Source organism: Brassica napus, chromosome A8 (genome assembly GCF_020379485.1).
Source record: "Brassica napus cultivar Da-Ae chromosome A8, Da-Ae, whole genome shotgun sequence".
NCBI classification, from domain to species: domain Eukaryota; kingdom Viridiplantae; phylum Streptophyta; class Magnoliopsida; order Brassicales; family Brassicaceae; genus Brassica; species Brassica napus.
This window is the reverse complement of record NC_063441.1, coordinates 5842839-5913799: the sequence shown is the minus strand read 5'-3', so window position 1 is coordinate 5913799 and position 70961 is coordinate 5842839. Positions and strand designations below refer to the sequence as shown.

At 39.8% G+C, this 70961-nt stretch overlaps 4 protein-coding genes, 3 long non-coding RNA genes and 1 pseudogene across 11 annotated transcripts; 6 read left to right on the top strand and 2 right to left on the bottom strand.

The window, feature by feature from the left end:
* Positions 1–28491: 28491 nt before the first annotated feature.
* Positions 28492–30529, top strand: LOC106429350 (serine decarboxylase-like; the record flags this gene model as incomplete). Its single annotated transcript, NM_001316081.1, is given in 5 exon segments — positions 28492–28971; positions 29051–29282; positions 29363–29556; positions 29625–29761; positions 29831–30529. Coding segments are annotated over 5 exon segments (1473 nt in total). The 5' UTR covers positions 28492–28625.
* A 30-nt stretch (positions 30530–30559) lies between these two features.
* Positions 30560–32158, bottom strand: LOC106429351 (annotated as a pseudogene).
* A 1900-nt stretch (positions 32159–34058) lies between these two features.
* LOC125576887 (meiosis-specific protein ASY2-like) lies at positions 34059–36538 on the top strand. The gene is made up of 4 exons (XM_048737402.1): positions 34059–34278; positions 34352–34486; positions 34570–35465; positions 35555–36538. Exons 1-4 carry the CDS (start codon positions 34059–34061, stop codon positions 36536–36538), a joined length of 2235 nt encoding a protein of 744 aa, XP_048593359.1.
* A 7758-nt stretch (positions 36539–44296) lies between these two features.
* On the top strand, positions 44297–46938 carry LOC125577038 (zinc finger BED domain-containing protein RICESLEEPER 2-like). The gene is made up of 3 exons (XM_048737691.1): positions 44297–44635; positions 44988–46605; positions 46680–46938. Exons 2-3 carry the CDS (start codon positions 44989–44991, stop codon positions 46809–46811), a joined length of 1749 nt encoding a protein of 582 aa, XP_048593648.1. The 5' UTR covers positions 44297–44635; position 44988; the 3' UTR covers positions 46812–46938.
* Positions 46939–49466: 2528 nt separating this feature from the next.
* LOC125577037 lies at positions 49467–50062 on the top strand. The gene is made up of 3 exons (XR_007315364.1): positions 49467–49594; positions 49702–49889; positions 50019–50062. It is a non-coding gene; the product is annotated as an uncharacterized LOC125577037 (long non-coding RNA).
* Positions 50063–50137: 75 nt separating this feature from the next.
* LOC125577036 lies at positions 50138–51750 on the top strand. 2 transcript variants are annotated; one of them, XR_007315363.1, is made up of 5 exons: positions 50138–50524; positions 50632–50730; positions 50811–51022; positions 51119–51224; positions 51312–51750. It is a non-coding gene; the product is annotated as an uncharacterized LOC125577036 (long non-coding RNA). The 2 variants fall into 2 exon arrangements; XR_007315362.1 differs by having other exon boundaries at positions 51439–51469.
* Positions 51751–58445: 6695 nt separating this feature from the next.
* Positions 58446–60803, top strand: LOC125577035. Of its 3 annotated transcripts, XR_007315360.1 has the most exons (5): positions 58446–59107; positions 59517–59724; positions 59813–59974; positions 60111–60312; positions 60380–60803. It is a non-coding gene; the product is annotated as an uncharacterized LOC125577035 (long non-coding RNA). The 3 variants fall into 3 exon arrangements; XR_007315359.1 differs by having other exon boundaries at positions 60111–60803; XR_007315361.1 differs by lacking the exon at positions 58446–59107 and adding an exon at positions 59134–59294 and having other exon boundaries at positions 60111–60803.
* A 4628-nt stretch (positions 60804–65431) lies between these two features.
* BNAA08G04750D (uncharacterized protein At4g06598) lies at positions 65432–69319 on the bottom strand. 2 transcript variants are annotated; one of them, XM_048737690.1, is made up of 9 exons: positions 69167–69319; positions 68464–69039; positions 68165–68240; positions 67940–68066; positions 67059–67846; positions 66181–66746; positions 65934–66059; positions 65800–65833; positions 65432–65714 (listed from the first exon to the last, which is right to left on the bottom strand). In XM_048737690.1, exons 2-5 carry the CDS (start codon positions 69027–69029, stop codon positions 67686–67688), a joined length of 930 nt encoding a protein of 309 aa, XP_048593647.1. In that variant the 5' UTR covers positions 69030–69039; positions 69167–69319; the 3' UTR covers positions 65432–65714; positions 65800–65833; positions 65934–66059; positions 66181–66746; positions 67059–67685. The 2 variants fall into 2 exon arrangements, with proteins under 2 accessions (XP_048593647.1, XP_013725538.1); XM_013870084.3 differs by having other exon boundaries at positions 65432–66059.
* Between the last annotated feature and the right edge of the window lie 1642 nt (positions 69320–70961).

The following is a 70961-nucleotide window of genomic DNA, read 5'->3' as shown; positions in this document are numbered from 1 at the left end:
CAAGTTCAATACGCTCCACAATTTACTTTAAGCCTCCAACATTTTACCCATAATACGCGGTATGTAAGGAAAAATTCGTAACAAAGCTTCTGGAGCTATAAGAAACATCCTAAAAATGCACGAAATAGATCTAGGAAGGCCAACACTTCGCAAAGCACTATGAAGGAAAACGCTTCTTCCCATGGACAAATTTACACGACACCTCAGTCCTAATTCCTCGATCGAAAATAAAATTATTAGCATCCAAACAGGAACAACAATTTTGGCTGCGAACATCCGTAGTCAAACCAGAATGTTTCTCAAACGCAGGGGCTAAGACTAAACCCTTGCAACATCGCGAAACATCTTCAACCCCGCAAACATTTCAAGCACGAACCGCGGCATACGAAAGAATAACAAATCTTCATCATCGCGATACGTCGCAGACGCCTGAAGATTCATTCTTCGACAAAATTTCCTTTCTCGATAAAAACACCTTCTTGGAAGACCAGACAGTGATACACACTAACATCTTCTCAAAACATATCCTTCGCAAAGACTCAAAATGGTAATTTTTACCATTAAGTTTGTTGCTGATCACAATAAACTCTTAAAGTCCTAAACAGACTTAGCCATCTCGTAGAGATGACTCTCGTACATCCGACACAAGGATAATAGCGCTATAAAAGAAACCCAAAATTTTTGGTCAGCACTTCCAAGAGGCTTAAAAATTGTCCTTAGAGAGATGCTCGGTTCCAACCATACAAGTCGTATAAGCCGAGAACCTATCGCGGACTTTAAAGCGGTATGGAATCAGGATGAAACTGAAATGAGATATGTAAGTCTAATTAGTCATCGCACCCTCTAAAACCAGGAGTAAACCTAGGTCTTGCCCTAAACCCAGCGCACTGGTCTCTAACATCTCTAGGCATAGTATCAAACACCCTGATACAAGATCCCAAAATTTGTCTCTTCGCCAATATTCGAGCGTCTTCAGAAATCCCGCAAGTTTAACACTCTGGAAAACTCTCAAAACAGATCACGGATATAGCAGTTCACACAGAGTTAAATTACGAGATGACAACTCGTAGGCTTCCTTCTACACCCATATAAAATGCCATCGGCAGCAACACGCCTGATAACCTCTACATAGAAACTAGACCGTAAAGGTCTCGCTGGAAAACTAGTCATAAGAACTTTAACTCCAAGACGAACTACGAAAGGCTTGATCTCTTCAACAAGGATATGTAGGCAGCCGTCATGAGGTGCAGCCCCAATCTTATCGCGTTCTACTTTTAGAAGAGCGAGAAAACCACTTACCACAGACCTTTTCAACCATTAATTCCGCCTCACTCAACTAACTTGCCTAACTTGCCAAGCCACTCGCTAGAACCTCACGCTAGAAGCTCATGGTCCTAACGAGCTGGGGGGCTAACTGTTGGGGTCAAAATCGGTCACGATGGAATCAATGTTTGAAAGTCCATAAAAATCGGCATGAACGTTTTTACGAAAAGTAATCTTCGTAAAGAAATCTTTACAAAGAGCCTTGCGGTAAAATCTTGTTCAAATCTCAATCGAACCACTAAATACCAATTGTCCAAAGGTAACAGAAACATATCTAAACCAGCCACGGATAAGTTTGAGTGTGACGATCGGAACACAGACAAGCCAAGCTCGGTCACTATGCAACGGCCGAACATGTGCACTGCCCGGTCGCTACGTAGCGACCGAGCTCGAGCCAAGCTCGGTCGCTACATAACGACCGAGCGCACGTCCCACTCGGTCGTTACGTAGCGACCGAGCTCGAATCAATCTTAGTCGCTCCGTAGCAACCGAGCGTACATTCCGCTCGGTTGCTACGTAGTGACCGATCTCGAGCCAAGCTCGGTCGCTACGTAGCGACCAAGCGTGCGTCCCATTCGGTTGCTACGTAGCGACCGAGCTCGAGCCAAGCTCGGTCGCTACGTAGCGACCAAGCGCGCGTCCCGTCCGGTCGCTACGTAGCAACCGAGCTTTCCCGAAACATCGATACGATACGAATCCATTCATTCTCGTATACTCTTTGATACTATATCCCGAAGACTGTAGTGAACCAATTTCATGTCTCTCGACATTTGAAATCGTCAATCGAACTTTACGGTAAAAACCGCGGAAAGTTCGTTTTTTATCGAAAGAAGCCGCAATGAACGCTTCGAGTCAAAAGACGGCCCAAAGAGACCTAAGACATTACTCGAAGCCCACTTTATGATTTCTTAACCAACAGCCCGTAAACCGTAGGACGGTTTACACTTGGTTCGCAAGGAAAGATAAATGTCAAGTTTCCGCGGATAAATACGAAGTTTTGAAGATAATTACAAAGATCGGGGAAATGGAATATCTCCATTTTTAGGCTATGACGGCTTAAGGGTAGAAGGGAAAAAGCGTAAGCCGACCTAGAAGCGAGTATATACGGAGTCCTAGGCGAGAAGCATGGAGAGAGAACTTTTTCACACCAAACTTAGCACTTAGAGCAGTTTAGGCAATTTTCCGTTTTTTGTTATTCAAGCTGTGACTCAATTAGGTTGTTGCCGTCTTAGGGTTTTATAACTAGGAATCTTGCCGACAGCTCTCGAAGCCCAGGCTCTTACCTTGGTGTAACGCTCAAACGCAGATTCGGAATAAGAACTATCTTGCTCTCTTTTTTGATTTCTTATTTTATTATTGTTCTCGTTTCGTGTTCTGATTGCTTGGCGTGTGGTATTAGCAGATATCCGGGACCTCTGGAAAACTAGGGTTCTCCTACTTTCCCAATGTATCTACCCCTCGCTTCCAAACAATGTGTGATCATTCCTTTGAATTAGATTAGTGGGGTCATAGGTAATGTATCTACCCCTCTTCATCGCAAGAAATCATCTCAATCTTGTATATATATGGATTCCAAAGTGAGGTGGAACGAAAATCAGTGGCACTAAGTGTAATACCTTCCAGACTTACAGGAGGATTCCGATCCAATGTATACCAAGCCCCAAGACAAGCAAGTTAAGCTCAATTGGGTTGGAGGTCAGCTTTGGTTTTTCCAAACATTCACAGCAAGTGTGAATAACTGGTAGGCTGATCTACTTTAGCATCTATAGTACAATCTGCCGTCAATAAATCTAAGAATTGTTCTAAAGAGTGGCTAGATGAGTAAGAAAAATTGTAGAAGTTCATTGTCCCTTTCTTGACTCAATCAAACTTTATAAAAACATTTTAAAAAAACTCTTAGGTAAATAATATTAGTAAACCTCCCCCAGACTTAAATTACACTGTCACCTGCGTATATCTAGCCGGAGTCTGGTGAGAATATAAATCATAAGTACTGAATGTAACAAGGAGAACGGTATACCTAATCGCTGATTTCGATGTTGTCGATGTTGATCGACAGAGGAATGGGTCTACCGATCGGTATTGGTGTTGTGATGTCGATCGATGTCGACCTTGGCTCATCGGCGATGACAAGTAACCTCTCCTTGGTTCTCGTTTTGGTTTTTCTGGTTTTCTATTTTTTTTAGACGTGCAATAAGGTAAAAACAAAATTAAATAACATGGAATAAATAAATCGGTATGAAATTACTTAATAGTGGGTTGCCTCCCACTCAGCGCTTTGTTATATTCATTTAGCTTGACTTTAGAGGTTGTTTTTGGCTAGTAATGATCAAAGAGACCATTTGGTTGTATGCAAGTGTCCACTTCATCTTTGCTCATATGGAACCATGTGCAAATGAAGCTTCTTATGGCCTCATCTCCTTTGGTCCATTGATTCTTCAAACTTTCTCCAGCAACCTCACTTGCATGCATCCTATGCTGAAGATTCCCAATGTTGCACTGTTGCATTCAAAATCTGGCATATGTTGTTTCTGAGATGTTCTTCAGCTCCTGGTAGACATCTTCTTTCAAAAAGTCTTGTGAGAAAGTGATCTCATCAAGCTTATCCTGTAGCGACTTCTCGGTAACCAGCTTGCTTCGTCGTGTTGTGTAGTCGCCGTCAATAGATGGGTGAGTTCTTCTGTAGATCGATGGTGACGGTTCTGCTTGAGAATCGAGTTGTCTCTGAATCATAACCATCTCCTGTTGCAAAACGTCCAGGCGTGTGGTCAGAAAGTCTACACCATCCCGTAGTAGGTAGTAAACACCTTCTAGCTGATAGATGAATGATTGTAGCCTATCTTCGATAGATGAATGATTGTGAGTGTCGATCGATTTCGATCTACCTTTGCTGACTTCAAGTTGTTTCTGAAGCATGGCTAGGTTTTGCTTCATCTCATCCATGCTAGTGGTCAACCAACTGATTCTGTTGTCGAAAGGGTAGTAGATGTCATCAAGTCTCTTTGAATGAAAATCGTCTGAAGTTCTGATAACTCTGTAGATCTCCGCTACTAACACATCAATCTCTACTTTGGAGTAGCTATTCTGCTCTGGCGCGACTAAACCGTCGACCGATGACAAGGGTCTCCTATCGATCGATGGTCGAGCAGCAAATTCTTTCTTTGGTTGGCAAAAGAGGTTGGATCCATGCATGGAAAAAAGTTATGCAAAATCTTCCTTTGAGACATTGAGGATACTTCCATGCATTCCTCGTGCTCGTCCTGCTGAATCTATGAAAATACCAAATTCACCAGGAATTAGATCATAATCAGTATTATTATTATTCATATCTTCTTCAGATAGATGTTTGTAACATACGACGATCGATGGGTTGTTTCTGCTGTCAATCGATGGCGTAGGCCTACTGTCAATCGATGTTGACGTTACATCTGCAGACGTTGTATGGAGAAGTCCTCTATCATCCATGGTAAGACCATGGTACTCGATGCTCTTCTCCGTACGGTAGTCCTCGTCATACTCATCAGATCTCATCTCAGGTAGTTCAGTGTACAGTGCGTAGCTCTCATGAAGGATATCATCTGCCCAACTGCCAATAGAATAATTGCCTTGTCTGCTGATCGTGTCACCGTAGTGGTAGTCAATCGCTGTCTGAGGCTGTGTAGCAACGTCAAAGCACGGATATCAGTGTGATGGCAAGGTGAAGGTCTCAATCGCATGGCTACTGTTTATCGATTCTCTAAACCCGTCATCGATCGGTGGATGAATGTCAATGTCGATCGATGGTGGTGTCCCGCGGTCGATCAATCCTGAATACTCGGTTTCATGTGTTGATCGATTCTCTAGACCCGTCATCGATCAGTTGCATGCTGCAATGAATCATGTGTTAACTCCAGTGTTGGATGTCCATGGCCTCACAACTTTGACGGGATCATAGTGGATATCAAGATTTATCAGTGTTAGACACAGCTGATTAGTCTGCATGTTGAAAACTTCTCCTACAGTGGCCATGAAAGCTCTCTCAAGCAGTAGAGAATGATTCTTGTTCTGCTTGTTTTCCAGGACATGGAAGTCAACTGGAACTAGTGTGTTTCTAATCTGCACCTCAACGTCTCTGATGATTCCTCCTCAGTTCCTTGTAGAATGATCCACGAAAGTGAATGAATCCTGCGAAGGCTCTATCTTCAGACCCAGATGGTCTGCCATTACCTTGGGTAATGTATGGAGCTTCAGGAGCAATTTCTAAATGACTTGAATCTGATCCATGAGCTTCTAAATGACTCTGTAGGCTCTTATGTGAATGTAGCAATTTTACTCCTCAAGTCTTCAGCGCGTGCCTCATCATACCTATCCTATTAGGTATGTTTTCAGGTTCAGAAGTATCTTAGAGTAAAGTGATGATTATGGAGCATTTAGGAGCTTAAAAGAGATTTCATCCGAGCTGACCATAAGAGGTCGATACGAAGAAGACGAAATCGATTGATTTACATCCTGTACCATCAATCGATGTCGAGACACGGAGCGCGCGACTTGGTTCCAGCCGACTTTAAACCCAAGACTTCACCAAATTACAAGATTACCCCTGACGAGTTTTTAACCTAATAGTTATATACTTGCCTAAGTGTTAGGAGGCAAGAGACACAGTTTTACAGAGTTTTTCAGCCACCATTGTATTCTTAGGAGAGAAGATCATAGAGAGATTTGTGATTGGAACTCCATTAATTCATCTATTCTATTCTATGCAGTTCTTATCTATATTTTGTGTTATGAATTGCTTAGCTATGTCTGAGTAGTTTACTTGTTAGATTCAGGGTTCAAATAGGTTAGAGGGATTAGCACCAACTATAGAACTAATAAGTTGTGGTATTCATTTATAAATTGTTCTTACTGCTTGTTTTAGCCTTTCTAACAAGAACATGAATCTAGGAATCTGCAAGAGTCAAGCATCCTTGACCATCTGATAGACCATATATTTTACCCATTTTTAATCATGGTCTACAAGTGTTTTAAAGTGTTTTAAAATACAATTATTATGTTTTGGAGTCTATTTAGAGTATTTTCAGGTTCAGGGACGTTTAGGAGAAATATGGTGATTTTGGAGTCTTTTGGAGCCTTTGGAGGTGTAGAGTTGCACAGACGCGTCAGATGTTTAGCTATGAATGGAGACCTTTCGACCGTTAGATTAAACCCATATTGTCACACAAGATATAGATTTGAGTTAGCTTTCCAATGCCACCGGTCTAAGGTCATTCAGCATCCTGTAGCAGAAGTTATGCCCGTTTTACTGAAGAGTGGTCAGTCTGCCTCGCGAGAGGAAGCTGCCGAGAAGAGAAATCCACGTCGATCGATGCAGCACTCTGCACGTCGATCGATGAAGATTCCAGATCGTGGGCCTTGTATATTTTATGACTGCGTGAAGCCCAGAAGCCACAAATTATCAAAATGCCCTTAGACGACCAGAAACCCTATTTTACTGTTTTCTAAGCCATTGTTGACGGCGAACTTCTTTACGCTTTCTGTTTCATTGTTTCTCTTAGAGGAGAGAAGGGAGGAACTCCTATCAGAGTCCTCCTGGAACTCTTTTGGTTTTATTTATTTATCTATTTCATTTCATTTTTTCTATCTATTCATCTATGATTTCTGTTTTCATGTCTGAGTAGATCCACCTGTTATATCCAGGGTTCAGATAGGTTTGTGGGATTAGCCCCAAACTATAGATATGCCTTGTTGTGATATTCATGATAGATCTATACTTATTGCTTGTTCTAGAGTAATTAACTAGAATATTGATCATAGGATTGCATACACAAGCATCCTTGTTATCCCATCCTGACATATATCTATCATATTAGGATTGCTAGAGAGGGCTAACTGCCAATTTAGCATCCTAATAGGGCAAATCATCTCGCGCATAGGCCTGGCTAGAACCCGTCGATCGATGTCCTCAACTGACTATCGGTCGACGTAGGTAAAGGTGTATTGGTCGATGTCCCAATAGGACCATCGGTCGACACTCTTTCGTGATCAAGATACTAACCGTTGAGACACGAGATCTAGCGAGTTAACCAGTGAAACATGCGACAGCTGATCACTGAGTTAAGCGATTGAGCTCTAACATATCATGCATGCAACAAATAGGTACCTATAGGAATTATAATCTCCAACACCTAATAGAAACCCTAGATCTAGCAACCATCCTTCCATCGAACAACCCTTGCCAAGCTGAACAATTGACTTGTTCAACTTGTTTACTGCTTTGTTTATTTAATTGCTATTTTACTGCTTTATAATCTATTAGCCTAGTTTATTATATATTGTTTAGATATAATCGGTTTCCTAGCTCCTTGTGGATTCGATCCCTAAGTACTATAACTCGACTTTATTTGATGAGAGTAACACTCTTTAGGGTAATTTGAGTGATATCAAATTTGGCACCGTTGCCAGGGAGCTTTGATCGCCATTAGATCTTTTAGTTAGATTTAGTTTAAGTTTTATTATTGTTCGAAAAAAAAAACTCATAAATTTTTTTCTTCTATTTCAGGTACATACATATCAGTACCAGAGCAATGAAGAGAGGATTTCTAGGTCCTTCAAGGAAGGAGTCTGCTGGTCTATGCACGATCCGTAAGTCTAAGAGGGAAGTATCGATCGACACCCTCCAAGCAGCATCGATCAACAGCATACACCATCAATCGATCGACACCATTCATCCGACGTCGATCGACAAAGGTGATCGACAGAGCCAACAAATCGTCAAACAACACTGTTCACCGAGGTACTATTCATCGAGGTACTGTTCATCCAGGTACTGTTCATCATAATACTATTTATCCTAGTACTGTTCATCGCGATACTATTCATCGTGACACTATTTACCTACCGTCGATCGACACTATTCAAATTTCGTCAATCGACACTATTCATATCCCGTCGATCGACACTGTTCATCCTGTGTCAGTCGACACTATTCATCTTCCGTCGATCGACACTGTTCATATTCTGTCACTCGACACTGTTCACCCGAACACTGTTCATCGCGATACTGTTCATCCGAACACTGTTCATCGTGACACTGTTCATCGAAACACTATTCATCGAAACACTATTCATCGTGGCACTGTTCCTCCAATGACGAACACCACTTACGGAGAGACAGAGAAGGTCGAAGCGCTCATACTTAAGATCGACAAGAAAGGTATTTGGCGAGACGAAGAAGGTCGCCCTTACAGCCTCACAGGACAATTGATTAATGCAGAGGGTAGTGTAATCCCTGATGTAATTGCTGTGGCTGAGACGAATACCTTTAATCTGACAAGTCAATGGTATGATTGGGGAAGTGAGGATCCATTTAACGGTCTTCCTCATGAGGATCTGATACCACTCAAATTACCCTAAGGAGTGTTACTCTCATCAAAAGAGGTTCAGATGTAGTACTTAGGGATCGAATCCACAAGGAGCTAGGGAAAAATTAAATCTAGTGTTTATTAATTCTAAAGGTTGTAAATGTCTAAATGAAATAGCAATAGTAACAAGCGAGTAAATAATAAATGTAACTTGGTTGGAAATGATATTAGATGCAGGGCCACTATTAAGGTGTTGAAGATTATAATACCTATAGATGCCTAAGTGTTGCATGCATGATATATTAGAGCTCATTCGCTTAACTCAGTGATCAGCTGTCGCATGTACCACTGGTTAACAGACTAGATCTCGTGTCTCAACGGTTAGTATGCAGACAACGAAAGAGTGTCGATCGAAGGTTTATTAAGACGTCGACCGATACACCTTTGCCAACGTCGATCGATAGTCAGTTGAGGACATCGATCGACGGGTTCTAGCCAGGCCTATGCGCGAGTATGAAATGCCCTACTAAGATGCTAAATTGGCGGTTAGCCCTCTCTAGCAGTCCTAATATGATAGATAGATGTCAGGATGGGATAACAAGGGTGCTTGAGTATGCAATCCTATGATCAAGTTCTAGTTAGCAAGGCTAAAACAAGCAATGAATACAAATCTATCATGAATATCACAACAAGACAGATCTATAGTTTGGGGCTAATCCCACAAACCTATCTGAACCCTGGATCTAACAGTTGAACTACTCAGACATAGCAAAGCAATTCATAACAATAGAGGAATAGAAACTCATAGTATAGATGAAAAGAAATGGAAACAAGGAGTTCCAATCACAATTGATCTTCTCTCCCAAATAAAACTTGTAACAAAACTAGGTCTAGAAAAGCTCTCTGCCGTCAAAACACTTAGGCAGTATATATTCTACTAGGTTAAAAACTCGTCAGGGCATTTTGGTAATTTGGCTTGGCCTTGGTTTTTAAGTCTGCTGAATCAAAAATGTCGCGTCTAGTGTCTCGACATCGATCGATGGTATTTGTGTACATCGATCGATACTAATCTTCATATGTCGAGGCATTTCCGGATATCGATCGTCAGCGTTGATGCGCATCAATCGATTGTTCTTCCTCTCGTCGACCTCTAAGTGGTCAGCTCGGGTGAAATGTCCTTTAAGCTCCCAAATGCTCCAAAGTCATAGCTTTACTCCGAAATGCACCTGAACCTGAAAACATACCTAGAAAAGTAGAAAACATAGATATATATATAGTAAAATACTTATATACCATGGATAAAAATGGGTCAAATCCAAGGTATATCAACTCCCCCCAGACTTACCCTTTTGCTTGTCCTCAAGCAAAACATACAGGCAGTCTCTCTGAAAGAGGTTTGAAAATATTGGGGACTTAAGATTTTAAAGCATAGAAATCTTTCCTCAACAATTTTGCAACCACATTTAAAAAGTCCTAATCACAAAAGTACACTATGCAATATCCTAGCTTAGCAACCATTTCTAACATAACACAACTCATCAATTCACGTCTGACATCCCCTCTACTGATTTCATTTCTTAGCATAAATATAAAGTGAATGCTTTACCTTGGGAGTATCGATCACAGGATGCAAGGATTTCAGACAGGTATCTGGAGCTGCAGGTAAAAGTTAGTTCCTAGTTTCTCTCTCTCTAAATTTCTCTCTTGAGTCAAAGTCTGCTTCCATTGCAGGATCAGTGACCAAGATTGGACATGCTTCCATGAATCAAAACTTAATGGTGGTTGCCACCAAATTATGTTCACTTCTTTTTGACCTATATCCAAGAGTTCTTTGCGAAAGCGAGCCTTGAAGATTGCCGCCTCCAAGTCCCGTTTCGAACTCTTTTATTTGAGTCTTTATGAATCAAGCCTTAATGGTTTTAGCCACCAAGTCCTGTTCAGACTCATCCTAGTTAAACAATAGATCTTTTTTTTTTCTTTTAATACTCACTAACTAATCTAGGGTCGAAATTTAGAGAGAGAAAATGTGATAAATAATCTAAACCAGGCGTTACCTTCCAGACCTGTCTGAAGAATCCAATCCCATGTATACCAAGCCCCAAGACAAGCGGTTATGTCAGGTTTAGTGTTGGAAATCAGCTTTGGTTACTTCATACGGTTCAAGGCAAGTGTGTAGTTGATAGGTTGATCCGCTTTAGCACCTTTAGTGCTATCTGCAATTAGTAAATCTAAAATGGTGCTAAAGATTGGTTAGATATTCATGTTTAAATTAATATAAGATTATAGTCCATATTTTCAATAGCTAAGCATAATTTATTGAAATTCCTTTTTACATAAGAATAAAATAAAAATCTCCCCCCATACTTAAATTACACTATCCCAGTGTAACTCAGCCGGAGGTATGTTGAATAGTTCATGATGTACGAAATGTAACAAGTAAGGAAGATACATCTGACCGGATTAGATATCGATCGATGTGTAAGTGGTACATCGATCGTCATGTGGTTGTCTATGTCGAATGATGTCGACGTCTCGTCGTCGGTCGATATTCAGGTCCTCTGATACCATTCAAATTACCCTAAGGAGTGTTACTCTCATCAAAAGAGGTTCAGATATAGTACTTAGGGATCGAATCCACAAGGAGCTAGGGAACAATTAAATCTAGTGTTTATTAATTCTAAAGGTTGTAAATGTTTAAATGAAATAGCAATAGTAACAAGCGAGTAAATAATAAATGTAACTTGGTTGGAAATGATATTAGATGCAGGGCCACTATTCCGGTGTTGGAGATTATAATACCTATAGATGCCTAACTGTTGCATGCATGATATATTAGAGCTCATTCGCTTAACTCAGTGATCAGCTGTCGCATGTACCACTGGTTAACAGACTAGATCTCGTGTCACAACGGTTAGTATGCAGACAACGAGAGAGTGTCGATCGATGGTCTATTAAGACGTCGACCGATACACCTTTGCCAACGTCGATCGATTGTCAGTTGAGGACTTCGATCGACGGGTTCTAGCCAGGCCTATGCGCGAGTATGAAATGCCCTACTAAGATGCTAAATTGGCAGTTAGCCCTCTCTAGCAGTCCTAATATGATAGATAGATGTCAGGATGGGATAACAAGGGTGCTTGAGTATGCAATCCTATGATAAAGTTCTAGTTAGCAAGGCTAAAACAAGCAATGAATACAAATCTATCATGAATATCACAACAAGGCAGATCTATAGTTTGGGGCTAATCCCACAAACCTATCTGAACCCTGGATCTAACAGTTGAACTACTCAGACATATCAAAGCAATTCATAACAATAGAGGAATAGAAACTCATAGTATAGATGAAAAGAAATAGAAACAAGGAGTTCCAATCACAAGTGATCTTCACTCCCAAATGAAACTTGTAACAAAACTAGGTCTAGAAAAAGCTCTGTTCTTCTTGCCGTCAAAACACTTAGGCAGTATATATTCTACTAGGTTAAAAACTCGTCAAGGTATTTTGGTAATTTGGCTTGGCCTTGGTTTTTAAGTCTGCTGAATCCAAAATATCGCGTCTGGTGTCTCGACATCGATCGATGGTACTTGTGTACATCGATCGATATTAATCTACATCTGTCGAGGCATTTCCTGATATCGATTGTCAGCACTGATGCGCATCGATCGATTGTTCTTCCTCTCGTCGACCTCTAAGTGGTCAGCTCGGGTGAAATGTCTTTTAAGCTCCAAAATGCTCCAAAATCATAGCTTAACTCCGAAATGCACCTGAACCTGAAAACATACCTAGAAGAGTAGAAAACATAGATATATATATATATAGTAAAATACTTATATACCATAGATAAAAATGGGTCAAATCCAAGGTATATCAACTCCCCTAGACTTATCCTTTTGCTTGTCCTCAAGCAAAACATACAGGCAGTCTCTCTGAAAGAGGTTTGAAAATATTGGGGACTTAAAATTTTAAAGCACAGAAATCTTTCCTCAACAATTTTGCAACCACATTTAAAAAGTCCTAATCACAAAAGCACACTATGCAATATCCTAGCTTAGCAACCATTTCTAACATAACACAACTCATCAATTCACATCTGACATCCCCTCTACTGATTTCATTTCTTAGCATAAATATAAAGTGAATGCTTTACCTTGGGAGTATCGATCACATGATGCAAGGATTTCAGACAGGTATCTGGAGCTGCAGGTAAAAGTTAGTTCCTAGTTTCTCTCTCTCTAAATTTCTCTCTTGAGTTAAAGTCTGCTTCCATTGCAGGATCAGTGACCAAGATTGGACAGGCTTCCATGAATCAAAACTTAATGGTGGTTGCCACCAAGTTCTGTTCACTTCTTTTTGACCTATATCCAAGAGTACTTTGCGAAAGCGAGCCTTGAAGATTGCCGCATCCAAGTCCCGTTTCGAACTCTTTTATTTGGGTCTTTATGAATCAAGCCTTAATGGTTTTAGCCACCAAGTCCTGTTCAGACTCATCCTAATTAAACAATAGATCTTATTATTTTTTTTATTTTTATTATTATTATTATTATTTTTTTAAATACTCACTAACTAATCTAGGGTCGAAATTTAGAGAGAGAAAATGTGATAAATGATCTAAACCAGGAGTTACCTTCCAGACCTGTCTGAAGAATCCGATCCCATGTATACCAAGCCCCAAGACAAGCGGTTATGTCAGGTTTAGTGTTGGAAATCAGCTTTGGTTACTTCATACGGTTCAAGGCAAGTGTGTAGTTGATAGGTTGATCCGCTTTAGCATCTTTAGTGCTATCTGCAATAAGTAAATCTAAAATGGTGCTAAAGATTGGTTAGATATTCATGTTTAAATCAATATAAGATTATAGTCCCTATTTTCAATAGCTAAGCATAATTTATTTAAAATTCCTTTTTACATAAGTATAAAATAAATTATATCAGTAAATCTCCCCCCAGACTTAAATTACACTGTCCCAGTGTAACTCAGCCGGAGTTATGATGAATAGTTTATGATGTACGAAATGTAACAAGTAAGGAAGATACATCTGACCGGATTAGATATCGATCGATGGATAAGTGTTACATCGATCGTCGTGTGGTTGTCTATGTCGAACGATATCGACGTCTCGTCGTCGGTCGATATTCAGGTCCTCCTACTTGGGTCTCCTAAATCTGAAAGAAATAAAACGAAAGGAATTAAATGCTAGCTAATAAAACCTAAATAAAATACCTAATAGTGGGTTGCCTCCCACTCAGCGCTTGGTTATAGTCATTTAGCTTGATTGTGGTAGTGATTGGCTATTGGGTGGAGAAACAGCTGCTTGTTGGAAAGCAAGCATCCACGTCATCTTTGCACATTCTCGACCAAGATGCAATGAAACTTCTTGTGGCCTCATCATTTCTAGTCCATTTGTCATCCATCTTCTCAAGTACTTTGGAGATGTTCTGTAGCCTTTCTTGAACGTTGTCAATGCTGACCTGGTGCCAGCCTATGTTGTCATAGGCGTATGCTGAATGTTCTGTCAGTTCCTTTTGCATTGACTCTACCGTCTTGTGTATCAGCGGCTCATCGATTGGTGTAGATTCGGCGTCGATCGATGCGATTATGTGTTCGTTGGTCGGTCTCGGCGAGTTGCCATCGATCGATTTTGCTAGTGTCATGTCGATCGATGCTGATATCTGGTGTTGAGCTGCGAGTTGCCTCTGAATGGCTTTGACTTCTTTCTGTAGCCATTCTGCGTGGCTGTCCAGTCCACTGATTTTGTTGTCGAATGGAAAGTAGATGTCATCGCAGCGTTTGTCAAGTCGTTCCTCCATGGTGTCTAGAGCAGTGTAGATCTTGGATGTGATCTTGTCAACCTCTGCTGCTGTGTAAGGAAGTAACTCCACAGGTTTCTTGCCATCGATCCAAGGCCCTCGTAGCCTGTCGATCGATGCTGATTTTGCCTGCAAAAAACTTTGATTAGTAATGTTCTCAATATCCTTTTGGGCATGATGTAATTGACTAGACAATCCTTTAAATATGTCATGACTGGTGATATAAAGCGGTCATGCATGTCCTCGTAAGTCCTCAGCCTCTCATTCATGGCTGAGACTTTAGCGCCGAGCGATGTGAAGGTACACATGTCGATCGATGTGGCTGGTTGTTGGTCCTTCTTGCGAATGGTGTCCAGATCTTGCTGTAGTAGCTCGATTTTAGTGCTTAGCCAGTCCACGTTGTTGTTGAGAGGGCAGTAAACGTCATTTATCCTTGTGTCGATGTATGAGACTTCCCATTCATTTCCTGTGTTGTGTTGAACATTGCGGTTCTGCAGGGATCTGAACTGTAGGAAGACTGACGTCGATCGATGTTGCATGTGGTGCGTCGATCGATGCTGAGGTCATAGCTTCCTTCTCAAGTTGCTGACGTAAACTCTCAATTTTTGTCCTCATTTCTGCCATACATCTGAAAAGCTCATTGTAGCCTCTATCCAAAGGCTGATGTGTATCTTCTACCAATGTTTTGAGCTCCTCTCCCAGTTTCTCCTGAGCTCCACAAATACCAAACACCATCTCATCGATTTCATCTTTGGTGTAGAGTTCTGGTGCCAGTCTTGTGAGTGTGAAAGAAGTGGCATGTTCTGGAAGACAGATGTGGCTCTCTTCAAAAAGAGATGCTCTTTCCAGTAATTTCCTGATGTTGTCCTTTGTGACAGGTATCATCTCACCAGCTACGCCTCGTGCGTGTCCACACTCATCTCTGTAGACTCCATACTCGTCCCTTTGTTCCCAAGTGAACTTTCTGGCTCCGTACATGTCAAAAGCGCGGTTCCCACATTCATAACGTCTGTCGATCGACGTCGGGCCATATCTATCGATCGACGTTGGTGTTACCCTGTCGATCAATGTCTCCATTGTACCGTTGATCGATGCTTGCCCTTTTGGTTGGCGTGATATATATGGGTTGATCTCTGTTGTGGCGACTCCTTCGTGGTTGTTAGGATCTGTTTGAATGACGTCTGGAGTGCCACGTTGCTGTGAGAATAGGTTGTCAGGTCCATTGGCTACTTGAAGGATGTCTGCTATGTCCACTCTGGACACTTGTAAAATCCTTCCATCCATTGCACGTGCGTTGCCATCTGGGTCCCTGAAAATACCAAATTCATCAGGTGTTAGAAAACTGTAGTCAATGTTTACATAATCATTTAATTTAGAAATAGAAAGATTAGGGTTTAGAGTAGTATCGATCGATGTAGATACAGTTACATCGATCGATGGCAGAGTAATTTCTGCAGAACTTGTGTTCTTAAGATGATTGCTCTTCATGGATTTTTCTGTTGATGTAGAAGGAAGAGTGTTCATCTTTTCTGCTTGTGTGTTTGCTCTGATGTGTGTAGGTGGTTTCGGGGGTGCAAAACGATTTATATAGGTATCTATAAACCTAGTTGGGGAGGGAATATTCTCCTGCTCCTGAATTTTCGCTGCGGCGCGAATATCGATCGATGTTCCTTTACGGGTGTCGATCGATGTGAGCGGTTGTTTTGCTGGACGAGGGTGGGTATCGACCGATGTGGAGTGCACAGCATCGAACGATGTTGGGAACGTGTTGGTGAACTTATGTGTTTCAAGTCTTTCATCCTGCAAAGACATTTCTATTGCACGTTCTTTCCAATAATCCTCATCGTATTCCTCTGTATGTTCCTCATTAGATGAAGTAATTACAGTGTCAACTGCAAAACTTTCATGGAAACCACTGTCTGCCCAACTGCCTATTGAATAATCATCATGTCCTCTCTTTCTTGGAGTTTCGAAGGCAAAGTGTTGGTAACAATAATTAGGTGAAGCAAAATGGTCAACTGGGTGCATTACGTCGAGTGACGTGTTGTTGCGGTCATCGGTCACCGTTGACACATTGGAATCGATCGATGGAAAGGTTGGGGGTGTCGATCGATTCCGAGTACTCTGTTTCGTACTCCGATTCATACTCTGCTCCACAATGGCATGCACCAATGAACCCAAGTTCTTTCCCATAATCCACAAAATTAATGACCTTTCTCTTAGGTCGGATGGGGTTGTTCGTTTACGAGGAAATAGCAAGGCCTTTGTTAAGAGGAAATAGCGAGCCCCGCGTTTTCCTTTTACGAGGTCTTTACGACGAATTGTGCTTACGTGCATTAAGTCTGAAACCACAATTCCTTCACTTATAATCTCAATCTCTTATTTCTAATACAAATTAAACTCCTGTTACCTTACATGCATTAAGTCTAAAATCAATCTTATTAAAAATAAATACATCAATCGGATACATCGACATACTCGTCATCACTAGAAACATCATCATTTTCATTAAACTCGTCTTCAACAGCTTTGTCCGTCGCATCGTCGGTAACATCTTCATACTCATGATTATGCGGATCAATGAGAAGGATGTCATCAATTTCTTGTTCAGGTTCCTCGACTTCATTTATCTGTTCTTCTTGCAATGGTGGTTATTCTCCATTGATGATTCGTTTTCAAGGTGTAACTTTGATCACGGCTAACCAATTTATTCCCGATTCTCACATCCGAGGGTATGGAAGGCAGCTAACTTGGTATGCTTTTGAAGCTAAGATGAAAGTCTCGAATTTGTTGTACCTGCGAATTAAAATAAAGAAAACGTAGAAATTAATTTATTTTGCTCATGTATGGTAAAAAAAGAATTTGTTGTACCTTCGTCCACCATTGACATCAACTACACCGAATTTGTTAAATCGAATACCTCTGTTGACGACGGTGTCGAACCATTCACATTTGAAGACGACGCATTTCAGCGTCAATGTCACTGGGAATTCGACTTCAATAATCTCCGTCAAGATCCCGTAGAAATCTGTTTTCCCTTTCACACATATTTCATAGTTGCTTGTCGCTTGCTGTCTACCATACTCATATGTGTGAAAAGTATAGCTTCGTGTGAAATACATATGGTGATGTGGTGACCTTTACAAGTGGAAATTGAATTACTTTGTGTAACCACTTAGGAAAATCTGCATCGTCGCCATAATCAACCTGCAAAAATAAAGAAAACGTTGAAATATAGATCATGTTTGAAAAACTAGTTTGATCGACCTGAAAAAATTAAGAGTTTGAGTTAAGACCCAATTCTTCAACCACTTAATAAAGTGTTGATCTTTCTTTTTGTCTATGTCACTTGTGGATATACCTGGGAATGTTTCTTCGACATGAAAAACAAATAGGCTGTAAAATCACATTTTATATTAATTAATCTTTGGCAATTATATAATCTATATTTATATCTGTTTATAAGTGTCCATATATGTTACCTTTCAAAATAACGCATCAATGGATCTTTGCAATTCAGTAGAATATAGGTGTGTGCACTATGAGCGTCTTCTTCACTCGCCCACCAAACCTTTTTTAATTTCCCACCGAGTCGTCTAATCTGGCTAGAGATGTCTGGAACACCAGCAACTGCATATGTTGGTGCGACACCACCATCATCATATCTTCTTGGATATCTTTTTCGGGTCCGTACTATTGACGCAAAGTAGTACGATGTGAAGTGAGAAGTTTCTTCCGTCAAATTCCAGCAATTATAGAACCTTCAACTTTTGCGAGGTTCTTTGTTTTTCCCTTCAAATATTTCATGCCTCGCTCATACTGATACATCCATCCGTAATGTACATGTCCACGAAGCAATGCCTCATATGGGAGGTGGACAGCTAGATGGTCCATGACGTAAAAAAATCCCAGATAAAATATCTTCTCCAAGTTGCACAATAAGATGGGAATGTTCTGGTGAAGATGTTCCAGGACTTCTTCTTTAAGAGTGTGTGTGCTCAGATCCCTGAAAAATGCTCCAATGCCTTGTATATTCCAAAATCAATTAAACACAATTAATATATTAGTCATATATTATTGCAAACTAAACCATTATGAAATTACTGTGTTGTAATATACTATTTACCTGCAAGTGCTTCATGTATGTTTGTTGGAAGTAGCTCCGCAAATGCAAAGGAAATTAGTCGTTGCATAAAGACATGACAATCATGATTCTTCATCCCGGAGAACTTTTGACCATTTTCAACACATCTAGAGAGATTTGAAACATACCCATCGGGGAACTTCACTTCTGATGCCACCCAGTTGAACAACACCGACTTTTTTTCTGAAGACAATCTGAATATCGGAACGGGAACTTGTCCATTGCTTTTTATATGTAACTCACTTCTTGAGCAAATATCTGGCAAGTTCAACCTCGATTTTATGTTGTCTTTTGTCTTCCCTGGGACATTCAATATTGTATTCATGATGTTCTCAAAGAAATTCTTCTCTATATGCATCACATCGATGTTGTGGCGCAGAAGAAGATCCTTCCAATATAGCTGTTGGGGTCAAAATCGGTCATGACGGAATCAATGTCTGAAAGTCCGTAAAAATCAGCATAAACGTTTTTACGAAAAGTAATCTTCGTAAAGATATCTTTACGAAGAGCCTTGCAGTAAAATATCGTCCAAATCTCAATCGAACCACTAAATACCGATTGTCCGAAGGCAACGGACATGTATCCAAATCGGCCGCGGACAAGCTCGAGTATGGAAATCAGACCGCGGACAAGCCAAGCTCGATCGATACGCGGCGACCAAGCATGCACACAGCTCGGTCGCTACGTAGCGACCGAGCGTCCGTCTCGCTCGGTCGCTACGTAGCAACCGAGCCCGAGCCAAGCTCGGTCGCTACGTAGCGACCGAGCGTCCGTCTCGCTCGATCGCTACGTAGCGACCGAGCCTGAGCCAAGCTCGGTCGCTACGTAGCGACCGAGCCTGAGCCAAGCTCGGTCGCTACATAGCGACCGAGTGTCCGTCCCGCTCGGTCGCTACGTAGCGACCGAGCCCGAGCCAAGCTCGGTTGCTACGTAGCGACCAAGCGTCCATCTCGCTCGGTCGCTACGTAGCGACCGAGCCTGAGCCAAGCTCGGTCGCTACGTAGCGACCGAGCGTCCATCTCGCTCGGTCGCTACGTAGCGACCGGGCTCGAGCCAAAGTTCGGTCGCTGCGTAGCGACCAAGCTCTTCCGAACATCGGTATGACACCAGTCCATGCATTCTCGTCAAACCTTCAAATGCTATCTCCCGAAAACCGTAGCGAGCTCAGTCTATGTTTTCAGCTATTCTAAATCATCGATCAAACTTCGCGGATTAGAAACCGCGGAAAGTTCTTTCTTTGTCGAAAGAAATCGTAGTAAACTCTTCGAGTCGGAAGACGGCCCAAAGGGACCTAAAACATGACTCGAGGCCCATCCTGCGATAACTTAACCAAAAGCCCGTAAACCACAGCCCGGTGTACGCTTGGTCCACAAGGAAGGATAAATGTCAAGTTTCCGCGGATAAATACGGAAGTTTTGAAGATAATTGTGAAAATCGAGAAAAATGGAATATCTCCATTTTTATGCTATGACAGCTTAAGGGCAGAAGAGTAAAAGCGTAAACCGACATTGGATCTAGTATATAAGGAGTCCTAGGCGAGGAGTATGAGGGAGAACTTTTTAGATTCAGAATTCTTTGCACTTAGAAACTATAGGCTTATTCTCGACAAGTTCGGTTTCTATGACTGGCACTCGATTACTAGACGAACTCGCCCAGGCAGTTCGATCTCTTGTCCAGCTCTATCAATTGAACTACGTTCGGCTTGATCCTCGAAAGGGGTACGTAGGCAGCCTTTAACAAGGTTCAGTCCGAAATCAATCAAAAACCTTTTCTTTATCTATTTCGTCTTTCGTTATCGAGCTGCGACTCAACTAGGTTTGAGCTATTAGGCCGCTAGAACTAAGTAACATGCTGACAGCCTTTGCGGCCAAAGCTTTCATGATCTCTTGTAATGATCGCAACGCTCTTACGCGGACTCGAAATAAGATCAATTGTTTTCCCTAAACTCGTTTGTTATCTTTTTATAATTTCCGCATATATTTGGTCACTTGTCGTTGGCTCCCGCAGAGATCCGGGACCTCTGAGAAATTAGGGTTTTCCTAGTTTCCTTATTTAAACGGAAATCGACAGTGCGAATTTCGGTTCCCACAATAGCAACTCCCAAAATATACTCTTCTTGTGCCAGTTGTGATGAACACCGTAAGAATCAGGCATATTACGAAGGACATGCCAATTACCACCACAACTAACTGTTTCGTTAGCTCAGTAGTAGTCGATTTGCGCTTCAATTTGTTATCCAGTTAGATATGGAGGAGCAGTATCTCTCACAACCCTTTTGTGCCTAAACAAATTCTTGTTTCTTCGGTACAGATGGCCAATGGGAAGAAATCGACGGTGACAATCGAACCAACTTGTCTTCCTACCATTCTTCAGTTGAAACGCATATGTCGTTCCATTACAATATGGACAAGCTAATCTCCTATGTGTAGTCCATCCAGACAACATCCCATAGGCAGAAAAGTCACTTATGGTCCACAAAAGCATCGCTTGCATCGTAAAATTTGTCTTCGTTGAGCAGTCATACGTCCTCACCCCTGTTGACCACAAATCCTTCAACTCTTTTATCAATGGTTTTAGGAAAACATCCAGAGACCTTTTTGGATGGTTCGGACCAAGTATTAATATGGTCAAGAATAGAAACTCTCGTTGCATGCGCATCTCCGGTGGCAGGTTGTATGGCATAAGAAAGACTGGCCACAATGAATATTGTCTCCCTGACATTCCGAATGGACTAAATCCATCTGTGCATAATCCGAGATACTCATTCCTGCTACTGCTAGCGAAATCCGGATGTACTTTGTTAAAATGCTTTCAGGCTCTTGCATCTGATGGATGAGTCATCTCCCCATCCGTCTAAGTATGCTCAGCATGCCATCTCATCTTTCCAGCAGTCTGCTCTAATTGGTACAATCTTTTCAATCTGTCTATAATTGGTAGGTACCACATCCTTTGGTACGGTACCCTATTACGTCCCCGTCATTGCGGCTTGAAGCGTGGCTTCTTGCAGAATCGACATTCTTCTAACTTCTCATCATTTTCCCAGTAGATCATGCAGTTGTCAATGCAAACATCTATCATCTCCGAAGGCAACCCAAGACTATAAACCAGTTTCTGAATCTCATAATAAGAATCAGCAGACACATTGTCTTCCGGCAAATACTCTTTAAACAATTCTGCCCATTCATTCATGCAACTTTCAGGTAGATTGTGATCATTTTTAATATTCATCATTATAGCAGCCAACGACAATTTAGAGAGACCTTCTCTACAACCACGGTAAAGTGGCTGATTCGCCGCATTTAACATTTCATAAAACTTTTTTGCATCTATATTAGATTCTTCATCTTCATCATGAGCTACGAATGCATCAGCTACCATATCATGAACCCTACCATAATCTACCATCTGCTCTTCCTGATGGTAACTATGTTCATTATGCAAATGATGATCAACCGGTTCTTCCTGAAAATTGCTATTACTACGACTAGCTTCATTCTGATCATAATTATAATATTCCCATGAAACCATATATAGTAATTTGGCGTGAAACCTCTATTTATTAAATGCTTCCAAACATTTTCACGATTTGCCAATTTCGAATTGTTGCATTTCCGACAAGGACATAACATCTTACTACTTTCTTGGGCGAGCGGTGTAGAATCTGCTTGATGCATAAATGTCTCTAGTCCCGCAAAGTATTCTTTCGTCACTCTCCCGTTAGCATCTCTATGCATATACATCCACCTCTGCAACTCAAAAATATTTCCAGAGCCCGACATTTTTTTTCTTTCACGGTTTTTTTTCTTCTTGTTGGTGTGTTTAAAATGATGTTCAAATGTCCATATTTATAGAAAATTTTCGAATCTGGTAGTTGTAATTTTCCTAGAATTTACGACGAAATTTAGTTAGTGTCCAAAAAAACGTGTTGCAACTACAAAGTTGGTGGATTCAAAATTTCCTCGCTAAGTTGACGTAAATTATTTCCTCGTAAATTACACGCTACTTTTACGTCGAGTTTATGAGGAAATCATATGTCCCCGTAAAAACCACGTGATATTACATCGAGTTTACAACGAAATGATTTTGTTGTTAGTTTATGAGGAAATAACGCTTATTTTTTATTTCCTCGTAAAGTCAACGTAAACTTACGAGGAAAACTTTTCCTCGTTAAATTTCCTCGCTAAACTTGTGTTTTCTTGTAGTGGAGGTTCAATGGACAGATGCGACTGCGTGATGAGAAGAAGCTGATAGTAGTGATCCGACCTCAACATCGATCGGCACCACCATCTCAACGTCGATCGACCTCAGCACCTCCGAAACGATCGACACCACAACCTATGCATCGATCATCATCACCACCTCATTATCGATCGATAGCACCTCCTCAGCATCGATCGATGCAGATTCCTGTAATCTATCGACGCCACTCGAAATCCCTGAAAGATCGTGTTGTCCTCAGGACATTGCAGACTCGACACAGAAAAGAACTGATGTATCAAGTTATTATCCTTCCCCAATTGTAGAAAAAGAGATCACCATAGAAAATTTCTTCGAGCTAGAAGAATTCTTGGAGTTGGAGGATGGAGAAAAGCTTGGAGATTTGGATTCGAGTAGGGAAGTCATTATGGAAGACTTCTTGGAGCTGGAGGAATGGCTTGACTCGGAGCAGAAGCTTAATGACGAACGGAACGCTAAGAGGAAAGATCTGGAGACTTCGTCAAAGACTAGCATCGATCGACAGCAACGTGATGAGATCATCGACACCCACCCTACATCATCGATCAACGCCCGCCCTACATCATCGATCACCACCCACCATATAGCATCGAGCTACACCCACCCGATTGCATCGATTGACACCCATGGTTGGATGAACTGCCAGGATACATAGTCGAGCTGGAACAAGTTGAGGAAAGAATGTACATATCTAAGGCCTCACACCTTGCTGTCCCTAAACATCAGAGACCACCTATCTGGACAAAATAAGCTGCTGGATTTCACAAAAGAGTGAAGAGGATACATGATCATGTGAAGATTGTGGTTCCATGCGATGTATTTGAAGCTGAATCTCTTATCCCACCAGATAAAAGTATACAATTAAGTTCCTACAGTGGAGTATTTGATGATCATATATGTGTAGAGGCTTCTAAGAGAAGAGGGTTGAGATTTAGAGGTGAATTCGACAATGGTCAAACAGAAGCAGTATCGAGCGACACCAACAAACCGGCATCGATCGACATTACCACTTCATCATCGATCGACACTGGTCGTGAATCAGAGTAGAATGAGTATAAAGTGTGTGGAAACCACCACGCGATCAGACAAGTATGGGGGGAATAAGAATAGGAATTGGAAGAAGAGGAAAAGGACCAAGGGAAGTTCTCAGTTATCATTGATTTCTTGTTTCTCAGATGGTCTCAGGAAATCCAGAGTGCACAGCAGATGCTTCTCACAGCCATTTGCAAAGTTTCGAGCACTCCTTATTGCTGAGATGATAAACAAGTGAGAAGAGTCTACGGAGGAGGCTTTCACACAAAATTGATAAAGCTTCAGAGAGCAGACATTGAGACTTTTTTTGGAGAATGTTCTCATTCTAATCCGGACTAAATCAGATCTCCAAAGTCAAGCTAAATGACTATAACAAAGCATGAGTGAGAGGCAACCCAGTATTAGGTAATTTCATTCAGTTTATGTTAGATTGTTACTGATTTTTGTTTTTATTTTTATGTAGGTAAAAAAAAAAGTGAACAGTAACGACGATACTGTAGCAGCGCCGAGCGATACTGTAGCAAGAAAATTGAGCGACACTATTGCAAAAACATCGACCGACACTATAGCAGAAAATCGGAAGTTACTGTAGCTGTGATACTGTAGCAGTGCTACTATAGCAGTCAGTGTTCATCTAGAATTTTTTTTAGATAATTGATTTTATTATTTATTTATTACTGATTTTTTTATTTATGTTAGGTAAAAGGTAATAAATACGAGGAAGACGAGTTCTGCACCAGCATCGATAGACAGTCGGCCGGTGTCCCTCGACATAGCATCACAAGTATCGATCACCACTTAACTGTGTTGATCGATACTCACATCAATGGCAAGTATACTCGCGAAGCCTTGTTAATATTTTCCTTATGATTTATTTTCCCACCAATTTTATACTGTATAACACTGGCCACAGTGTTGTTTAAGTCTGGGGGAGGTTCTACTAATATTGTGTTTTAGTTAGCTATTCAAAAACAAAACAAAAAAGAGATCAGAATAAACAAATGCCCATCATATCGACCGAAGGGAGAATATCGATATCAATCGACAGTACATTACTTGCAGCGACCGATGGTAACTCCTTTCCATCGATCGACACTTAATCCGGTCAGGTATATCGTTCTAACTTGTTAAATTGAGTACTTATGATTTATTTATCACTAGACTTAAATTACACTGGTAAGAGGTTTACTGATATCTAGTTTATTCTGAGTTATCAAATGATTTCAAAAAAAAAAAAAATTATCGAGTCAAGAAGGGGATTTATCCCAGACTTAAATTACACTGGGAAGAGGTTTACTGATATCTAGTTTATTCTGAGTCTTATCAAATGATTTCAAAAAAAAAAAAAATTATCGAGTCAAGAAGGGGATTATGATCAAATATTATTTGATTGCTACTCTAATCACTCTCTCGCATCATCTAGATTTACTGATTGCGGGATGTATTAGATAGAAACACCGCAGTGTATCACATAATGCTCACATCCACACCTGCTGAGAATGTCTGGAGAAACCAAAGTTGACTTCCAACCTTAATCTACTCTACTTGCTTGTTTTGGAGCTCGGTATACATTGGATAGGAGTCCTCCTACAAGTCTGAAAGGTAAAAGTATGTGTGCTTCTGATTCCCTTCTCTCTCTCTCTCTTCGGTATCTTAAGATATAAAACATTGAAATGATTTTCTGGAAGAGTCAGAGGGGTAGGAATGTCTCATGTGACCTCAGTATTCTAAGTCTGAAGGGAATGATAACACATTGTGGAAACGAGGGGTAGGAGTGTCTCCTGTGATCCCGGTATTCCCTACACTTTGACAAATAAAGCTACAAAAGTAGACAAGTCAATAAGATGAATAAGATGGAATGTATCAGCATCAACATTCATTGAAATTTAAACTATAGAGATTCAGAGAAGAGAGAAAAGAGGGAAGAAAGGGATCAGAGAAGACTACATGTGTGTTCAGACACTTGCTTGAGTAAGATTTCGTGTCCCTTGATCGATACTACCAAGACGTAGCCTTCACATCTATTTTATGTAGAAATAAGGTCAGCAGAGGGGTACGTCAAGCGCTATCAGTAGTGTTGTGTGATTGTATGGTATAATGACTAAGCTAGTGTGTAGTATATTGAAAGCATCCAAGGTTAGCAATGATTCACTTCCACCTATCATATTTGCAGAAGTAAGAGTAGTGATTTTAAATTATGTGAATCCCTGCTGTTTTCAAATCTCTTTCATAAGACTGCCATGTGTGTTTTGCTTGAGGACAAGCAAAAAAGTAAGTCTGGAGGAGTTGATATACCATGGATTTTACCCACTATCAGCGATGTTATATAAGTGTTTTAAGATATAATTATTATGTTTTAGAGTCTATTTAGTGTATATACAAGTTCAAGGACGATTTGGTGGAAAGTGGTGATTTTGGTGTCTTTTGGAGCCTTCTGAGTGCAGAACTGCACAGACGCGTCAGATGTCTAGGTATGGATGGATACCTTCCCACCATTAGATTGAGCCCATCTTTTTACACAAGATGAGTTATCTTTCCAATGCCACCGGTTTGAGGTCAATCAGCATCCTGTAGTAGACGTTATGCATATTTTACTGAAGAGTGGTCAGTCTGCCTCCCGAGGGAAAGCTGTCGAGGAGATGAAGAACCGTCGATCAATGACACAGACTTGGTGTCGATCGACTGTGATGCCAGAATGCGGGCCGGGCATATTTTATGACCGACTGAAGTCCAGAAAGTAACCACAAATTACTCGAATATCCTTGGACGACCTAAAACCCTATTTATGTATTTTCTAACGTATTGTTGACGGCTAAGCTTTCTTTTATTCATTTTTCTTATCTAAAAGAGAAGAGATGAACTCCTTCAGAGTCCTCTTGGAACTCCTTTGGTTTTGGTTTTAATATCTATTGCAATTTCTTCTATTCATCTATGCTTTCTATGACAACTATCATGTCTGAGTAGATCCATTTGCTAGATCTAGGTTTTCTAGGGTTTTGAATAAACTTCTGAATTATATGATTGTTAGGATAGCTACAAATCTATAAACCAGGATAGCTTATAATACTAGGATCTAGAGTAGTTGGAAAATCTCGGGAGTGTGACTAATTGCTTGAACCTAGAATCATAGGACAATTGAGAAGCACAAGAGTGCAATCAATTAACAGAACCCGAATCCTGCTGGATTAGATACCTAGGCGCATACTAGCGTTGGTCTAGAAATCTAGTTGAACATAATCGATCAGATCGATAACGCTTGCCTAAGGCAGTGTCGATCGACGCTCATACCATTGCGTTGATCGACACTCATACCGTAGCATCGATCGACGCTCATACTATAGCATCGATCGACGCTCGATCTGTGTTGGCATGCGAGTGCTGAAACACTGAACTTAGTCAATAGATTAGACTCACAGTGAGAGCTGATTGTCTTTTGTATTAGATATCGAGTTCTAGAATCAATCCTTAGCATCTATAGATTAGAGTTCTAATAAACTGAATGAAACCCTAAGTCTAGTAACAATCCTTCCATCAAACAACCTCAATATTGTTTACCGAACAACTACCTTGTTCAACCTGCATTGCTATATGTACTACTTAATTACCTATTAGCCTAGCTTAATCATATAACTATTAGATATTTTGTGTGTCCTAGCTCTCTGTGGATTCAATCCCTAAGTACTACAACTGAACCTCTTATTTGAGAGAGTAATTCACTCCTTAGGATAATTTGAGTGATATTAGCAGACAACAACAAAATGGGTGATGGCGCTTGTGGTCGTGCTTGTGCACAATGTTCCAAAACCGTAATGAGCACAAACCTATTTCAGACCCAACAACAACAATGGGAATTAAAGACAAAACACTCAGTAACACAAACAAATCAGACTTTCAATCTGTTGATAAGATGCAAGTGATCTTAGAAGCCTCTCTTTTTCTTTAACACAAACATCAGTGATCTATCAGTTGGCCAGATAATTAACTTAAACAGAGACCAAACCGGATTCAAGAAAGATCAATCCTTTTAGAATCCAATCCAGAGCTTGGTTTCTAACACACTTCTCCTAGTCCCAAAACGCAATCTCTTTAGGTAATCAACTTTTGGCAAGAACTCAACCTCTCGCTCCAACATCTCTCTGACTCTTTCTTCTTTCAACAATGATCAAACGTTTCTGATGAGATTGTATTCTAGATTTTCATGGCAAAAGAGAGAAAAGAAGGAGAGAAAGAGGTTTACGAAAAATGAGGAAGAGGACGAGTGTGTTCTAGGTTTCTATTTCTTTGAATATGAATTATGAAACATAAAGACTTAGACAGAATTAGAGTTGATAACGTGTGAATTAAGAAAGTGAAATAGAATTAGGAGATAGTTACAAGAAAGGAAAAGAGGTTGACTTTAGAAATAGGAAAATTGTGTTGGAGGGTATAATGGCCAAACAACACAAAAGAAAGTGTATATCATGCAGAAAGTGACTCCATGTGTAATTGAAAAGTCATAAATAAAGTGATTAAAGATTTAAATTTCTATAGTTAAATCTCACGAGATGCACAATTGCCCACCAAAAGACAATAAAAAAAGCGAAGAATCATTTTCTGCTACTAATAAATTAACGAAGCCGCGCCTCTCTCGATCTCTTGTCTCAGTCTTCACCATTTCCACCAATCGCTTCCTCCTCTCTCCCCTCTCTGTCTCAGATCTGCATCTACCAGAGATTCTCCTACTTTTCTGCATCTTTTAAATCACCATGGTTGGAGCTCTGGAATCTGATCAATCATTCGCAATGGCTGAAAAATTCGACATCTTGTCTGAAGGTTTCGATCCAACGGCTGTGGCCCCCGAACCGTTACCTTTGCCGGTAACAAACGGAACCGGAGCAGATCAAGAGGAAGAGAATCTGAAAAAGACGAAGGTGGTGATAAACGGAGGAGGAGAAAGAGAGATGGTTCTAGGCAGGAATGTGCACACGACTTCCCTCGCCGTGACGGAGCCAGAGTCTAACGACGAATTCACTGGAGACAAAGAAGCTTACATGGCTAGCGTTCTCGCTCGTTACCGGAAAACTTTGGTCGAACGAACCAAATATCATCTAGGTAATAACGACAACAAGGAACAAAAACAATCTTTAGATTCAGGATATATGTATTAAATGTTAAGATGGACATGGCGTAGGTTATCCATATAACTTGGATTTCGACTACGGTGCGCTTGGGCAGTTGCAGCATTTCTCCATCAACAATCTTGGAGATCCGTTTATCGAAAGCAACTATGGTGTACACTCCAGGCCATTTGAAGTTGGCGTCTTGGATTGGTTTGCTCGTCTTTGGGAGATAGAGAGAGATGATTATTGGGGTTACATCACAAACTGTGGTACCGAAGGAAACCTTCACGGCATTTTAGTTGGGTTAGTTTTGTTTTTTTTTCTTTTGTTTAATCCTTTTACTGCATTTTTTTTTGAATATTTGTTGTAATTATTTTTTTCAGGCGAGAAGTGTTTCCCGATGGGATTTTGTATGCGTCGAGTGAATCTCATTACTCTGTGTTTAAAGCAGCTCGTATGTATCGAATGGAGTGTGAGAAGGTTGATACGCTTATCTCAGGGGAGATTGACTGTGATGATTTCAGACGGAAGCTGTTGGCAAACAAAGATAAACCAGCCATTCTTAATGTTAACATAGGTTCGTCTCTCGCTCTCTTTGTAACTAGGTTCGTATTGAGAATGGTTGTTTACATTTTCTTATTGTAGGAACAACTGTTAAAGGAGCTGTTGATGACCTCGACCTTGTGATCAAAACTCTTGAAGAGTGTGGCTTCTCACATGACAGGTTCTATATACACTGTGATGGAGCTTTGTTTGGACTTATGATGCCTTTTGTCAAACGGGTAAGAGTACAGTTTTCAATCAAATCATAACCTTTATTGTCTTCTAAGCAAGCGTACCCCTCTTCACAGGCACCAAAAGTCACGTTCAATAAGCCGATAGGGAGTGTGAGCGTGTCGGGCCACAAATTTGTCGGATGCCCAATGCCATGTGGTGTTCAGATAACAAGAATGAAACACATCAAAGTCCTCTCTAACAACGTCGAGTATCTCGCTTCTAGGGATGCAACAATCATGGGAAGCCGAAACGGGCATGCTCCTTTGTTCCTCTGGTACACCTTAAACAGGAAAGGTTACAAAGGATTCCAGAAAGAGGTTCAGAAATGCCTGAGAAATGCGCATTACCTCAAAGACCGACTCCGTGACGCTGGGATCAGCGCGATGCTCAATGAGCTTAGCAGCACTGTGGTCTTTGAACGTCCCAAGGAGGAAGAGTTTGTCAGAAGGTGGCAGCTTGCTTGTCAAGGCGATATAGCTCATGTGGTGGTTATGCCAAGTGTTACAGTAGAGAAGCTGGATCATTTTCTCAAGGACCTGGTCGAACACAGATTGGTTTGGTATGAGGACGGATGTAAACCACCATGCCTTGTAAAAGATGTAGGGATCAACAACTGCATCTGTCCAGCTCACAAGTGACCGCACAATTTCCTCCATATGTTTGGTATTTCTTGTGTTATTTGGTTTAAATTTCTATCTCCTTTGTAGTCGCGAATTTCAGCGTCAAACTTTTGTTAGTTTCTTATAAGAATAATAATACAAGTCATGGTTTTAAAACAATGTTTTTTTCTGCGTTTAAGATGATTGATACTAATTGGATGTAGATATGTTTGCTATAAAGATTTCTGGACAGTATTACAGTAGTTGTAGTTACTACTATTTACACATATTGACATGAAGATATCAGTATAGACGTACTAACAAAGCTAACACAAACCATAATAAATACATCCAATATTGCAGCCCCAAATGAAAACTCAGCCAACACTTAGAACTTAGCCTCTCTTTGTGAAATCAAGGAAGCTCGGCTGCCCGTTTGTGCTCATCTGCTGGTTCTTGTTGTTCCCGAACTGAGATAGGAATTGGGTACAGTTGTATGAATTTCCCTTACCTTGAGGAATTTCTCCAGCGGCCATCTTGAGTCGGTTCAATTCTTCCCGCAGCGCTTCATTCAAAGCTGCATAACATTATGATTTAGGTATCAAAACTTTGATTAAAATTATATATGATGCTGCTGCGTTTTCACTAATCGCTTACCATCCCTAAGTTCAGCCTGTTGCTGCAGTGCTTGCAGCCGCATTTTGAGGTGTTTATTTTCAGTGGTCAGGTCTGATGTTCCTCTCTGCACAGTATACACACATATTAGAAGGGATGCACAAGTGCGCAAACAAACAAAATATGCTATCCAGATAATAAATCATGTTTCGTTTAATTTTAACAAAAGAATAACAGAAAAATGCTACGCAGTAGCATGTATACCAAATATATACCTGCAACAAGGTGACTTGGGCAGAGAGTGTAGTTGCTTCGTTCTGAAGTGTCTGTACTTTCCTCTCCAGCTCACCAGTATACCTATCCTTCCTCTCTTTTGACCTAGCTGCCGATTGTCTATTTGCTAGAATCCTATCAAGAAGAACCATCCCAAATACTAAGAATAATAATATTTGAATGAAATAAAAAACCCTAATTTATGATGATACATACCGTTTAGCTCTTTTGGGATCAAGCAAAGCAAGCTCGGCAAGTCTGTCACTAGCCATACCCATATTCTTCTTACCACCGTCTTTGCAATTCACAGCGGCGAGAATTGCTTCCATGTTAAACGACCCGAACTTGTAGCTCCATCCATCGAATTACTCCGATGATGATGATGACCTTTCCTCTCTCCGGAGCTTGTAGCTCGGGCGAATTGTTTATCCTCAGTGGCCGTTACATCGTCGAAGAAATCGGAATCGGAATCAACTGAGAAGCTTCGAACGTGACGGCCAGGGGGGAGAGGAATCTGTGGAGCACCGTTTGATGAGGTTTCTTCGGGAGGAGAATCGACGGACATCAGAGAAGCTTGTGGTGCTGGAGCGTTGAGGAAATCGAGGGACGAGAAATCCACATCGGAAGGGTCGAATACGAGGAGATCGTCGATTGATTCGCCGGAGAACAAAGTGTCGGAGCGAGCTCGACGGTGATGAGAGATACGCTGACGTGGAGCTTCTGGCATACGTTCGATTTCGCTTAGGATCAATGCTCCCAGGGAAGGCTCCATCTATTTCGATTTTTTTCACAGGCGGAGAGGTTTGGGTGGACTGTTTCATTAGTTTACTTACTTACCCAAGGAGACACAAAGCACAAAGCTTGACAGAAGAGTTTTGTCGACAGGGGAAAGTTGGGACAAGCCTGAGTAAAAACTTGTTTTATTTGTCAACTTTTATTAAAAGGCTCAAACGCCATTCAGTATGTTTGATCGGAAAACGGTGATAAAGAAGATGTGGGTTTAACAAAGACGTTTTATTACGGTCGGAAGAGACGATCAGTCGGTTACAAGAGAGATAAGAAAATGCGACAGAGAAGAGGCCGGTAACTCGGAGAGCTACCGGAAAAGTACAAACAACGGCAAGATGAAGCAAAGGTGAAAACCCTAATCTAGCCGCCAAGTGTTAGTCAGATGATTTCGGATCCCTTTCTCGTTCCTCTTCCTTCTCCTTATATAGTCCTCTGATGTGTCGTTCTTGACCTAACTTAGGTCGTCTTCGTGGGCCTTCCTTATTGGGCCGAGAGGCCCGCATTCATCCGAGCGGTCGCCGAGCTGGGTGCCTCTTAGTCGACGTCACTCGACTCGAGATACTGTAGAAGCGAGCCGAGCGATTGACCCTTTAAGCCGACTACCCAAGCCATCATTTTCTCTGGTCCGGGCCAGGCCTTTTATTCCTTGGGCCTTGTGGGATGATTAAATCCATCCCCTACAGTAAGTCCCCCCGGTCCATCAGTGAGCGAAGAGTCGCCTAGCTCATGATGGATTCTGGAACTCGAAGGTTCAAAGGAATAGAAGTCCTGTCGGGAGATTGAAGTGATGGGTCGATGGATCGCGGGAAAGGCTGCGGTAATGCCTTCTCTCGGAGTCGTTGAGTCGCAGGCTCCCAGATCTTGATCGGCAAATCTTGATTAATTTATCGGTTTAGCCGATTTTAGGATAACCGTCGGTTAATTAAGATGAGAAGCCGGAAAGTCGTGGGAGTCGTTGGGATCTTTGGGGGAAATTCGAGGCCCATTTAGGCCCATTTAGGCTTAATCATGACATCTCGAATCTTTCCCCCTTTTACCCCTCATAAGTGCATCGAGGAGTCGAAACGCCGCGAGGGTCCGCTGGGTTTTTAGGGGAAGTTTCGAGGCCCATTTAGGCCCGAATAGACCTAATGATGACGCCTCGAATTCCTCCCTCTCTTCTCCTTATAAATACGCGGACTCCCCTTCATTTCTTTAAGTTTCCTCCGCGATCAAAAGGTACTTTCTCTCTCCTTCCTTTATCTCTCTAAGCATTTGTTAGATTCGTTCAAAGCGCTCTTCACTGTTCCGTTCCGCGATGTCGTCGGGTCAGAGACTATCGAGGCAGCAGAAAGGGAAGGGAGTCGCCGCAACGTCGAATCCGACAAGGAATCCCGACGGGGATCGTGTCGAAGATCCGGAGATGATTCATCGCGCGGCGATGATGGATACGGTAAACCTATCTCGTTCCCAGAGACTTCTGGTCGCGGACGCTGCGAGGCTCGCGAGAGAAGGAGGTGAAAACATCGTTGCGAGAGATGCGATGGAATGTTCGAGGGACGGGCAAAGCGGAGCGATGCCTATTGACTCGGTCACCCCGAGAACTCACCCTGCGGGAGGCGGCCCCTCGGAAGGCGATGATTCTGAGGCCGAGTTACTTCCGACTACCTTTTACCCTGAAGGAATTTTTGAAGAGCTTCCTCAACTCCATCCCGATTTGTTGCGTCCTGCCTTCTTGGCCGGTCAAGACTGGGAGGGCGTAGAAGAGACTAAGTCGACCATGAGGAGCGTGAAGAAGGTTCTTCGGGCCAAGGGTGCCACCGGCGTGACCTTTCTTATCCCTACGAAGGAGCAGAGGCCTTGGTCTCCTCCGATTGGATATCAGACGGTATACGAGTCCTACTTCCAGGAGGACACTCGCTGTTGGTTCCCGATCCCGCGATTAATCACCGCATATGCTAGGCGGCGAGATCTCGCGATTAGCCAATTATTGAATGGCTCGCTGTGATTGGCCGTCACCCTATCGGTTTTAGCGGAGCAAATCGACATGCCGATGAGCGTCAGGTCTTTCGAGGAGATGACCTCGATAACCGATATGAAGGATGGAACCTACTCGGTGAAGATGCGACCAAACTGCAACGTATGCGCCGGTCATCCGAACAAAACGCAGAATTGGCAGCGTTCTTATTTCTTCCTCAAATCCGACGACTCGGCTTTCGAGGAGCCTCCTCAGGAGGATTATCGGGTTCTTTGGAACCGTTCTTGTGGTAGAGTATCTTGTCGCGAACTACGTCTGACTTTGTTGTTCTTAATGAAACTCTCTCTTCCTTTTGTTCGCAGTTGGCCATCCTACGTCTCCTGTCTATCCCGAGGATTTCCTGAAGAGCGTTCAAGCCGTCGCTTTGCTTAGAATCTACCGTTGGTCCGAGATCACCGTCGAGAAGACCTACGAGCTTAAAGACCGGATTGCTCGAAGTACGTTCTCTCGCCATTTCTGGTATTCTTTCGGCAGTATGGCTTATTTATCGTGTGCTGACCTTTCTGCCTTATGTTTTCAGGGGGGTGGAGATCTGATCTTCCGACAGCCCTTCCCATTCGCAAGAAGAGACTAGAGATCTTTCCGAGGGACATCCAGAAACAAATCACCGAAGCAAAGAGAATGGGAACTCTCCCTGACTTAAGCGCGATACTAGCTGCCCAACTGGGGCTGACTAGCGGGAGCGGGCCGTCTACCGCTGTCCCTCGTACTGGCGAGGTTCCCCCTTCCGGTGCTGCAACTACGGGGAAGAGTAGGAAGAGGAAGAGGGGCAGCTCGGGAGTCGAGGGGAGTGCCGAGGAGGCGAACGACGTTCCTCCTTCCAGTGAACTTCAGAAGAAGAAGAAGAAGAGGAAGAAGACTAAGAGGTCTGTTGACGCGCAGTCGGAGAGTCTCGAGGGACCGATTGAAATTGAGGGGGGAGGCGTTCAAGAAGAGGAACTTCGATCCGAAGAAGAGGTTCTTGAAGACGGGGCCCTAGGAGAGAAAGATGACGAGGAGGAGGCCGTCAACGAGGAAGAGTCCGAGGCTTCCCTCGGAGACGCCGGCTCGGACAATCTTGAAGAGGAGTCTGAGGGGTCGCCACTTCTGATACGGAGGCGTGGCGACGAAGCAGGTAATGAGGCGCGGTCTCCTGCTCCGATGTCTCCTCATGCAGAGGCTCCAGTTCGTCCGAACATCGGAGCTGTTCAGACTGGTACCTCTTCTCGCGGCGACGCCATCTTGAGAAGGGTACCCGGAGTTAGCTTTCCCGACAAAGTCGACTTTCACTACGAGGGACCGGCTCCTTTGGCGTACGTCCCGGAGAAATGCGGGGAGCTCCTTCGTCAGTTTAGGGGAAGGGCGAAACCTTTGCCCGCTGTGGAGGATCTTATCTTCGGGGGCGAGTACGAAGAGGCTGCAAGGGCCAAGCTGTTGGTAAATAGTTTTGACTTCCTCTTGTCTTTTCCTTGCTCCATTCCCCTAATGCTAATTTCTTACGGTTTTCGTTGCTTCGCATCTTTTAGGGGGATAGCGCGATGAACATCGTGATTGACAAGTACGATACCGCGCTGAAGGGAGCTTTGGGCGAGCTCGAGCAGGCCAAGAAGGAGTACGCGGAGAAAGAGGAAGCTTCTGCTCGTCAGCTAGGTGCATCGAAGGCCAACGTCGAGAGACTTAACGGGATGGTCACTCGTGCAATTGCTCGACGGGACGAGCTCAAAGCCGATTTGGTGGCATCTCGCGGAATCATCCACGAGCTTGAGCAGAAGAATGCCGAGCTTGAGAGCGAGAAGGCTTCGCTTGCTGCTTCTCATGAAAGAGAAATGAAGCGCCTTAGAGATTCCAGAATCCTAGAGGTCACAAAGGAAAGGGGAAGAGTTGAGGCCGAGATGGCTGCGAAAGCTAACCGTCGCTTCGCGAGGATTCGTTCCCGAGAAGAGCAGCGAGGTCCTTACGACAAGGCCCGGTTGCTTCATAGTCAAGCCTTTGGGACCAGGAAGTGCCTTGAGGCCTTGAAGAGGGCCGGGAGCGACATCTTGCAAGCCACGATCGATCTGTTCGCGGAGCAAGAGAAGAAATACGAGCAGGAGGCCGAGGAACTCAAGGTGGGCGAGATACCCGAGGGAGACCTTGCACTTTCTCCTCTTGTACTGGATTCTCAATTCGTGGATGCTCGGATTCTGGCGAGTCTCGACCATTACGGGTCCAATGCCGGCCTGATCGACCCAGAAACCGCATCGAATCTTCTCGTTCTGCCTCCTCATCCGATCGAAGATCGTCATGGTGACCCGACGCCCTTCGTCGAGGGTTCTTTGGCTGCGTTGGAGGGAGAGATGCCTAATCGAGGGACCAACACTGCCGAAGATGATGCCCCCGTCCACGTACTCTCGGATACTTCGGCTGAAGGATCTCGTCGAGGCAACGAGGAAGCCGTTGCCCGTGAGTCGAGTGTTAGGGCTTCGGAGCTATCTGCCCTTGATGATCGCGAGAGTGACCGAGAGGATTAGCTTCGCCTGTGTGTTGTTTCTTTTGAGTCCCATATGACTCATTGTTGTAGCTTTTCGAAACTCTGCCTTTGAGGCTTTTATTTTGTTGTTTTGTTTGCAATCTCGACCTCTTTTAGTCGTTTGAACTGATTTACTTAACTTAGATTTGTCTATCAAAAATCGTGATTTCTCAAGATTTGAAGTGACTCTGTTCGTTCGGTGTAAATGCTGTTCGAGACGTCGAATCGTTATAATTTTAAGCTCATTATGACTTTGTCTCGGTCGATCTCTTTGAGTCGCGACTGTTTGCCACATTGAGTTTTAATCGTTAATTAAGAATTTTCGACTTTGACGGTTCCAAGTCGATCCTAACGTAATTTTCAAGCGTTTGGTTGGCCAGACCTTACTTAGTTAATTATAGGATGAATTGGAGTCATTGTCTCGGCCGTGTTGGTTTAGGTCGCAACACGGTCGACTCCCGTGAATATGTGTCTGATCAGGACGTATTCAACGTGGGATGCGAGTGCCGATACATTTGTTCGAGGAGCCGGGGCGTACTCGTGTAGGCATCGCTTAAGTGATCGTCTGCTTCGGAGATCGATTCCTCGGGGAGGGGTTTGTTTTTTTTATTTTTATTTCGGCTGGACCCTTTTTCTTTGGGCTGCCTACGTATCCCTTTGCGGGAATCAAGCCATTCGTAGTTCTTAGATTGCGAGTAAAAGTGGCCTTTGGGGCGCATTTACTCGATTCTTTTTTTTTTTTTTTTTTTTTTGCGAGTAAAAGTGGCCTTTGGGGCGCATTTACTCGTTTTTTTTTTTTTTTTTTTTTTTTTTTTGCGAGTAAAAAAGGCTTTTGGGGCGTATTTACTCGATTTTTTTTGCGAGTAAAAGTGGCCTTTGGGGCGCATTTACTCGTTTCCTAGGTTGCGAGTAAAAGTGGCCTTTGGGGCGCATTTATTCGGGTTGGTGTTTGCCTTGATTAAGGATGGAAGAGGCGGAGATGTTTGGAGTTCCAGGCTCTCGGTACTGCTTCGCCTGTTGAAGTCTCGAGGCGGTATACTCCTGGCTTGATGACTTCGACTATCTTGTATGGTCCTTCCCAGTTGGCTCCGAGCTTGCCGGCTTTCCACTCTTTAGTGTTTTCGAAGACCTTTCTTAAGACAAGGTTGCCCATTTCGAGAGGACGCGACTTGACCTTTTTGTTGTAATAGCTCTCGATTTGATGTTGGTAATTCTGGATACGGAGTAACGCTTGGTCGCGCTTTTCCTCGATGTCGTCGAGTGCGTCGAGGAGCATGTCGCGGTTGAGTTCGGCGTTCTGTGGCATTCGCGATCGGCGCAGACTCGTCACGTTCACTTCTGCGGGAGCCATTGCCTCGACGCCGTAGGCCATTGAGAAGGGTGTAGTCTTTGTCGCTCCGCGAGGAGTGGTTCTGTGGGACCACAGGACACCATCTAGTTCGTCTGCCCAGCAACCTTTCTTTAAGTCGAGTCGTTTCTTCAGACCGTCTATGATGGTCTTGTTCGTCGATTCGGCTTGACCATTACTTTGCGGGTTTCTCGGCGTCGACATGTTGAGTCGGATGCGCCATCTGTCGCAGAAGCCCTTGAAATGATGCGAGATGAATTGCGAACCGTTGTCCGTGATTATCTCGTATGGGAGCCCGTGTCGGCAGATTATGTTCTTCCAGACGAAGTTTTGTACCTCCTTGTCGGTTATGCTGGCATAGGCTTCGGCTTCAACCCATTTTGTGAAGTAATCGGTGAGGACCAGGATGAACTTCTTTTGCCGAGATGCCGGCATCGGACCAATGATGTCCATTCCCCATCGCATAAATGGGTATGGAGCAGTCAAGGTGTGGAGAAACTCCGTTGGGCTGTGTATGGTTTTGGCGTGACGCTGGCACTTATCGCATTTGCGCGCGTATGTCTCGCAGTCGGCGTTCATGGTTGGCCAGTAGAATCCGAGGTTTTTAACTTTTAGTGCGAGAGCTCGCCCGCCTGAGTGGTTGCCGGCTGCTCCTTCGTGTGTTTCGGCCATGACGAGTCTCGTTTCTTCGCCGGCGATACATTTGAGTAGTACCTTTGTTGCAGTCCATCGGTGTAGTTCCCCATCCATGACGACGTAGTGTGCGCTGCGTCGTTTCAGTCGCCGGGCGTCCCATTTCTCGACGGGCAGTAAACCTTCCGCGAGGTAATCGATGAGTTCCTTGCGCCAATCTGTTGGGTGATCGTCTTGCGAGGGAAATTCCGCTTCGTCGATGTCCATCGCGTCGTTGATCGCTGCTATTATCGCTGCCTGTTCTGCCTTCGTGTCGATGCTTGGTTTCTCGATTTTGTGGATCGGGATTGTCCTTTTGACTTGGTCGTGTAGCTTGCTCCCCAGAGCGGCGAGGGCGTCGGCACAAACATTTTCTCCGCGAGGAACCTTCGTGAGTTCGAAGAACTCGAAGTCTCGCGTAAGGTCCTGGACGAGTTTGAGGTAGGCGTCCATCCTTTCGTTGCGGACGTCGTAATCGCCGAGGTATTGGCTTACGACGAGTTGAGAGTCGCAGTAAGCGCTGATTCGTTTGGCTTTCACCGCCTTGGCGAGACGGAGCCCCGCGATGAGGGATTCGTACTCAGCTTCGTTGTTTGATGCCGCAAAACCAAAACTGAATGACTGCCGAATGAGTTCTCCTGTTGGTGATTGCAATTGCACTCCTGCTCCTGATCCTTTACTCGTGGATGAACCGTCGACGTGGAGGATCCAGTTTACACTTGGTAGGATGAGGTCTTGCTCCAGCTCTGGCGTCAACTCGATCAGGAAATCGGCAAGGACTTGTGACTTTGCTGCTGTGCGATTCTTGTATGCGATGTCATGCTCGCTCAGCTCCATCGCCCATTTGGTCAACCGTCCCGACTGGTTAGTATTTTGCATAACCGTTCTGAGTGGTTGGTTGGACAGTACTTCGATCGTGTGCGACTGGAAGTAGGGTCGCAGTTTTCTGGCCGAGGTGACGACGGCTAGGGCCATCTTTTCGAGTGTTGGATATCTCGTCTCTGGCTCCGTCATTCTTTTACTTGTGTAAAAGATTGGTTTCTGTTCTCCCCTATCTTCCCGAATCAATACGCTGCTGACGGCGGAGGATGTGACGGCGATGTAGAGAGATAGTGTGTCGCCGGCTTCTGGCTTCGATAGCACGGGTGGGGTCGTGAGATAATGCTTGAGTTGATTGAACGCCTCTTCGCATTTTTCATCCCAGACGAACCTCTTGTTTCCCCTTAGTAGCTCGTAGAAGGGAAGACACTTGTCGGTCGATCGCGAGATGAACCTGTTGAGAGCTGCTATGCGTCCCGTTAGTCGCTGCACTTCGCGGCTGTTTTTCGGGCTTGGAAGGTCGAGAATCGCCGAGATCTGCTTGGGGTTAGCTTCGATTCCTCGCTGAGTGACGATGTAGCCGAGGAATTCCCCAGAGGTGACACCGAAGGTACATTTGGCCGGGTTGAGTTTCATCCCATAGTCGTTCAAGATCTTGAAGCAGTCGCGTAAGTTATTTAGGTGGTCGTCGGCCTTGAGCGATTTGACTAACATATCGTCGATGTACACTTCCATGGTGTTGCCAAGCTGATCAGCGAACATTCGGTTAACGAGTCGCTGATAAGTCGCACCGGCGTTTTTTAGCCCGAAGGGCATCACCTTGTAGCAATAAGTCCCTCTGTCGGTGATGAATGCTGTCTTCTCGCGATCATCGGGATGCATCAAGATCTGGTTGTAGCCCGAGAAAGCGTCCATGAAGGTTAGGAGTTCGTTACCAGCGGTTGATTCGACGAGACGATCGATGTGAGGGAGTGGGTAACTATCCTTTGGGCATGCCTTGTTGAGGTCCGTGAAATCGACGCATATGCGCCATTTGCCGTTCTTCTTCTTGACGACGACCGGGTTGGCTAACCATTCAGGGTATCGAACTTCGGTAATAAAACCCGCGTCGAGGAGCCGGTCGACTTCGTCGTTCACTGCCTTAGATCTTTCTGGACCGAGTTTCCGTCGCTTCTGTCGGATGGGTTTGAACGTCGGGTCGACGTGCAGTTCATGGGAGGTAACTGCGGGGTCGATCCCCTTCATGTCGGAGGTCTTCCAGGCGAACGTTGAAGCGTTGTCTTTGATGAAAGAGATGATCTTTGAACATATGTCGTCGGACAGGTAGACGCCAACTCGGATGATTTTCGTTGGGTCGGATTCATCGATTGCGACTTCGCGAACTTCCTCCTTCTGGGGGTATATCTTGCTGAGTGGTTTACTGACGGAGTTGACGAGGGAAGCCTGTTGCTGCATCTTTACAGTTGCAATCAGCAGTTCTCTCGCGGCTTGTTGATCTCCCCGAATCGTCTGTGTTTTTCCGTCTTTGCCGGGAAACTTGACGCATTGATGGTACGTCGAGGGAACGGCTTTCATGGAATGCAACCATGGTGTTCCGAGGATGGCATTGTAGGGTGCTTTGGCTCGGATGACGGAGAACTTGACGGTACGGGTTATACCACCTGCGTATACTGGAAGACGAATTGTTCCGATCATTTGCTCCGAGGCCCCGTTGAAGCCAGTGAGCGTGCGAGAGGAAGGCTTCATATCTCTCAAATCGACTCCCATTTTGTCGAGTGTGTCGCGAAAGATGAGATCGACTGAGCTGCCGGTGTCGATAAGGACTTTTGCGACTAGGCATTCTCCGATGTCGAGGTCGACGAGGAGAGGATCGTTGTGTGGCGTGTGGACGCCCTTGGTATCTAGTGCCGAAAAAGTGATCTGGTGATCATTTTCGACTGGAGGCGGCCACTTCTTGGAGGTGGTGGCTTGTCGTTTGTAGTCTTTGACAGCTCGAACTGAGTCGCCGCAAGGAGGTGATCCTCCCATGATTACGCTAATGTGCGGATTGCGGGTAGCTCGCATTGATTCGAGTTGCTTCCTTAAATCATCGGTTGTGTTCTCGAATTGAAGAGTTTCTGCGGGCTTTTTCTTTTTTGATTCGAGACGTCGGCGCAGATCGGACCCTTTTGAACGGTTGAGTTGGATTCGCAGGTCATCGGCCTTTGAATTGAGCTGGTCGCGAAGGTCGCCGTTTTGACCTATTCTCCTGGCGCTGGATTTTGAGATGGTCGCGCGGAGGTCGGCGCTTCCTACGTGTTCGTTCGTAGCGCTCTTTCTCTTCAATAGGGTGCGCAGATCTTTGTCTGTTGTCGGGGAAGTGAGAGATTGCTCGACTTTGCTGTTCAGTTTGTCGCGTAAATCTTGTTGCATTGTCGAGGAGTCGTCGTCAGAGGAGTCACAAGGGCGAGAGAGTATGACTTCCACTCGTCGCCGGCGACGCGGATGTTCGTCTTCTGATGAATCGTTGGCGGGGCCGACGTTGTTGACAGGAGTGCGCTCAGGGCTCGCTCTTTCCTCGCTAGGGGCCGTGTTCTGTTGAGACTTCTGTGCCTTCTTCTCCTTGTTCTTACTCCAACTTTTGGTGTTTTTCGGTGTCGTTGGAGAGGTGGGCATTTGAATTGTCCCGTTAGTGATCCCGTCGAAAAATTGCCCGATGAGGACTTTGCACTCTTTCGTATCATGGGAATCCCTTTTGTGGTAGAGGCACCATTTCTTTGGCTCCTCGGAGTTTGAACTCGCTGGTTCGGACGACTTTGATTGCTTCGAGGCGGAGTCTCGATCCCAGTGGTTCCAGGCTTTCTCTCGCGTGACGGCTGCTGTTTTTGGCGATTCCTCGTCGTCGACCGAGCTAACGTAGCCTCGCTTCTGAGTGGTGTTCCCACCGGATGAGTGCTGGGAGGGCTCAGGGCGGGTGTCGTTTGTTCGGGCGGGTCGCTGTTTCGCTGCTGCTTCTTTTGCAAACTTTGCTCTTGTGTCTTCTTCCATGCGGATGAAGTTGTTCGAGCGAGCGATGGCGTCAGACACAGATTTCGTCGGGTATCGGTAAAGATCCTGACGGAACGTGGAGTCAACGTGCAAAGTGTTCATCAGAGACTCGACAGCGATAGGATCAGGAATATCAACTTTCGAGACGATAGCCTTGAACTTCTCCATGAAGTCGCGGAGGCTTTGGCCGCTGGTATGAGTGAGGTTCCACAAGTCGGACACGGTCGTTTCTTGGTTGGTGAACATGATATAATTCTTCAGGAAGGCCGTCGAGAGGTCGTGGAAACAATCGACGGAGTTTTCTCTGAGGCCTGTGAACCAAGTAAGGGCCGGTCCTTCTAGGGTTTCGACAAAGAGTTGGCAAAAGCCGGCGTCTTTGTCTTCGTCGGTCACATCGCTATGTTGAAGGACGTGACATGAGTAGAAGGGTCGGAGAGACCCTTGAAGGTTGGAAGACGAAGTTTCTCCATCTTCTGGAGCCGTACGCCGGTGACCCTTTGCGTGAAGGGTGTGCGAAGAGATTCCGCGAGTACGTGCTCGATTTGGGGCGCCGAGGTCGTCACCTGATGGATCTTTGAGTTGATGTCGAGGACCGACTGTTTCAACGCGGCTAGCTCGCTTGCGGTGTCTGCGTTGATGTCGTTACCGGCGCTCTGGTTGTAGTTACCGGCGCTCTGGTTGTTGTTATCCCGCGCAGGTGCTACGTTGGTGGTTCGTTCAGTGGCGAACAGGTGTCGACGGTACTGCGCCGTTGAAGCTTCGGCGTTTGCAGCGATAGGGGCGAGTATTTTTGCTATCGCTGTGATTTGGTCGACCGCCGCCTTTTGCGCCGCTTCTTGCAGGGCGAGGCGTGCCAAGATGGTTTCCATAGACGCAGGAGGGGGTAGCGGAGTTACTGGTGTAGGCGTAGGTGTTACCTCGGGAGCCGGCATCACCTCGAGAGCTTCGCGCTCCTCGCCTGACGAAGAACTGTCGTTGCTGACAACCATAGTACTAACGTTACTTTGCTAAAAACGCCCCACGGTGGGCGCCAACTGTTTGATCGGAAAACGGTGATAAAGAAGATGTGGGTTTAACAAAGACGTTTTATTACGGTCGGAAGAGACGATCAGTCGGTTACAAGAGAGATAAGAAAATGCGACAGAGAAGAGGCCGGTAACTCGGAGAGCTACCGGAAAAGTACAAACAACGGCAAGATGAAGCAAAGGTGAAAACCCTAATCTAGCCGCCAAGTGTTAGTCAGATGATTTCGGATCCCTTTCTCGTTCCTCTTCCTTCTCCTTATATAGTCCTCTGATGTGTCGTTCTTGACCTAACTTAGGTCGTCTTCGTGGGCCTTCCTTATTGGGCCGAGAGGCCCGCATTCATCCGAGCGGTCGCCGAGCTGGGTGCCTCTTAGTCGACGTCACTCGACTCGAGATACTGTAGAAGCGAGCCGAGCGATTGACCCTTTAAGCCGACTACCCAAGCCATCATTTTTTCTGGTCCGGGCCAGGCCTTTTATTCCTTGGGCCTTGTGGGATGATTAAATCCATCCCCTACACAGTACAAGCTGAAATCACGCCCAAGATCATTACAAAAAAAAAACAAAACATTTAAGGTTAATGAAACCCAAGCAGGCAATAGATAGTGACGATTAGGGATGTTAAGATGGGTTTAGGTTCGCGGGCTTTTAATGGGTTCTGAAAAAAATAAATGCCCATTTAGACCCATTAAGCTAGTCGGGTTTTAAATGGGTAACCCACTTGAGACCCATTTATTAAATGGGTTTTTGCTAAAATAAACGGGAATCCGTTTAACCCACTAATGTTTTTTTTTGTTTAAACGTTGTCGTTTGGTTTCTTAAGGGCTTCTAGTTTTTTTTTTCCGTTTTCATCTTCGATATCGATATCTCTCTCCTGCTGCGACTTCGACTTCGATATCTCTGACGAGATAGGCCGTATCCCGACCCTCCTCCGCCGTTTATTTCTGAACCTGAGCTGCAACTCCTTCGCCGGAGCAATCCCGTCGCGGTTCTCTAGCCTCGTCAATCTCGGAACTCTCGACATCTCTCACAACAAACTCGCCGGAAACCTAAACGTCTTGGGCTCTTGGCTGATCTTCAGAACCTCGTCTCACTCAACATCTCCTTCAACGAATTCTCCGGCGAGCTGCCCAACGTCTTCGCTGATCTTCAGAATCGAGCAGAGGACTCTTTATCTCCAGATTCTCCACCGACCCAATAACGATAACGTCTCTCTTCTCCTTCCATTTTTGAATTTGATTTGTTTTTGAATTTGATTTGTTTGTGAATTTGATTCTGTTTCTAAAAACCCATTTGGCTTTGTGAATCATCTCAATAAATAAATTTGTGAATCACGATCAAGTTCAGGATGTTTTTATCATATATATATATAGATTTGTGAACACAGCCGTAAATAAATAAACAGCCGTAATCATATATATATAGATAGTGCAAAGCTAAATATATAAAAGTCTAAAAGTAAAATCTAAATGTTAGTTTTATTGTGATTTGGAGGATTTATATTTATAGAGTTCTTTATGTTTATAGAGTTCTGGAGGATTTATATGTTTTTAATTACAGGATGGATGAGTTTATAGACATGAATGAAGAAGATGCTCTCGCTGAGATAAATTTGGAAGCTACACAACTAGAAGAACAGCAAAGTGAAACTCATTCTGGGGAATCAGCTCAAGCTCAACGCAAGAGACGTAAAACATCACGGGTTTGGGAAGATTTTGTATCAGTGGGGATAGAAAATGATGGCAAAGAAAGGGCCAGATGCTTGCATTGTTGTATGAAGTTGGTGACACGTAATGAAAAGAATGTGAGCTGTGGAACTCATCATCTACAACGCCACTTGGAAACTTGTCCAAAGAAGCCTCCAAAGGAAGCTAAGGATGCATATGATCACAAGAGAGATCGTGAGATGGTTAGTGAGGTAATCATTTATCATGATCTTCCGTTCAGATACGTAGAATACGAGAAGGTTAGACAACGAGACAAGTATCTGAATCCAGAGTGTCAGCCTATTTGTAGACAAACGGCTGCAGCAGATGTTTATAAGACGTATGAAGTAGAAAAGGAAGAGCTGAAGAAAGTGTTTGCTAGACATACTGCTCGGGTTTGCTTTACTTCTGATCTTTGGACATCTCGTCCTAATAGCATGGGATATATATGTCTTACTGCCCACTTCATAGATGATGGCTGGAACTTGCAGAGTAAGATTCTTGCTTTCTGCGATTTGAAGCCTCCACACACAGGAGAAGAGATTGCTAACAAGATTCTGGAGTGTATGATGGAATGGGGTTTAGAGAAGAAGGTATTCTCTATTACCTTAGACAATGCTAATAATAACGACAGTATGCAGAGGATCCTCAATGGACAGCTTCAGATGATGAGTGGTTATGGCTTATTGTTGGATGGCAAGTATTTACATGTGAGATGTTGTGCGCACATCCTGAACTTGATCGTGAAAGAAGGCTTAGAATTAGCGAAAGATCTCTTGCACAACATCAGGGAAAGTGTGAGGTATGTGAAAGCATCTCAGACAAGAATTCAAGCCTTTGCGGCATGTGTAGAGCGAGTGGGGATTCCTGGTGGATCTGGTTTATCACTTGACGTTGCTACCAGGTGGAACTCTACTTATGAAATGCTCGTTAGAGCGTTGAAGTTTAGGGAAGCATTTAAAAGCTTGGAGGCTTTTGACAGGCACTACAGATGGCTACCTTCTGAAAGAGAGTGGGATCGTGGGCAAAAAATAAGTGAGTTTCTGAAACCTTTCAATCAAATCACTACTCTCTTTTCAGGGTCAAAGTACCCAACATCTAGTGTGTACTTCACAGAAGTTTGGAGGATTGAGTTATTGCTGAAGCATTTTGCGAGCTGTGATGATTTTGATATGAAGCAGATGGCTAAGGAAATGCAAATTAAATTTGCTAAGTACTGGGAGGATTACAGCATCATTTTGGCTATGGGGGCAATTTTAGATCCGAGGCTGAAGTTGGAAGTTCTTGAGAAAGCTTATGAGAGAGTGGATCCTTCTACTTCTAGTTTAAAAACTGAAGAGCTTAGGACTAATTTGACTAAACTTTATAAAGAGTATCAAGCTAGGACTTGGGGCAGTTCTTCTGGCACTTCATCTACACCAACTCCACATGATCTAGTTACTGAATCACCTCTTGAAGATGATTTTGACAATGTAAGTTTCAAGCATCTTTACTCTTAATTTTGCATTTACTTTGAAGATGATTTAGACAATGTAATATATTACAGGATCTCTTTGAATTGGAAAGAAGCCTTGGGAGTAATGTAGGAAACACAAGAACACATTTAGATGTGTATCTGGATGAGAAGAGGTTAGATAGAAGGTCTTTTCGCAATTTGGATGAAACCTCAAAAATGTAGGTTAATAAATAAGTATTTTTTTTGTTGTTCTATAATTACATGATTTTTAGACCGAACTGGTGAATATATTAGAAAAACATTTATATTTCGAGTATGCACTTATATTCTATAACATCTTTATGTATTATTTCGAGTATGCACTTATATTCTTCAAAAATTAGATTCTTAGATATGTATCTGGAGTGAAACTAATTTTTACAGATGTCCATCTTTTTTAATTGACACTTATGTAATTCACCGAATTCACAGATGAAGTTAAAAAGAAACAAAACTCATATTAGTGAAACAAAAACGATAAAAGCAAAATTTTATAGAGGTAGAAAATGAAATCGCTTATGAAGAGTCAATAGTAAACAAATCGAGAGCAGAAACCTACTCTTTTCGTCATTTTACAATCGATGTTGCCTATATGGTTTTGATGATTTGTGTGAGCCGTAAAACTTAATTTTCTTTTGTGTATTTGAAGTCTTAAAAATAATTAAAATGAGATGTAATACGTTAAATCTTCAACAATGATGATACATTTAAGAGAACAACATTTGTATTCGTCATTTTACAATCGATAAAAATTATAGTATTGTAAAATATTATAATTATTTAATGAACAAACATTAATATAAAAACTTACTCCGCGCATGCACGCATGTTATCATTAAGTATATTAGTAAATCTTAAAAAATAAGTTGAAAAAAGATGTCAACGAAGTAAAACAGTTTTTTTTAATGATAACATCACCAAAAAAAAATGTTTGTTTAACCTATCAAAAGCTTTTTAAATACAAATAAAAAAACAATGTTGACATAAAAATACCAACATGTTTTCCAAAACCTCTACACATTATTCCTTGCTTTAGAAACAAACCTTGCTGAAACAAATAATTTATTGATACATATTTATTTTCAGTGAAACAAATTTGCTCTAAAAAATACCTAAACAAGTAATTTTCAGTGAAACAAATTTGCTCTAAAAAATACATATCAAAAGTTATTGATAAATAATTTATTTGTTTAACTAAATTTAGTTAGAGTTCATAAGGTTAAAAAATGAAAAAAAAAATTATCTTTGTAAAATAGTTTTACAAACATAATTAAAACGAAAAAATAAATAAAAGAATCTAATTTAAATGGGTCTAAATGGATTTAAATGGGTACATGTAAATTTCGCGGGTTCTAAATGAGTATCCCTAATAGGTCTATTTTTAAATGGGTCTAAATGGATATGGGTTCTAAATGGAGTGGGTTCTAAATGGGGTGGGTTGTACCATTTTAGCATCTCTACTGACGATGCATAAAAAAGGCAAGAAAAATTCGCAGTTACACCATGTCTGCCGGAAACCGATTTCCAACCTTATTTCGGTTGATGATGCATGTGTATGTTCCTCTCATCGCCTTTGATCTAAAAGAGCTCTTTATTGTTGGAGATAGATTATAGTTCTTCACAGTGGCCGAGCTACAAATATTTTGTATTGGTGTCAAAATTTTAATTACATACATTTTTTTTATCACAGTCCCGTCAGTTACATATATACTTGTGTTTTACCTCATTTTTGAGTGATTATGGTGATTGTCTTAGTATTTTTTTTCACTGTGATAATACGATATAAAACATAAACCATATATCTATATATATATATATATATATATATATACTATAATAAAAGGGATATATAATCATCAGAGAAGCATGCCACGTAGGATTAAAAATTCGAACCAATCAGAAAGCTTTAAGTTGCCAGATCAGACTTTTGTTTAGTTGACACAGAACTTTCGCCGGCAAATTATTGGGCATATTAGCAATGGTCCATAAGAGCCCAATCCTCATTCTTAACTTAGATTTTGTCACCATCGTCTCAGACGCTTCCAATTCACCATCGTCAGTTTGCAATCTCTGCACATCCCGTTACACTGTAGTTATCACGATCTACTCGCACTCATTCAATTGCATTCTTTACTTCATTCTTTATCAGCTATGCTATCCTTCCACCTCCCTTTTTCCACTCTTTTATAAACCCATTCATCCCTTCCACCTCCCTTTTTCCACTCTTTTATAAACCCTTTCTCGATGAATCCAGAATGACCATCTCCCTTTCCTCATCATATCCTTTTTTCTTTTTAATCTTCTTCTCTCTCTCCCACAATTGTTCATGCCGAGATAGACCTTAAAAAAGTAACAATCGTTCACTCACGAGTAACTCATAACCATTAGTTTTTGGCCAAAACCAAATTAAGTTGTAGTTTAAAGATTTATTGGATTATTTATCTTCCATTACATCAGATTCATCACTGTTAAATCCTTAGAAATCTTCTCAGAGCTCTCTTGCTTAATCAGAGAAGAGACTATTCATAGCTCTTATCATTTTTACTTTGCAGTGAGTTGGCTTCACCAAAATGGAGCTGAGAAACACAGTCTGGTAACGGAGATTCCTATTGGTGCCACCGTAATCACCATCGGCGGTATCCAAAGAAGCCAGTGCCATCTTAATGTAAGTTATAACAAGTTCTTATTTTCCTTTCAGGTTTTAATGTAGAAACTAAATTTTGATTTCAGTAGAATTTGATTAGTGATTAATGTTAGGCTTGAGGCGTATTAATGTTAGTGATTAGAGTTTTTCGTTTAGTATTGTGCTTAAGATGATTGATTATGGAATGTGCAGATCATGGGGAAGGACTTCAAGTGCTTCACTACGAAGAAGGCCAAAAGTATGAACCACACTATGATTACTTTGTTGACGAGTTCAACACTAAGAATGAAGGTCAACGCATGGCTACAATGCTCATGTATCTGTAAGATGATTTTCTAACTGTATTCTTTTTAAGGTTGCCAAATTCAAGTATTGTCTCTCTTTTTTTTTTCTTGTACAAGAAATAACTCTTACTCTAATTCTATACAGGGCGGATGTTGAAGAAGGCGGTGAAACGGTGTTTCCTGCTGCCAATATGAATTTTAGTTCCGTACCATGGTATAATGAGCTATCTGCGTGTGGTAAAAAGGGACTTTCCGTAAAGCCTAGAATGGGCGATGCGTTGCTCTTCTGGAGCATGAGGCCCGATGCTACGCTAGACCCCTCAAACTTGCATGGTATCATTTATTTTTTTTGTCACAAGCATGGTCTCATAAGAACCATATAAAACACCCTTTGTAAATTTGCCTTTTCAACGATACCATTCTGAGTATGGAGTTGATAATATATATCCTCATTGATTCTAGGTGGATGTCCTGTGATTAGAGGGAACAAGTGGTCATCTACCAGGTAACACACAGTGATGATTTTCACTCTCTATTGTGAGTAAATACCCAACAAGGTAACACATATTGCTGTTCATATTTTAGACCAACTGTGGATAATAAGCCACCATCAAAGGGAAAGAACAGGACTGGTATTATTGTTGGCGTCATTGTTGGCTTAGGACTTTTGAGCATCCTTGCGGGTGTTGGTATCTTTATCATACGAAAAAGAAGAAATCCGTACACTGATGATGACGGTAATAAGAACTCTTTTTTTCTTTCTTGAGCTGAAAATGTTTTGGCATCAAACTGGAATATTCATCTTTCAGATTGCTTCATTTTAAGAACTGTTCTTTTTTTTTCTCGCAGAGCTGCTTAGTATGGAAATAAAGCCTTTCACATTTACTTATTCGGAACTTAAAAGTGCAACTCAAGATTTCAATCTCTCAAACAAGCTTGGAGAGGGTGGGTTTGAGCCTGTTTATAAGGTAAGTCCCATACCAAAGTATCTGCATATACGTCATCTTCTTCCCTTTTTTCCCCATTAGCTTAAGTTTTTTTCTAATAGTAAATTCATTTTGCTTCTCTCTCTCAGGTACAAACTCAAATGGTTCAGTTTTCTTTAAAAATCTCACAAGTCGTGGACCTCTTGATAAGAAAGTTATCCAGTGGCTCCTATCACTTCACCAGATTGGTTAGTGTGACTTTATCATCATCATGGCTCCTTTTATCTCCAAAAGTTCGCTTAGTTGTTTAGTTTTATGTATTTGTCAGGTCTTGATGTGAACCGTACAGACAGGTCTTTGGAATTTTATGAGAAAAAGGAGAATCTGTCCAAGCTTTGGGATATTCTCTCTGTTTATGCCTGGATAGACCAAGATGTCGATTACTGTCAAGGAATGAGTGATCTTTGTTCTCCAATGATTGTTGTTCTTGAAGACGAAGCTGATTCATTCTTTTGTTTTGAGAGATTAATGTGTCGATTGGTACTGGTTTACCTTAAACCATACTTTCAATATGTCTTATGTATTTGGTATGGTACTAAACGTTTGTGTTTTCTTGTGTGTTTTTAAAATGAAAAGCGAGGAAACTTCCGGAGCACGGGGAGATCTGTTGGAGTTGAAGCTCAACTTACTCATTTGTTTTCAATTACTCATATTATTGACACCAAGCTTCACCAACATCTAGGTATAACTACTACTACTACATCTTCTTTGCCTCTCTATATGTAACATACTCATCTGTTAACCAAGCTCTTGGTCTTGTGAAATGAAGATAAACTGGGGGGAGGTGACTATCTCTGTGCTATTCGGATTGTTCTACTTCATGTGATAGTTTAGTCGGATCAAAGTTGTGGTGAAAGTGACTAGCAGCTCGGATGAAAATTGTCGTGTGACCACAGAAGGCACACTAACAAGAAGGTTCTGGCGCGTAAACAAAGTTGTGGTGAAAGTGACTAGCAGCTCGGATTCTGACTCTGTCAGTGACAGTGGAGAGAAGAGAAGAAGTAAGGTACAAAGAAACGAATTATAATCAAAAGAATTGTATCTTCTGAATCTGAAGTTGAGAGTGACAACAAGTCGACAACAATAAACTTAGCAAGTCAGACAAAAAGAGTCGACCCTCCAACCAATGTGGTTCGAAAGAAGTCAGGAACAAACATGATGAACAAAGAACAGGTGGGAAGAAGAGGTATGATTCTGATGCTACCGAGCCTTAATCTGAGAATGAGAAACAACAGTTGCGCAGCTAATGACGACAAAATCAGAAAAGAAATGTGGACAATGTGGAGTAGAGTCTTCTGAAGAACAAGTATGTGATTCAAGTGGCAAGAATGGCCTATAAAAGAGATGACGAAGAAGCTGGGTCCAAGCATGACAAGGAAAGTTATATAAGAGATTCCCGTAGAAAGAAAATTGCAAGAAACTCTGTTGATGGTTAGGATAGGAATGAAAAAAAAAGAGGAAGCTGAAGTATGAAAGTAACCAAATAGGAAATCAGCTAAGAAAGGAGGACGAGGAATACTCTCACCATAAGAGGGACATTTATGGAATCGATGGTGTATAGACGTGGAACAGTCAAGAATGACGATGATGAGGGTGACTATAATAAGCATACGATTGATAGGTTGGTAAAACGTGTATGACCTGAAACGAAGAGAAGAAACCCCCACTTACACATATTCTTTATTATGTTAGTCACACTACTCTTTTTTGGTGTTCTTATATGTAAACCTATTTAAAAAAAAAAAAAAATTGTTGACTGAATCCCCATTAGAATTAATATATTATAAACCAAAAAAATATGAAAAATATAAAGCTAACAATGGAAAAATTGAGGTTTTGAAAAATAAATAGAATTTTTTTTATACAAAACAACAAAGCAATACAAATATAATAGTATAATAAATAAATTATAACAAATTTCAATATGTAATTCGCGTGTAAAATCATTGACCATGTATGAATAATATACATACTTGACATCATGTATATTATTGCTCAACAAAGATGCCATTATTATTTTTATGTTTATGATTCACCAAGTAAAACCATTAACTACTTCACCCCAATATGTATAAGTTATACCCAACAATTATCACCACACATTTTATGAAGAAATTGTACTCAGATACATGAAGTCTGTGTTGTAAAAGCTCAGGTCAAAAGAGATCATCAACAGAACGTTAATAAATAGAGAAACAAAATTTCTTACTACTTTCCAAGTTCAAAATTTGTAAAAAATTTAGTGATAAATAATGAAAGAATATCATATATTTATGCTTTTTCCGTTTTTTTGATAGATGACATTTTAGAAAAAAATTATGTTTTAAGTTACATGTCGTTTTTGTTTTTCAATATAAAATTTAGTAATTTTATGCAATATTTATATCACTTTGTATGTAGAAAGTAGAAACTGATAAAGACCATGTGCTAAAACCCCTTCCCTCTTAGAGCGAATATTATAGTTCATTTTGCATTTTTAGATCATCCCAATGCCTTTGATTATTCTGTATTTTGGATCACTATACAGAAATTCATATTAGATACTTTTAAAAAGTTCATATTAGATATTTAGATTCACAGTTTAAGTTTCATTTTGGTAAATGTGTTTTATTTCTGAGTTTCATATAAATGTGAAACAAATCATTGAGCTTTGATTTAATGAGACTGTTGAGTTTTTAATCTATCAACTCTTTTGTGCCTTGAAACTTAAAGGTGGTCTTCTTCTGCTTGAAGTTTAGACACTAAGCCAACTGAGTAAAGAAAGAACTGAAGAAAGGTATCAGAAGAGCGAGTGCCAGAAAGTCATTCTTTTGCTTCAGTTAAGAGTTTCTTACAAATAATAGTTTTAAAACAACTAATATTTTTGAATTTTCTGTACAGATACTATATGCTTTCAATAAAAAATAAAGAAATTGTTGCAAAATATTAATATGATCTAGGATATTTTATTCCAAATTTCTTTCTCGCATGGCAAAGAAAATAATGACATGATTCTTACGACTCATTCTCATCACCATTTTATTTTAGTCACTGTGATATTAATTGTTCCTAATTCAACCACTTTCTAAAGAAAGATAAAAATGAATCGATATAGATACTCAAATTATATAATGAAAACTAAAGGATCAATGCAGAAGTGTATAATTTTTGAAAACTCAATTATTCCGAAGTTTAAATTAGTTGTCAATTTAACAGTTGTTTTCATAAGAACCTAAATCAATCATAATAAGAAATTTTGAGTTCTAATTATCTTAAATTTGTCTAACATGAATAGTTTAAATATTTTGTATTTATCTGAGGAATTTTATTTCTATAATTGATCCAATTATATATATACATTCAAATAAAAATATTAAAACCTTAATAAATTAAATTTGTAAAACAATCCGGGCGTAGCCCGGGAAAATCTCTAGTACTTTTAAGACTTTGAACAGATGACATCTCAAATTTAATAATATACTAGAATATATAATATGAACCAATGACCAAAATATAACATAAAAATAAAGAAACTAATCGGAGATTTTAATATATCGTTTGTGGGGATTAGTTCTCTTGTGTTGGTCGATAAAGAGGAACAAGTTAGACAAACAAAAATTCTAAGTTTCCTTATTTGTTTATTTTTATGTTTTTTTTCTCAAACAGAAATTACTATACAGTTTGGGCTTGATAAAATTTAGGCTTAAAACTAATGTGTAACTAAAGTTTAAAAGATAAAACGTACTTATTGCTTTTATAATTTTTTTCTTTAATGTTTTGTAGTTATATAAATTAACTCTGAGACTAATATAAATCCAAATTTTAACAAATAAAATACGTAAATTTATTAGATACTAGGGTCGGCCCGCTCTACGAGCGGGATATATTTGACTTGTAATCAAAATTATTATTTTTATATGATTTATGATTTATGTGTTTAGGTTTACATTTGCGAGAGGTGTATATGAGATATACTATTTTCTTAGTTTAAAATTCACCAAAAAACTATTTTTTACTATTAGCATAATCTCTCTCTCTCTCTCTCTCTCTCTCTCTCTCTCTCTCTCTCTCTCTCTCTCTCTCTCTCTCTCTCTCTCTCTCTCTCTCTCTCTCTCTCTCTCTCTCTCTCTCTCTCTCTCTATATGCTACGGGCGTGTTAGTAACCAAAAATACATAATAAGAAAAATGCATTCTATGTATATATCAAAACTCATCCAATTGTGGAGACATAAAAGCAGCCAAGTTAAATAGAATTCACAGTCCAGTTGTTGGAAAAGATGTAATTGAAATATACTCACAAATCACAATCATGCATACTCACACAAGATTCTATATCCATAAGCGTCTGCACTAACTGTTGTATCCTTGAGATCAGGGCCAACAACCTTTTAGGGAGCCACACTAATGAAAAATCAACACCACGATGTTCAAAATTATTATGAGCTAAAGATAAATAGATGCTTTTAAAAAAAGATATATATATATATTTGAAACTATTTTTTCATATCGTATTAGTTCTAGTTGTTTTTATCCGAAATAGGAGGTGCGGTTGGACGAATTTTCTTTCAAATGTGTCAACGCTGTGATTGTTTTTTTTCTTAGGTTAGAAGGTGTAATTTGTCGAGAACAGAGTATATATGTTATGGGAAGTGAGTGTTCTAAATAAGGCATAAGTTCATGTTTGGACAAAACTACAACGCTTTAACATGTAAGAACATGTTTAGTATTCCACCCTCAGCTCATTCGTCCACCGTCCTCATTTTATTGTGATATATGCAGACTCAAACTTAGAAATATAATAGGAAAAATGGATTCTTCAAAAATCAACCAATTTTGGAGACACAGAAGCAACCAAGTTAAATAGAATTCACAGTCCAGTAGTCGGTACGGAAAAGATGTAATTGAAATATACTCACAAATCACAATCATGAATACTCACACAAGATTCTATATCCAGAAGTGTCTGCACTAACTGTTGTATCCTTGAGATCATGGCCAACAACCTTTTAGGGAGCCACAGTAATGAAAAATCAACACCAAAATGTTGGAAATTATTATGAGCTAAAGATAAATAGATCTTTTAAAAAAAAAGTGCACCAAAAAAAAGTTATCTTCCCTCTTCTATCGTCTTCCTCTTTTCTCTTCTTCTCTATTTATTTTGTTTCTTATCTCATTTTTTCTGTTTCTTATCACTTTTCTGTCACAATCCGTTAAGTATAACCATGGGCTTAACAAATCATTTTTCATCACCTTTTTGTGTTGTTTATTAAGAAAAATGAACTGATGATTTTGTTGGAAGAAAACCTTCATATTTATAATGGAGGATTAACACAAAGAAATGAATGAAGGGAATCATTGAATGTGAGATCATGTGAGAAGTAGAGAGTAGGTATTAATATGAATGTTAATGAAGAAGATGCATGAACCAAGTTAATTTCCGTAACGGTGCCAGATTAAAGAAGTCTATTCGGCTTCCAACTGACATTGATCGGAATCGTTCGTCACCGGTAAAACTGTTGGATTTCTATTGGCAGTTGACTGAACGGGAATTGTTGCTTGATGGCCACTTTCCCTAAGTTTCGTACACAGTTTTTTTAGAGAAGATGTATTTGGACCGTAGTAAACACATAAAACTCATTTAACTCAAAAATTAATGAAACATTGACTTTTGATTGACAGTGACACGTGTTGTCACAACATACTCCGAATTAGTGACATGGAATCTGATGTGGATGGTCTAGGAGTGAAGAAAACCCTTCTTTATATATAAATATAGATGTAAGTAAATTAAACCTTGCATTTTTAACGTTTTCTAATTGTTTTTGTGGGGCAAAATTTCTATTTTTAGTGGAGTCAATGAATTTTTATCAAAGGAAAACATATCTTTTTTTTAAAGTGTAGGGTCAGCTGACCTTTACTCTTTCACTACCTCCGCCCCTGGTTCTTCCGGCCCAACTTAACATCACTCGGCATAAGAAGACTGACACTCATACTCAGTTAGACAGTTTGACTTTATTCACCGTGTACCGAGCTCGGCTCGATAGCCCCAATGTTCGTCCCGTAAAGCATAACCCGACCCATTAGATCAAATTGACTTAGGACAAGAGAAAGACGAGGTCTACGTATAAAAGCATGACAAAAGGAACTCTGAATGAGATCCAGACTTAAACACACAAGAGACTGACGACTAGAAATTAGGGTTTTACACTTTGTTATTTCTCACCGATTTGTACTTTTATGGCCAACTCTGCCGAGTGATGAGTAATTTTCCCTCTTGTTCACAGACTATGCAACCTAACTCTCTTATAATCAATAAAAACCTTCGAAACACCCACAATCGAGTTTGTTTCATTCTTTAGCAAGTCCATCCAAACTTAGATTCAACAGTTGCCACCCACATAGGACATTACGAAGTATCGTTAACAAGATCAGCAAGAGTCAAACGCCGAGGACGAAAAGAGGGAGCTCAACCAATCCAACGCCAAGGATTTGCAACTTAAATTAAATTAAATCATGGGAGCTCAACTAAATTTCATCATGAGAGGATCACATCTAAGTCGAGACTCATTCAGATCGGTCAATGAATATCAAATACAAGCCGCTGCTACTCAGAAATGACCTGCCAAGCCGGGGAATGATCAACACATCACTTTCTCCGCTGAAGATACTTTTGGTGTCCACACACCACACAACGATCCTCTATTGATGAAATCTAGATGTTGGAGCTTGTGAAGTCACAAGAGTCTTTATCGACACTGGTAGCTCGGTCGCCACATATTCAAGGATACACTTGAAAAGATGGGAGTCGGTCTCCAAGATATGAAAACCTTCAACTTGTTCATTAAACGGTTTCAACTCAGTATAGTACTCACATCGTCCTGATGAACATATGCATTGAGTAAATCCAGGTTCCAAGACAGATCAACTGGATTAATGAGATCCTCCACCTTAAGTAATGGATTCAAAAATTGATTAGAAAATTTTAGGGTTGCTGACCTCGGGCGAGGAGCGGGGTCCAAGGATCATTCCAGACTGATATGCTTGAACCTATTCTCACTCTTTTGATTAGCCCTTTATTAACCAGAGATCTATTAGATGTTATACTTCTCCATCCATACGAGAGAGAGTATGATCTGATAGGATCCAAAGGATCTGAATTTTGATAGTATCGTCCTTTGAAAACTCTTGCAAAAAGCGAATTAGGTTTATCAATTAAATGCCATAGCTGTTTCGCTAATAAAGCCGTATTAAAGTTCTGAATATCTCTAAAACCTATGCCCCCTTCAGCTTTATCCTTACACAACTTGTCCCACGAAAACCAATGCTTACCTTTTGAATTACCGCTGCCACCCCACCAAAAATGAGCAACTGTACCCGTAAGTTTCTTAGTCACTGTTCGCGGTAAACGGAAGCAAGACATCACATGAGTTGGCATGGGAGATGCTACTGATTTGATTAAAACCTCCTTACCACCCTTTGTAATCAATCGGAGAGTCCAATGATTAACTTTATTATTAACCCTTTCATTAAGAAAACCAAAAACCTGTGTTTTAGAGCCACCAAGACTCTCTGAGATCTCCAAATATGTTCCCATACCACCTAGTGTAGTGATACCCAATACCTATTGTATCTCCAACTTTCTTCAGTCTTTTCTATATAGTATCTTCTGTACCAGACATAGTTATGTACGAAAGCATTAAATGAAAGGGTGTACTCTATTTTAGCACCACTACCCCAACTATCATTATCTTTATCTTCTCGTTTACCAATATAAAAAATTTGGACATGTAACGAGCACGAATTTCTTACACCTATCAAAATTTTACATGGAGTATTTTAAATTGATATTAGTTCCTATGGGCGTGTAATCAAATCATCAAAATAAATACATTATAAATCTTACATTTTATTTTTAATTTAAAATGTTTGACCAACAAAAAAAAATCAATTTAAACTAAATTATTTTTCTTTGTTTGTTATCTAATTTTTATTACATTTGAAATCATATATTTGTTTAACCATTAAAAATGTGTTAAATGTAATGTTTCACTGTATTGTAATTGTTAATTGTCATTGTTAGTTCTGCTTTGACTTTGAAAATAAGTGGAATGCATTTTAATACTTTTTAGGACTTTGGCAATCTATACTATACTAAAAGGAGAATAAGATCACCATTTAGCCTGTCCACGTAGGATCAGAAATTCAAGCCAATCAAATTGTCTTAAGATGCCATGTCAGATTAGTAAAAAAAAAAACAACTTTACGATGGCTAATCCTTCTTTTCTCCTGCGCCTTTCCAATGTCTCTATCCAGCTTCTCAGTTCCAAGTTTTCTCCATTAATTTGTCCAACTTTCTGTAAACAAGTGGATCTCTTAAAAATATCCCTCATTCGAGATTGAGGTGTAACCTGAGCTCCAAAAAGAGTTGTTTCATCTTCTTCCTTATCCATCCGCAGAGATACCGGTTACAGATTAACCCTCTTCAATTATTTCTTAAATACATACCCCATGATCTCTTACTCCACTGTTCTTGAAGGCATGCCGTTGTAACTTCCTAAAAGATGAAGATTTCATTAGCCAACCTCAGTAAGTTTCCAAACCTTTAAGAAACCTAATCATCGTTCTTTCATTGTTCTCCTGTTGATTTCATCGGTTTTAGGGGTTTGAGCAAATTGTTTTATTTGTTTCTACTGCTTCAGATTAGGGTTATCTCCTAAATATCTTCAATCCTTATGATGACTCTTGCAGAGAAAATTGATTAGGCATTCCAAAGGTGAGGAAATCTAAACCTGATTTCATACTCCCGTGCTAACAACAACATTGATCCCTCCAAGGAGAGTTAGTTTAGATTTTTACAATCCATTTGTTTTTTTTTTAATTTTTTGTGATTATTCCGTAAACACTGATTGGATTAGTTGGAAATATTAGTTTCAGATTAGCATTCTTGATTATGCATACATCACTCACTTAAGTTAAATCGTGTCCAATGTTACAGGTCCTTCAAGCTTTATGGAGATTGAAAGGGTACTTAAATATTTACAAGGGAAATAAGCGACGCATGTTTCAGAAAATAGTGAGAAGAAGATTATAGAGGAGTAAGGATACAAAAAAACATTGTTTCAGAGTGTGTATCAAAGAATCTGCAGGCTTTCGGAGTTTGAGAGATTTCGTATCAGCTTTGTTTGATTGTAAACTCAATGCAGGTTTCCAACTATAGTGACTGTTAGTCAACTCATAACTTAAAAGTGAATACATGTTGACCCAATCTCAGTGTTTTAAATATATTTTCAGATTGATGATTGTATCAGGAACATTAACAAGCCATGGATGAAGAAGATAAATCTTTCAGATTCATAGTGACACCAATAACTGCTGTGAAAGCCACCCACCAAAAGCCTTTACTCCGCAAGAAGGTTTGCTTGCTTTTCTCCTATGTTATCATCCAGAAAACAGGTGGGAATAAGTTTAATTTTTAAAGTTCTTAATGATATGTGAACTGTGATAGGTTTAGGTGTATGTGAATATTATTTGCTTCAAAATCTGGTATATGGATGTTAATTGATGCAAGCAACATGTTGCATATTGTCAGAGCAAAGCTTAAACTTACCAAGCAGAGAAGGAAGAGATGGGTCAGATGAAATGGTCGTGAGTATGATCTAAAGACATGTGTAGACTTTTACATATTGAGTCACGACATTCCCGATTCTGATGAACAAACGTCTTATCTTATACTCATGTGACTGATACTACATAGGAAGATGATCCCATGGATCTGTAGCTGGGGTGATGGTGTAAGTTGTTCTCTATGACATGAGTCATTGTCAATGGTGGTGACTGAAATGTATCAAATAGTTGCAGGTGGTCAAGAAGCTAACCAGGGGCAGTTATGGTCCAAGGGAATGTAGGAAACAGCAACTGCAAATTACAAAGTTGTAACCTGGTGATGACTAAACCTTCCACAGTAGGCACGGTTGAGGAAGAGTCGGTGACGGCGAAGTAATACACACAGACGATTAGCATGGAGACAGAATGAGATAGATGAGAAGAGAGGGACAACACAGGAGAAGCTGCGGAGATGCTGGAGAGTCATGAAAATTGAGGCTACGGCTCTCATCTCAGAAGAGTCGCAGAATATAGCGGAGTTTGTGAGTGGCCTACACATCAATTTCAATTTCTAGAATAACCACAATTTGTAACAAGAATAGTTCACAGTTTAATAGTTTACTATATCTGGTTCAACTTGACAGATTATCTATCTTACCAAAGGATAGCCAGTTTAATATTTTATTTTGTCTTTTAATGGGAAACACTTCTTATGTAAGGCCTAAAACAACTTCGAAGATATTAAATCAGAAATCATTATTTCTCATAGTCGCCAAAACCAACATTCTTATAATCTCTCAATAGGAACAAAAAGTAAGATTGGGTTATTAAGCTTTACACTTACGATTTCAAAAAACAAGAGGAAAGTTTAAACTAATCCTCAGGACCAAACAAAGGCTGGGCAAAGAGATCTCTATTCTTCTTTTTTAACAAAGAGAGCTCTATTTTAAACGCATTTCCTAGGATTATTTGACGGATCAACATCGTCTTCACAAAGCCTATACCAAATAAACATGCAGAAGCTCAAACCACCAGAGAGCTGTCATGTCAATGACATGGATAAAAACTACAACCTTTGCTTTTACTTCAAGCAAATCAAGAAATTTATGACCATTCTTTGATACTACGTTAAGGGCTCGAGAATTAAATGCAACAACAACACACATTAAGGTTTCTGTTATACTTAGCACACTAGGTGATTTTCCCGTGCTCATGCACGGGTATAAATATTTCTAAATTAAATATACTAAAACAATTGATTGCTATTTACTTTTAATTTTAAATTAAAATTTATAATTTGTATGCATCATTTATATTAATAATATTATATTACTTTAGTTATACATATTATTTTATATATGTTATATCTAATCGGTTTTGGTGTTCTTACAGTCGATTTAACTATCATTTGGGTAAATTGGATTGAATCTCTGAATTCAACTGTAATATTTTTATTCTAACTATATTAAAAAAATTGTTTAATTTTTGATTTTGCATTTAGGTGGTTGTTGTCTTAGAAATGTAAATATATTTTATAAAGATTATGTATAACTTAAGATAAATTGTGCTCATAATGAAAAAAAAAATAAACTAAATTGTCTGATTTTAAATTACATAAATTAATAATAGTGATAATATTCTGAAGTCTCATGCATATATATAAATTTTGAAAAAGAACTAAATTGTAACAGTTGGTTAATATTTTATTTTCATTTTTAATACGTTTTGAGTTGTCCTATGATTTATATTTATAAAAAAATTACTATTTTTATAAAATTATAGATTCTTATCGTAGTTAAATCTATGATTTTAGATATCGTAGTTACATATATTCTTTTAAATTTAAAATGTACTATAATTATGTTTATTATAATTAAGTAAAATCAAATCAATTTTGTTTATCTTTGAAATGTCCATGTATTTTCATAATATTTATCAAATTATATGTTGATGTTTTTAAAAGAAATATTAGAAAAATACATCGATGATCAATAGAAAGTTACATCCATAAGTAGATGACACATTTTTGAAAGCTCATCAACACATATCAATATTTACAATAATTAAAATATTTTATAAATTCTAAATAACTTTTTGCCTTTGATTTGTTGAATGAAAACTGAAATTTATCTTAAATAATCTTAAAAATGTGAATTCAGACTTGCTTTGGTATTTTGATTATGGTTCTATTAAGTTCCACAAACATAAAAAAAAACTTAAAATCAAACTTAATATTAAGAAAGCAAATAACTTCAATAGTTATAAAATATAATATATCTACCTCATTAAACTATTTTGTAACTATTTTTAAAATTTATTTTTAGTTTTTTTTAATAAATCTTAAAAATAAGTAGTAGACAAAATTGTGATTGTATTTGAAAATAATATTATATAAGTAAATATAATTTATCAATATTTTTTGCTGTAATTGAAAGATATTATAGTCAACTAAATATATGCAAATAAATAAAACAGTTAAATAATACTAATTATAAACTATTTTTAGTCAATTAAACATATATCAGTTTATGTTACTTAACTATTGTATGTAATCATCTAAGAAAATAGATAGATATATAAAAATATTTCTATTACTTTGAATTTTTTTGTATTTCTTAAAATTATGTTTTAAAAGAAATAATATATTTTTATAATAACATTGTATAAAAATTTATATTTTTCATCTAAGAAAATATAGATATAAAGAAGGTGTTTTATTATTTCAAAAGTATGATTTATGTTATTTGAAATTTTTTTTAAATGTAATATTATTATTTTGTGAACTTTCCTTTTTTATGAAATCATATTATATTTACTGTATACATATATTTTTGTTTTTCAATTCGTTTTTTTTACTTTATAAAAATATTCTTTTTTTATTATATGTATATTTTTTTGGAAAATTTTAAAAAGGAAACTAAACAAAAAAAATAAATAATAGTATGTTACATGTAATATTTTTAATTCATTAAGGGTATCAGTGTAATCAACCATCGTGAGAGTTAACGTGAGAGCGGCATATAAGAAATTGACTTCTCAAATAATATTATAGAGATTATAGTTGTCACCTATGTTTCTTGATTTGTCCCATTACTATAGTATAACAAAAAATCAACCTTCATGCATTCTACATACCTTGCCGAAGATAACTGAGACAACTTTTAACAAAAAGTATGTTTGGATTGATAGGTATTTTTGATGTTGCAGAACCAATTTAAAGTTTTCATGCGATTTGTTTATGTTAATATACTACAGAACTACTAATTGCAACATACGTCTAATAATTGCTTGACTGGTGGATCCACTTGACAACATCTATAATGGCGCCACCGCTACTAAGACTACGTACGCTTTCAAGTTCTGTGGATGGGCTACCTGTATATTGTGTTTGGTGGGAGAAGTAGCTGTCACGTTTTACTCATACAGCTTCTCTCCCTACGTTTTATTCAGTGGAAAGCACATGGAAATTGATCCCTTGAATGTTGTTCCCCTTTTTGTGCTTACAGATTCAATAGTTCTTTTTAATGTTTTTGGTATACCATCCGCTGTTTTCATGCAAGCTCCATCTTTCTTCTTCTAACTGATGGGGCTATGGCTGTCTAAAGTAGCGTGACTAGGTAACTCTGAAAGTTATAAACGTATAACTTACAACTTACAAGCATGGTGGCTACAAAAAAAAACTTACAAGAGGAAGAACCAGCTATAGAAGAAGATAAAAGGCTAACAGGAAAGAGGCTGAGAACGGAAACTCAGTTATCGAGAATTTGTGTTGTTATAAGTTGTGTGGGAAACTGTATAGAAAATTTAGGTAGGGACTCTCTCTAAAAATCTTTGTATGTATAATATTTTTATTCGTTTGATCTTTTAATATTTCTTTGATTTGAGTTATCAATTAGATGTGTTTTTTGGTGACCGAACATGTTTTGGAGAGACCTAATTAGAGAATTAGCGAATTCCCCCTCCTATTGAGATATGGGTGTATCTGCTCCGAGTGTTTCATATGCTAACTCAAATCTAAAATTTACTAAACTTTGACTAATTGGTCAATTGTATGTTGTAATGTACATATTTTAACAAATTGATAAAGCACAAATAGTTATATAATATATTTATTTATGTACAATATATCTATATTTGTATTTGTGATTAAAGTTGTTTATATTTTTTTTGAAAAGAATATTTCATGTTAATAGTAAATATCAGTTTTAAAATAAAACAATTATTTTAAACACATACTATTTAAAATTACAAAACAAAAAAATGCAAAATACTAACCAAACTATTAAAGAACTACATTGATTCTATTAGAAAATACCATCAAAAGAGAATACTAAACGTTTTGTCTAAACTTACGTCAAAACATCAGAATAGTATATATAAAAATAAATAGGTGAATAATATCAATATATATCAACTAATAAAAGTCAAAATAAAATCTATCAGTTTATTATTTATATATAAATTATTGGTATTAGATATAAATAATTACAAATTTTTAATATAGATTACACAAGATTATAAAATAAACTAAAACAATGGATAAACAATCTATATATACATAAAGTTTAAGATGTTTTTTTAACATTTTATGTCGATGAAAGATATTTAGAAGACAAGGTTTATAAAATATAAAAAGTAAAATTTCTAACGAAATTCGTGAAATAAATTATTTAAAAAAATTTATATCAAAAATAAAAAAACAATATATTTTTTTGTCAACGCCCATCTTCTAAAATCAAGTGGTAGTCGGTCTTGAGTCGTTCCGAAGAGACGTTCTGTTCGGCTGGGTCTGATTTATATGGAAAAAAAGAACACCGCTACTTCTCGCCTCCGTTATTGTTGGGAAAAACAATATAATTCAACATAAACATATAATATAAATCTGTAATCTGCACGTAGCGTGGAAAAAATCTCTAGTGTAAAATAAAATCAACTAATATTCAGAAATTCGTAGACTAAAATACCAATTTATTTACGACAAACTTTGTTGTAATCTCATTCTCACCATTAACATTGTAAGTACTCATGCAAGTTTGTACTTGAAGAATGAAAATACATAATTACCAATCAGACTAACCCTGGAGAAGTTTAGAGACTCAATCTACAAAAGTCTGTAGTTTATAGTAACACTCGCGGATACGTCAAGTTCAGGCTATCTACACACAGATGTATTGTATGTAATAAAATTCACCACCATGAATATTTTTAGTAAGTTTTGTGAGTAATTAGAGTAATAAGTTTGATTATTCTTGCAAGTGCACGCATTTACTATTAACTTATATGGTTCAAACTACAGAGAAAAGAAAATTAGCAGAAAGTAATTTATATGAATCTAGAGGACACGAAATTATTGTTACAATAAAGTTGTACTAAAATCTAGAATTGTAGAGAAAGTAAACAACGCGAGCTTCAAGCTCTGAAGGGTTTCCCCACAGGGAAAGTCACATTAGAAGAGATCCATCTCATGAGACAAAGTGAGAAAAACTCTTAGTCAAACAGGTACACTACTGTAGTTGTACTTGTAAGGACCCTTTCCAATGATGAGACTCCATCCGGCATCCCAAGTTCTTTCCCATAATCATGTATTCTCCTTAAAACCAGAAAAGCAAAGGTATAGATTAAAAAGGGCGACGATAATGAAACACAGACAAAAGACCAAAGTGATGATTACCTACCTTATGGTATTGAGTGTACCATTTCGCCGTTAGGCTGTGGGAAAAGGATAAAATTAATGTTCCGGTTATTAATTAAAAAATAACCAAAATTGCCATATGCTCTCTGAAAGTTGAGTCAGGGAGAGTAGAAGAACCTTCCAATTTGATCTTCCACCTGAAACTGGTAAGTAAAGTTCCATCTCAGAGGAATAGGGAAGTGTGTGCCAAGAAGACCGTCTTGCCACAAGTTACGCCGCATTTGGATGCCAGGTGGCCAAGGCCTATTCCAAAAAACAAATTAAAAGAACTCAAGAAGCATATTAGTAGTCACATAGAAAATGAGAACCATACATTTTAGTCACAACTGGTCAGTTGGTATAGAAAGAAAGCTCCTGGACTCACCAAGTTAAAAGAAGAGTCTCATCCAATTTAGACTCTAACAACAACATTATAGTTGGTCGTAGCATTAAACAAAGGTCCTGGAAACTGCCCATTGACGGCTATCACCTGAAACTCAAAAAAAATATGTTAAAACCATATATACGAAGCTAGCACCAAATCAAAGTAGCAAACTTTATATATACTAAAGGAACCATTCCCTAAAAACACGTAAATCCATGTAAAGTCGCAATCTTGAGATTCTATGGTAATGAGTTTTAGATCAACAAAAGCGACCTCCTTTAGAAATTATCAGCCTCGGGTTCGAAGTTACACCGAAATAGAACAAAACCCATCACTGTCCAAAATCCAAGAGACAGTGAACATCTTTCGATTGACAGCGAGAAGGCTGTGAGAACGCTATTAAGACACCAACTTCCAGAGAGAAAGTAAAGTAAGGAACAAAACCAAAACCCATTGAGGAACACCGAGAGAGGAATCTATGATGTAAGAGACTTTGCAGTTTTATAATGGAATGACTCCATGTTTCAGCCTCTCGTGGATCGAGCACACTACTGTACTTGACCATTCTTCAAAATCCATAGAAAAAAAACAGATTATAAATCATTTCCTTTGAACTGGAAAATGTTCAGACGCAACATTAGGATGTACGCATAACATAACATTGTAAGAAAGCAAATAGGTTCAAATGATTAAACAGAATTGCATGTTCACGGATCAGCAAATCAAAACTTTTTCAATATAAAATAAAAAGCCTATTAAGATTCGAATGTGGATGAAATAGCACATACATCCAGTGAGCATCCACAACTACTACAATAAACTAAACAATTGTTTGGGCTAAGATTAAGAGGATGATGTTCAAGGGAAGGCAAGCTTACATTTTTATAGTCGCAGTTCCACCACCTTTCATGGAGGAAGCTCTCATTTGATGGATTAATAAGGACTTTAAGCAGATGAAAAGTAACCGGTAGCTTTTCGAATTTTAAGGAAGAAGATGAAACAACGCTCTCAGAATGGTGGAGATAAAAGCAGGCCTAAACCTAATATCACAACAATACTTACAGCCGCGTTTACGGTTAATGATACTATCTGCGGGCTGTATGAGTGGAGCAAAATTAAGGCTCAAAACGAAAACGAAACCCACATAAATTGAGGGGCAGGTGTCAATCTCTCCTTTCACTATTTTCTTAGGTGGCAAGAAGAGAAGAGAATCAAAGTCTTCAGTATATATATATATATATTATTACAACATAATTAACATGGTAGAGCTGTTTCATAGACGAAATTCTCTTACACATCTTCAATAAAAATAATTAAATAAAAAGAGAAGAACTTGAACATCCACATTATTATATATGTTACTATACTTTTCTCAGGCATTCATTCAAGACTGCAAACTTTACTGGGCTTACCTATCGTATATGAACATTGAGAAAAAAAATATAAGATCTTATTATAGAGCATAGTGAGAAAGTTAACTGGAACTGGATCCAGAATTTCCTAAATCATATTGCCAAGGCTGCAAACTGGGACTCGGGTTCCTGTGTGGCGGGTGGGCGGTAGTCGTATCGGTTCTGCTGCATTTGTTTCTGATTCTGTTGTGGTTGTTGTTGGTGCTTTCGAAACTTCAGATTTCCTATCTCTCTTTCAAGGAATTGTTGCTCGACTGTATCAACCACCCAAAATTACAATTTCGCAAGAAAAAAATATATTTTAGGATTTTAGTGAGAAACTTTATTGTTGATGTAAGATTATTTACCATGTTTAAGCTTTTGGATTTCTGCTAAACTATCCAGACGTTGTTTTAATGCTCTATTTTCCATGCTAAGCATGACTAGCTGTTGATCCAAGTAGTGTATGGCAGATGACATTTCACATCCTTGAGCCTGTTGGAAAAAAAACTCATTATGTATAATGTACATAGCGTTTACTGATGTTCATGAAATTAAAGACTATATGGAATATGTTCATTTTTAAATCTTACTTGTAGCACTTGGATGGTTCTTTCCAAATCTGATATGTACTCAAGCCTCCTTAGACGTGCCCGGTGAGCATTTTGGCTGCAGTTTAAGTGAGAATTACATAATACAATAATGGGAAAAGGTACGCCCTATAGACTAGGTGATTAGAGTACAAGCAATCGATCGTTTAAACCCAACCAATTTTGTTTGTGGATGACTATAACCCGCATCAGGAAAAAAGCAAGCAGCTTTGTGGTAAATGAAATATATGTCTACTAGTACTAAGTTGTATGTATATTAGTACAAGAATAAGACCCCTTACTGTTTGATACGTTTAGAGTCAGTTTTTGATCCAGGACCGTCTGGTTTTGTGAAAGAGCCTTCTTTCATTTTACTTACTTGTGTTTCAGCTGATTTCGAGGCAGAGGTACCTGCTTTATTTACAGCTCCCCATGACACATGTGTTTGGAAATTAGTTCCATTTTTGTTAGAAAACTCCCATCCCAATTTACCGTGGTTGTCGTAAGAGTTAGGCTGCCACAAATCATCATGCCGATTAATGTTCTGCACTATCCCAGATGGCCCAGAAAAATGACTATTCAGAAGGTCATCTTCTCTAAAAGGCATAAAAGCTGAGTTTAAGTAGGCAGATGTGTCACTAGCTGAACGCCTATGACCTTTGTTGATCTTAGGTGACGCTGGCTCGCTTAGGAGATCATCGAGCCAAGCTGGTTGCTCATCTATGAGAAGATTATTTAAAGAAGCACTGTGATGGTGCATATTACTTGGAGGAGAAATACTATTCTCCCTGTTCTTTTGGGAAGCTTGTGATTGTCTTCCAATAGATCCAAAATTTCCTGCGTTGGATAAACTGCCTGAACCTTCCATTCTTCAAAATCTAGAAGGGAGAATTACACGTATTAAAAAAACAAAGAATGTCTTGATCGTGGTCAACCAAAAAGTGCAGAAACCATTATTTTGATCTTTCTCCTATTCTTGAACGAAGTTTGTTAGGACATATATACCTTAAAGGGTAATACTTAGGAGACGTTTAGTACCAAACCTCCGACGTGGAGGAGAATGGTATATCCCGCGATGTAATCTCCTCCTGTGTTAGTGTCAATTACCCCTTCTTTCTTAAAATTCGAAAAGACAATGAACTATCCCAATCGCTAAATAGAGAGAGATGCCAGATCAAAACAATCCATGTTGATGGTTTCCATAGCGTGCTTTTCGTGAAAACAATCGTTCTTGTTATTTTCTTTATTTAGTTTACTACTCTGTTTCTTCTTGTTGTCATGTCCCAAAATAGTCTTCTTCACCATTACTTCATCACGTACGGTACACAATACTGGTTATAATTCATTCTTGTTACTCCATCCATTTCAATCTAAGTATTGTTTTAGATTTGTGCATACATATTAAAAAAATATATTAATTTTATTTATTTTCTAAATAAAAACATCATTACATATACAACTAACTACATTCCAACCAATTAGAAAAATTAATTAAGAAATAAAACTAAAAAAAATTGTATTAAAATTCTAAAACAATATTTATTTTGTAACTAAATTTTACTCCATGACTCCATTTAATATGATGGAAAGAGTATATTTTATCATATTTATAAAATAGCCTTGTTTTATTGTATCCTATATATATACCATATGTATTCTATAATATAAGATCAAAATAAAATTTAAAGGCACTCTATAATTGGATCGATGAGGCTAAGCAATTGGCTGACAAGCTTGCCTTGCCTAAACAAGAAGACGATGATAGCGTGATGTATATAGGGACCACACAGCCTGTGTTCTAGCTGTAGTACAGTAGTAGAGAAGCTAGAAAATGATTCTAACCTGACCACGACCAAGGAAGATGATTACGTGTTTGTACCTTAGGGATCCATGACCAGAGCAAGGACCATGTCACTTAAAAAGGCATTGTTAGTTTTTGTGTAGCACTTTGGCGAATTGAAAGAAGAAGATGTCGTGATCGAAAAAACGACATGAAGACTTGTGTTTGGACACTAAGAAAGAAAAATAAATCTTCGCCCAAAATGAGGTTTAGCCAAAGATGGGCCAACGAAAAAATTGGGTAGACCAAAGAGCCTCAACCAAGACAGTCAGTGGCTTGTCCAGAGGCCAGCATTCGGTCTCCGGAGAGCCATGGGCGAAAAACGACTTAGGTCGATGGGAGGTCAAATAATCAACCATATAAACATTTAGGGTCTCATCAAACGCAGCGGTTGCGGTTTCGGGAATTTGCGGATGCGGGTGGTTGCGGTTTATAACGGTTTTAAGAAATTTGTACGATTGGTACTGCGGTTAGAAATTAGTGTGTTTGTGGGATACTTATGACTGATTAACTACCAAATACATCAGTGGTTAAATAATAAATTAACAATATTTATATTTTATATAATTATAAAATATCAAAAATTATAATATTATAATAAATATAAAAATTATATTTAGAAAGTTATAATTTTAAATTTTAAAAAATTATAAAAATATTTTTATTTTAAAATTTTACAATATTAATTAAAATATGATGGATAAATTTTAGTATTTTTATAAGTCTAATTAAAATTTTATTGAATATTTTTATTTTTGTATTTATAATGTTTGAAAAAAGAAAAAAAATTACTCTCCGGCAACCGTCCGCAACTGCAAACGTTAGCAGGAACAAAATTTTGAATCTAAGAGGTTTAGAGTGGTTTGAAGCTATTTGAGTGATTATTGCAAAACGCTAACAACTTCTACCAACCGCAAAAGTTGTGTTTGCGGATGATAGCAGAAAAACCAGTCATGCCTT

What these genes read in the sequence shown, in the direction of transcription:
- LOC125576887 (XM_048737402.1), top strand. Translation starts at nt 34,059, where the DNA reads ATGCCGATGAGCGTCAGGTCTTTCGAGGAGATGACCTCGATAACCGAT. An exon ending in TCTTTGGAACCGTTCTTGTG is followed by an intron (nt 34,279 to 34,351) that starts GTAGAGTATCTT and finishes TTTTGTTCGCAG; the next exon opens with TTGGCCATCCTACGTCTCCT. An exon ending in TAAAGACCGGATTGCTCGAA is followed by an intron (nt 34,487 to 34,569) that starts GTACGTTCTCTC and finishes TTATGTTTTCAG; the next exon opens with GGGGGTGGAGATCTGATCTT.
- LOC125577038 (XM_048737691.1), top strand. Translation starts at nt 44,989, where the DNA reads ATGGATGAGTTTATAGACATGAATGAAGAAGATGCTCTCGCTGAGATA. An exon ending in TTGAAGATGATTTTGACAAT is followed by an intron (nt 46,606 to 46,679) that starts GTAAGTTTCAAG and finishes AATATATTACAG; the next exon opens with GATCTCTTTGAATTGGAAAG.
- BNAA08G04750D (XM_013870084.3), bottom strand. Translation starts at nt 69,029, where the DNA reads ATGGAAGGTTCAGGCAGTTTATCCAACGCAGGAAATTTTGGATCTATT. An exon ending in GAACCATCCAAGTGCTACAA is followed by an intron (nt 68,067 to 68,164) that starts GTAAGATTTAAA and finishes TTTTTCCAACAG; the next exon opens with GCTCAAGGATGTGAAATGTC. An exon ending in AATCCAAAAGCTTAAACATG is followed by an intron (nt 67,847 to 67,939) that starts GTAAATAATCTT and finishes TGGTTGATACAG; the next exon opens with TCGAGCAACAATTCCTTGAA.